Source organism: Saccostrea cucullata, unplaced genomic scaffold (assembly GCF_032062105.1).
Source record: "Saccostrea cucullata isolate Sc308-1 unplaced genomic scaffold, CSIRO_AGI_Scuc_v1 ctg340, whole genome shotgun sequence".
Lineage (NCBI taxonomy): Eukaryota > Metazoa > Mollusca > Bivalvia > Ostreida > Ostreidae > Saccostrea > Saccostrea cuccullata.
The window spans coordinates 1-72,089 of record NW_026932925.1 but is presented as its reverse complement, the minus strand read 5'-3'; the positions used below and the strand labels follow the sequence as shown (position 1 = coordinate 72,089).

Sequence of the window (72,089 nt, the reverse complement as noted above, 5' to 3'; positions counted from 1 at the left end):
GGAATACACATGTGAAATATGAAAGTCACAGCTCCACTAAATCAAAAGTTATGGACAAGGTTAAAGTTTTTGCGGACAAACAGACAAACAGAGAGACAGAAAGACAGAGAGACAAACAGACAGACAGACAGACAGATGGACACGACTAAAACTATATACCCCCGAAACTTCGTTTACGGGGGCATAAAAAATCAGAAATATGTAAGTAAAAAGTGCTGTCATTATTTACTCTAGATCAATATTGACTTCACTTTAATCGAAAGAAAAGCTCCCATTGCTTACATCCTTTTGTCATCCAGGCACTCCATATCCTGTAAATTCCTATGAAAATGGCCTAAAGTTGAAATATAGGTTCAAAATCTCATTAAGAGCACAACCCCTGATCCAAAATATGCAATTACATAATGAAAGATCTGTTTCTGAACATTAAAAAAATCATGTTTTAATTTTTTGAATCGTTGGATGTGCTAATATTTTAATCCTTTGTTGCATGAAGGTGGTCAAATACGTGTTCTTTGCATATTCAAGAACATTGCATTAATTTTTCTCAAAGCTTGTTTTCCAATCCTCGGATTCTCAAAAAGAATTTTTTTATAGAAACGAAAGCACTAAGTCTTTGCTTTAGTTTGATATATGAAATGGGAAATAGTGTGATAGAAAATATTAATTGATATAAGGACAGGTCCATTTCATGCATAAAGTGAACCTAGCTCTTTGGTAGGTATATGACTTGTAATACGAAAGTTATAACAAAAGTCTCGGAATTAAACCAAGGTCAGAAGGTCAAGGTTATTGGTATTGAATGAAACGTCTTGTCACAAGAATTACATATTTGAAGAATGGAAGCCCTAGCCCTAATCATTCAAAAAACATTGTAAAGGTTAAAGTTTTTTCATAAGTCCAGAAATTTCCAAGGTCAAGGTCAGAAGGTCAAAGTTTTTGGTATCCGATGAAAGGTCTTTCCATAAAGAATACATATTTGAGGTATGTAAGATCTAGCCCTACCCATTAAAAAGTTATGGTCAATGTTAAAAAAATTCAAAAGTAGGTCAAACTCTAACGTCAAGGTCAAAAGGTAAGAGGTCTTGATATCAGATGAAAGGTCTTGTCACAAGAATTAAATACATAAAGTATGAAAGCATTAGCTCTTACCCTTTAAAACATATGGTCAATGTTTGTTTTTTAAAAGGTAGGTTAAACTCCAAAGTCAAGGTCAAAGGGTCAAAGCTCTAAGTACCCAATAAAGCGTCTTCTTACGAGGATTACATATGTAGGGTATGAAAGCTCTATCCCTTACAGTTCAAAAGATATTGCCAAGGTTTTTTTTTTATTAGTACGTAATCTCCAAGGTCAAGGTCAAAAGGTCAAGGTTGGTGTTATCCAATGAAAGGTCTTGCCATAAAAAAAATTATATGTAAAGTATAAAAGTCTTAGTGTTTACTGTCCAAAAGTTATGACCAAAGTAAAAGTTTAAAATTTTTGTGTTTAAGTGGGTCAAACTCCAAGGTCGAAAGTCAAATTTGGTGGTACGTAAAGAAAGGTCTTGTCACAAGAAATACACTTGTGAAATATGAAAGACATAGCTCTACTTAATCAAAAGTTATGGGCAAGGTTAAAGTTTTTGCGGACAAACAGACAAACAGAGAGACAGACAGACAGACAGACATGACAAAAACTATATACCCCGAAACTTCTTTTACGGGGGCACAGAAATTTTTTTTTACAATTTCTTGGTAGTAAACACATATATACGAGGGGTGACCAAAGGTGGAAAGTGGAGAAATTCTCCCCAAAAGTGAGTTAAAATCATGCACCGCAGTGTGCTCATTATTTGCATCACGAGTTCTATAGCGTTAAAATATGATCAAAGACTATATAAAACCATAACACTACAGTTGTGCAGCTAACTTCTGAGTATCTCGTATTTACGACTTAATATCTCGTACTTACGACTTACATGTAGTATCTCGTACTTACGACTTAGTTTCTCGTACGTACGACTTAGTATCTCGTACGTAGACAAGTATGTCGGACGTACAACTTAGTATCTCGTAGGTACGACTTAGTATCTCGTACATACGGCAAGTAATAAACAAGTAACGAATAATAAATATTATTTATTCAAAGGAAATTACTAACATGTGCGGACCTAGAGGGGGGGGGGAGGGGTTGGTCAGGACCCCCTCCCTGGAATTGCAATGTTATTAAATTTATATACTAAAGCAAGAAAAAAAGTTACCTTGGACCCCCATAGGAAAAGGCAGACCCCCCCTCCCTATAAACGCGAATTTGTGTGGAATTGGTATAAAGAATAAGAAGTCATCGACCCCGCCCCCCCCCCCCCCCATACCCCACGAAATATGTTCTTGAAGTTTTGGTAAATGTCCGTTTTTGTTTTTTTTATGTCAAGAAATTTACAGGTTAGATTTTTTTTTGGACTGGGGTGGACCCGCCCCACTGGAAAAATTTCTGGATCTGCGCCTGATTAAACTTTTGGGTATTGTTTTTCTGTTAGCTTTTTCTTTAATGAGAAATTTCCCGAGAAAGTATTTATATGCTTCCTTAACATACCCCCGATGTGAGCAATGGACAACACATTCATCATTGATAATTTACTTTACCGTCTGTTGAACATCGCACACTAACCCTACTTAACAGAACATAATTATCAATTAAAGAAGAAACCTCTAATTTACAAATTTTTGCAACAGTTTATGTGTGTTTTCTTCCTTTTCATTTATTTATTAATAATTTGTTTGTCAGAAATTGCAGATTAGTTTAAAAAGTGTGTATCTTTTCCGATTTTTTTTTTCTTTTTTTTTGATTTTCACATTTTATTTTTAAATTTTCAATCATTTAATGTATGTAATAGAAACTTAGTATTTTGTTCGAATAACAAAATGGAAGTGTGAGATTGTAGATTCAGCATGCATTTGATGAACTGCTTACAATTGTGTTGATGAACAGAGAAGACGCCGTAATACTGTGTAACTTACTTCCTGTGATTTACGGGTAGTGTCCTTCTGTAAAATGTCACATATTGTTTTATTTTTTGCTAAAGTACAAACTCGGATCACCTCAGGGGCTTCTGCTACAGGTGGGTGCTTCACAGAGTGTCCAAAACCTTAACATCAATGTACTAGTTGCTTACAATTGTGCCTTTAATTTGCAATACTTTCCTGTCGTGGCCAAAAAATTGTAATCGAATGAGTAATTACTCGACCGTGACTGTTTTTGTTAAAAAGCATGAAGTTCGAGTTCCATAATTATGTCTTTCGGGTGTATTTTTCATATTGTTTTCTTCCATGTGTTCTCCATCTTTAATTGATAACGAAAAACAGGGGAAAAAAATGATTAAAATGCGGTGTATGTCCACATTGTGAAAGTGATGTTAAAATGGCCCAAGTTGGTCGTAGTTAACTAGAGTTCTGTTTCTTTTCACTGTTTGACTTTATTTACTTAAAACCTTTACAATTACCGCCAAAAACACCTTCAAAGCATATTTGAATTCCTTTGAATCATTAGAAATTGCTAGATTTTCAGCAAACACAACAAAATCATCCTAGAGTTTATCCGGAAAAACCAATTGAACCGGAACCGGAAGTGTCCTCCCCTTACATTATGTAACTATTGTCAGCAAGGCACAGGCACTTTCGGTTAGCCCCCTTGTCATCCTAATCTCAACCCTAACTTTTCATGTATGGAAGAAGATAGACAGGAGTGTGAGACAGCTTTTCCAACAGCAGAATCTAGCAGAATTAGAGGCCGGCCTAGTCTCAGAAATATGCACCCCTGGCCCCACCGCATATTATGGCTATGGAATATTTAATATGAAATATGATATAACGCATATATCTAGACCCACCGCATAGTATGGCTATGGAATATTTAATATGAAATATGATATAACGCATATATCTAGACAATTTAATTTTTCAAATAAATACGTAACTATACTGTAGATCACTAAATTTTCGCGACACCTTATTTTCGCGAGATAGTCATTGACTCTTGATAAGCGAAACAAAATTTTCGCGAATTGTGGTTATTGCTCTATATATTCTTAAGGAATATTATAAATCGCGAGAATTAAATTTTCGCGAGCTCACTCTCTCGCGTAATTACGCGAAAATAAAGTTCTCGCGAATAAAAAGTGATTTACAGTATATTAATTTAAACAAACGGGGTGCATGCACTACATAGGCATACACATGTAACAATAATATTTTTCATTAATCAGGAGAAAGAGATTCCTGTAAATCGCTGTGTTTACTTCCCTATTAAAGTCACTAAATAATTTACAGATTGCTTTTTTGCTGAAAGGTTCTGAAGTTTTACCAGGTATTTGTTTACCTTATGAAATATATGTACATAAATCGTAAACATTTCTTCTAAAAATTGATCATAGAATATTTTCTAAATATACCATTGGGGCAAAGTTTTTGGTAAAATTAAAAAAAAAAAAAAAAAATCAAATAAACTCACTTTGAATTAAAAAAAAAAAGTTTCACAAAGTTTTTCTGCAGTCTCCCCGAGAGGGAGAACAATACGGACAGTACTTATCAGTATAAACATGAGCACTTTTTTAAGTGTTTCAGTAGAGACAGTAAACGGGTCGGTACAATGTAATTGCAGTAACTTTATCAGCACCGACTAAGATTGTCAGCACCTTTCCGGTTTATCAGCACCGGGAGTAAAAAGGTCAATAATTGTCGAAGTTTTGCAGTAAAGGCAGCAGTGAGCACGTTGTCAGTTATTGCATGTATCCAAGTTTGTCAGTGAAAAATGGACATTACAGTAAGTTTCTGCCTGAAGAAGTAATGTGGACTTTGAAAGGCATAACTTACAAATTTCACGCTGAGTCTCATACCGGTAAGGAGAATTGGGTACGATTTGAGATAAGAGGAAAATGTTAGGACATATGTAAAGGTCCACGTTACAAGTCAAGACTAACTGTGGCATATAAGTATGTGATCTTAATTTGCACAGCGTAATTTAATTACAATGCTGTTTTGATTATATGATGGTGAGTCTTGAAGCTTACCAAATCTTAAAGTTTTTCGAAAAACAGAAACGCCATTCTCAGTTTCTACAGCTACGTAGTAGGATCCTGCATCCTGCCTGCCAAAGTTCCTAATTTTTAGCACAAGTCTGTCCTTTTTTTCCTCATACTCAAACTTATCTTTTTCTTCTTCAATGAGTTGCAAAAATCTATATTTATTTTCCTGGCATGTTTTTCTTAACCATTGAAAATGACGAACCAATTCAGCTTTGGCCTCTATTGTTACATCCGTACCGATTTGTACATTTTCATCGGATGTTTCTGAGGAGAGCATAGGAATATCTAAATTGAAGATAAAGATAAGTTTTAACAGTGACGAAGATAATTTTTTGTAACTGTAAATATATATTCAGAATCCGTCAATGCTACAGAACTGATATTTAAGATTAGCGTTCTCAAATATTTTATATCTATTAATATAATAAATGATTACAATTTTGTTTAAGTAATAGATGAAATTGTAGCAGATTTTTATAACCTTGATCGCTTTGTGCACTGTCGATCTTTTGTGTCCATAGAAAGAAAATCTCTTTTCGAAGACCTTTAAAAACCTTATTCAGGCAAGAGGAAACCTTTAAAAAAAAGTTTCATTTTTTCCAGCTAGTTATCGTGATTTTGACACAATACATGAGAAATGTTCTATAAACAGTTTATAAATTAAAATACATAAAATTTAATAAATTATTAATAAATACCTTTTTTAGGCCACTGTAAATATTTTTCAATTCAGTTTCTTCATCTTCATTTAGCTTTCTATCCCCAATACTTCCAAGAAACCTTTTCAATGTTTGTCCGATTTCCACAAGTTCGTCTAGCCAAGTTCCATTACCTTGTTCTTGAATGATGACTTTTTCCTCTGTTCTTGTCTGATCTGACAATATAAAAAAAATCAATGAACAGTTGCCTTAAAAGTGATTTAAATACTCCTAATCTTCGTTGAGAAAAAAAAAATAATTAAAAGTAAATGTGGTCATCTGGTCAGCTTCATGCAAAAATTCAATGGCGTAACTAGAAAGCAAACTCAATGATAAGCGTTATATGCACATTGATAAATTATTTCAGTTATATGATCTATTTCAATATACTCCCACATAGTGTTGGACATTTACCGATTAATCTTCAAATTATTTTGTCCACTTAAGTTACAACGGCCAGAGGTCTTGAATATTCATAATAAAAATTTATTCTATAAGCTATAACATTGTACCCTGAAAAATTATGCAAACATGCAACATATTTTTGTCCAAAATGGCCAACGTTGCAAAAAGAAAAAAAATTATGTTTTTATAATATTTTCTCTGAACCAGTATTATAATTAACTCTATAAATTATTTTTTTCTTTATTTAATAAAAAAAAAAAACTAATATCTGTATCAGTAGAGGAATCCACTTAATTTTTTTTACTGCTTTGAAAGTCACGGAAAACATATACTTTATATTTTTTAATTTGATTTTTCAGTTTTAGTTATTTTGAACAGGAGCATATTTCTACGGGTGAAAATATATATTTTTGCATAATATGCTTTGTCGAACGATCGAGATACTTGGTCTAACATAAGAGATAAATGTTTTATGTACCACAAAATATGTACAGTAAAACGCACAAAAGTTGTACAAATGAGAATTCATAATAAAGACATATACAAGTCACTTTGAAGGTACTTAGACACAGATTTTAAGTGATAATTTTCTCTATAATATTACGACTTATAACTTTTAATAGCATTTCACACAAAAACTAATCAAATATCTTATTTCATATAAAAGATATAAAAATTTCAATTTTTTTGGCGAGTTTGATTGACACATCCTTGCTCTTTTACAAATTTTATTTTTACTCTCAATACGCATAAGGTAAAGTGGTAATCTTGTTGTTTATGAATGAAAAATATAAATACTTTAATCCAGAAAATTCAGGGTAGACATGTTCGAAAGCAAAACAAACACACAATATATTCTCAGTCCGTGCAGTTGTGGTGAGTAGATTTTGACACTTGAATGCATCCAGTGAATCGTTACATCAACAAAAACAGAGTTCTTGCCCTATTTACAAAAACTGTGTACATAATACGAGTTTGATCGATTTGCATACACGACTCGGAATGGCGATACTTGTGAGGGAGTTTTGCTTTCTAACATTTCTACTCTGAATAAAATTATTTTTCTGGATTAAAGTTTTAATATTTCTCATTATTACACACAAGATTGTCACTTTTCTGAAGGATTAAGAATAAAGTTAAAATCTGTTAAAGTGCAAGGATGTGTCAATCAAACCCGCCAAAAAATTTGAAGTTTTAATAACTTTTTAATGAAATAAGATTTTTAAATTATTTTTTGTGTGAAATGCTATAAAAATATATAATTCGTGATATTATACAGATAATATTAACTTCAAATCTGTGTCCAAGTACCTTTAATTATGATTTTAAATTAATAAAATGAAAATTTCTTTCACTTTTCTTTTAAATTTACGCATCAAAAAGGTCTCAGAAATTTAGGATTTCATTTGCGCATCTTTTCATCTGAATTTCAAACCGAACATATAAATAAGTATCACAACCTGTCAATGCTGTAAAACCTGAAAGAATCTGCTGCCGACTATTCAAGATTAAAAGAATTCCGTCCCCATTCATGCAGTGTCCTTTTTCTCGATCATTCGTTTCCCACGATTTAACAGATTTACGGTTTTCCCTACTGTGGTAGCATAATATAACATTTTTTCAGAGTTCTATTGTTTCACATCAGATGTCTCAAAACCAAACATTGAAGAAAATTAAAGTATGCCGATTAAAGGTTTTCTCCCCTTCTTTTCCATAACTGTATTGTTATGCAGACGACTTGTTTTGTTTAGCAAAGGGGGATAATTCAAAACGAAACGAAAGTAGAAAATAAGTCAGGAACGTAACGGACAGGTTCCGAAAGTCAGGGAAATTTTTATTAAAGTTAAAGTTTTTAATTATTTTTTTTCAAAAAGTAATCTGGAAGCGGGAATGTACATGTTAACACTGCCAAAGTAGTTCCGGCTGCTTAGTGCAAGCAAACTCTTGATTTTATTGATGCAGTTATCAAAAGAATTTTTATCTAATAAGAATTAAGTATTTTATAAAAATTAAATGATATATATCAATATCAGATATTATGTGGAATTTTCACTGTGTGTACTTGTCTTAAGAAGATGCCCATTATTTGACACTGAAAGTTCTGAAATTCTAGTAATAATAAACTTAAAATAAAACATTCTACTAAAATTAGACAAAAGCTAAACAACCCATCCTCTATGGTACACCTGACCCAGGGGCCTTGAAATTCAAAACTTAGGAAGAATGGTCCTTGCTCATCATAACTATAAAGGAAGTTCATCTGCTTAATACCCAGGAGCCAAAAGAAGAAGATTTTCAAACAATTTCCGCATTTTCTCTATATAACCAAGAGAGCCCTGCCCTAACAACAGAACACCTGACCTTGGGTCATAAAATTCACAAAGGCATTCTCCTCATCATCACTTTGTACTTAGTTAGTTTATTGAATACCCAGGAACGAAGAAAAGATTTTAAAGAATAAATGTATTTTCACTATATAATCAATAGAGCCCCGCCCTAAGACCAGAACCCCCTGACTCTGGGGCCATAAATATTCACAATTTTGGAAAAGGCATTCTCGCTCATCATTACTATATACTTAGTTTATTTAATACTCAGAAGCAGAGAAGAAGATTTTCAAAGAATTTATGCATTTTCACTATGTAATCAATAGAGCCCCGCCCTAACATCAGAACCCCTGACCCTGGGGCCATAAAATTCACAATTTTGGAAGAGGCATTCTTGCTCATCATAACTATGTACTTAATTAGTTTGTTGAATAACCAGCAGCAGAGAAGAAGATTTTCAAACAATTTTTGCATTTTCTCTATATAATCAAAAGAGCCCCGCCCTAATGTAATATTCCGGAAATTTATATTGTTATCATATAGATTCAGTTATTAGGTTGCAGGTGTAAACATCCTCTTTAAAAGGTATATAAAGACTGAATCCACGCAATAGAGCGTTCATTCTAGCGCAAGCTGTGTAAGCGTAAGACGTGTGCGAACCATAACAGAAGTAAGTGAGACTTAACAAAATAAAGTCAGCTTACAGAAGAAGTCCACCTTATAAAATAAATAAGGTGTAGTCTACACAAATTGTGAATTAATAAAGGCTGTAATGTTTTGGAGTGGCAAGCCATCAGAGGCTAGCCAGCAATGGAGGTTAGCCACCTCAACTGTAATTCGTGTTAAGATTGCTGATATGTCTAGCAACCAGGCTGTTGTGTGCAGTGTGTCTGCCTGATTATAAGGCTAGCAGTGTGCACAGCAGTTGAAGGGCTGTCACTTGTACTGACTGTGTCCTGAATAAGGCTGCAGTACAAGCGTCAGTCCGAGGTTGGCCAGCGTTAGGGATAGTCTACCCACTACCATTTACATAATCACCTGTAATTATTTGATCCACCTTTGAATATTGTCGTCGTGATTATTAACCTAGATAAGGTTGGTCATTTATTTGTATAACTTGCAGGCCTTTGTAATCATTTGTCAATCATTTATTAAGAAAAATTATTTTATATGAGAAATCCCCCAAAACCTTGAATCGACAAGGTACGACCCCCGACTGCTATTTTATTATTCCGCTCGACACGTTACACTAACACCAGAACCCCTGACCCTGGGGCCATAAAATTCACAATTTTAGAAGAGGCATTCTTCCTCATCATTACTATGTACTTAGTTAGTTTGTTGAATACCCAGCAGCAGAGAAGAAGATTTTCAAACAATTTCTGCACTTTCTCTATATAATCAATAGAGCCCCGCCCTAACACCAGAACCCCTGACCCTGGGGCCATAAAATTCACAATTTTGGAAGAGGCATTCTTGCTCATCATAACTATATACTTAGTTAGTTTGTTGAATACCCAGCAGCAGAGAAGAAGATTTTCAAACAATTTCTGCATTTTCTCTATAAAATCAATAGAGCCCTGCCCTAACACTAGAACCCCTTGACCCTGGGGCCATAAAATTCATAATTTTGCAAAAGGCATTCTTTCGCATAATAACTATGTACTTAGTTAGTTTATTTTATACCCAGGAGCAGAGAAGAAGATTTTTAAAGAAATAATGCATTTTTACTATATAATCAATGAAGCCCCAGCCTAGCACTAGAGCCCCTGACCCTGGGGCCATGAATTTTCACAATTTCGGTAGAGGAACCAATGGTCATTACATTCATGATAACAGTTTGACTGCTTGAAGAAGATTTTTAAAGATTGCACTAATTTTAGTGGTTTTTGGCCCCACTCCTCAGACCCCAGGAAGGCCGGGACCATGAAATTCACAATTTTTGTTCCCCTTCACCCATAGATGGTTTGTCTAAAATTTGGTGGAAATTGGTTGAGTGGTTGCAGAGAAGAAGCTGAAAATGTTCAAATGTTAACACACGACGAACGACGCACGACGACGGACAAAAACAGATAGCAATAGGTCACCTGAGTTTACTCAGAAAATCTGTAAAAAATATTTATGATATCAATACCTCCATCTGGATATTTGACATCTACATTATAAGTGGTGCTGTAATAAAATCTAAAATAAACTGTGGATGTCATGAGCCACCTTAAACACTGTTAAAGTGAAATACATCTTTTAATATCTAGGTGACGCTTGTGTCTGGTTTCAATTTATATTCATGCAGCCAACATTTACTTGGGGTATTGATAAAATTTAAAGCTAGGGTTTCGTTTTTGTTCGATTTTTATCCGACAATAAGTTTTCAAAATATTCTCGACTATCTTCTCCATCATTTAGACGCATGCCTTTTTCACACATATCGAAGCGGTTTACTTTATTTATTTCCCGGGCGACAATTGATAGTTACATCAATGTTTTGTTATACATGTACGCCAAACGTTGCCGATAAAGGGCTTCAAACATGAACTTGCATTCGGGTTTTGAGCAATGAGGGATCTTTTTTGTACCAGTACAGACTATAACGCAGGACCTCGAGTTATATGGTCTCGTCCAAAAGGTCGATCCTTACGTGTAGCAATGAGGTTAGAACCTGTGCCATATGGAACAACGTTCGACACTGCAACTACAAAGCAAACGTATTGACCACTTCGTGAAGCGGACGACAATAATGAATATTAATAGTACACTGTATTTGTGTTGACTTAATGTTAATACGTTTTCATTTTTAAAGTTTTAGTTAATTTATATCAGAAAGAAGAGGGTACAGTTTTAGCTTTATTGTGCCCTAAAAATTTAATTTTCTTAAAAAAATTATGAAATTGGCTTTAACAATAGTTGAGATGAATATGATAAATCATTAAAGAATATGGCATAAAAAGGGGTCTTTCTGGAAATATGACGTCATCAATTTGGTACATTTCTAAGTTTAATGCAGAAAACCCCAAAATGACTCATTTCTGTGCTAATTTTCCTTCAAAAAAAAGTGTCTGCCACCGTCGCCCTCTTTAATTTTTTGGACTTATTATGTAAAATGCCATGAAAAATCACATATCTCGAAATCTTTATGGGCGACAGTGGCAGAGTATGTTTTCTGAAAGAAAATTCCTCTGAAAATTGATGAAAAATACGGGAAATGCACAAATTAATGACGTCACAATTAGCATTTAGGATGTCATATAAGAAAAACGATTTGTGTATTCTTACTACAGGGAATTCCTATGATTCAGAAAGAGTGAATTTTTGATTTTTATAATAATATCATTTTCATATTTTAGAAAAACATAGGGCTTAATTTGCATTGAAACTGCACCTTCTTCTTATTCCAATATATTCCTTTCTCCTTAAAGTATTATCACAATGATATAAATGAATCGTATGTGATAAAATTAGCAAATCGATAACTTAATGCATTTTGATAATGTAACCATTTCAAGCTTATCATTTATTGCATTATATCAAATTATTTATATGTGTTTTAACAAAAAGAGACAAAACAGCTTTAAGATTTCTGTAAAGATTATAAACTTATTTTAAAAATATAATAAATGTACCATAATGAAAAAGATATACGTTTTACCTGAAATCACCTAATTGTGTTTATGTATGTTTGGCTTTTTAGCTCCCCTGATCAAAACCTGTAATAAACATTTCACATTTTCATCTTCTTCTTAAGAACCACTGGGCCAATTTCAGTCAAACTTGCCACAACGTATCCTTGGGTGAAGGGAATTCAAATTTGCACAAAGGAAGGGCCACACCCTCTTTCAAAGGGAGATAAATAAATTATGATTTTGTGAAAAAATAATGATATCTTTTAAAAATCTTCTACCCAAGAACCACTTGGTCAGAAAAGATGAAACTCGTGTTGAAACATCCACAGGTATTGTAAATTCAAGTTAGTTTAAATCATGAACCTCAAGGTTAGGGTGGTGCCACCATGGGGCTTTAACATAGGAATAAATAGGGAAAGTCTTTAAAATTCTTGTTCTCAAGAACCACTGAACCACGAAAGATGACACTCATGTGGGAGAATCTTCTGGTAGTGTAGATTCAAATATTTAATTAAATTAGAACACTGGGGGAGGAGGGCACAGTGGAGTATCAAAACATTAACATAGGGAAAAGTAGGAAAAATCTTTAAAAATCTTTTTCTCAAGAACAGCAAAGCCATGATTTGTCATAGTTATATATATGAAAGCATCCTCTGGAAGTGTAGGTCCAAGTTTGTTCACATCATGACGCATTGGGGTACATTTTTTTGTAGGGTTGGGCCGCAATTTCAAAGTTTAACATTAGAATACATACATTACCGACCAAACACCGGAACAAACCCAAAGCAGACCCCGGTTTCGCTCTGGGTCCGCTTTGGGTCCGCATACAGAAATTTTAGGACCGCTCTGGGTGCGCTTTGGGTGCACTCCGCGCAAGTAAATTTAGACAACCTAAGATACAATTGACTAATTCAAACGCATAAGGGCTGAACTTACTGCACAAAAAAGGTTGAAACTTGCTTTCTTATACAAACTTGGTACCAACGACATGCCCTAGCCAGTGCACATTATGACGTCATATTATGATGTCATAGATCTGTACTCAACAAATTTATAAGGAACATCAACAAAATAGCTTCGGCGCAAGGGCATACTCAACTTTGTTATTCAGAAACAAGGTATTATAAGACGCAGAATATTACAAGGATTTATGATATTGCTGCACAAATGTCGACACTGCAACTGTCTATTTTTTATTCAAAAGCTTTAAGTTGAAACAGGGTAAAAATTCACTGTGAGGTGGAATTTTCCTAAAAAAAATACCAATTGAGAAAGCGCCTAGGATTTTTGCAGCAATTTTATTAATTTTTAAAGCATTCTTAAAAGTATTTTACTTTGCTTTTACAAAATTATTTAGGGTATGCCCTAACGCCGGTGTTATTTTGTTGATGTGTTTATTAGCTTGAATGGGAAAGATCAATGACGTCATAATATGACTAAATAAAATTTAATGTGCATTTGCTTTACAATGCTGTGTGTACTTAGTATATATAAGAAATTAAGCTCGAACCTTCTTTGTGTAAAAATTACACAAATTATGAATTTTCATTAGCTCATTTGCATAGAAAAGCCTTTACCTAGCCGTAACTCACTTGCGCGGGTTCGTGCTCCGCGTTTTCTCGGGGTCAGCTGTACACTGTACATGTAAACAATGACATTGTGGAGAACATTGATAAATTTTCCAACATTCAACTGTACATTCGACGTAGATTTACATGTGCGAGGGTTGTCCCGTAAAGTCGTTGACAAAGCGTTTTCAAAAACATAATGGGCGCACTCAGCTGAAATTTGCAGTAAATCTTTATTTATCATATTGAAGTACATCAACATATTTTTGATTCAATATAGAAAAAAAAAAGATTTTATTATCATTGAATGTGCACAGTGTACGGTCCTACGGTGCATTGTTAAAAACGGTTTTATTAAAGAAAAAATGAGTATTTCGAAATAAAAGATTTACATAGATAAGAATGGGGTAAAAACTATCCTTATTCGATTGGATAATTTATTTTGTCCTCTTGTTAAATTTTTTAAGGCATTTGGTTAAGTTTTGGCAGTTTCCTGAGCATTCAAAAGGGGAAAGGGGAAACACAACAGACGAAAAATGGTGACGTATAATGACATTAGGGCGCATCCGAGAGCAATTAATTTTATTTGAATGGTGTAATAACACCTTAAGAAACTTTAAATTAATATAGAAGAAAAATACTTTAAAAAGATTACCAGATCCTTAGTTTGGAAACAAAATGGAAGTTTTTGGCGTTCTTGATCGAGTCCCAAAATAGTACAAAACATACGGACAAACTGCTATTGTAATAGCAAAAGACGCTGGCTGTTACATGTACTTGTCTTTTAGTTGAATGATGGTGGGAATATTGTTTGTAACTTACTTAAACAAAATCAATGAAATTAATTAATTCTAGTAACTTATCCAACTTTATTTTTAGCACAAAGATTAAACATGATGCTGTTTTAAACACTTTGACGTTATCATTGGTGCGCTTTCAGGTGATACAATTCATACATGTAACATAAAATCTTATTATTGTATAATTATGAATGTATTTATTTGAAAGAATGGATGGACTTAACTGTTCTGACAAATTGCCGTAAAATAAAGTTTTATAATTTTTTTTTTCATCATATAAGCCCCCGAGACAATGAAGCGCATTGAAGTGTTAAAATTTTTCTTTTGGATAAACGTTCTCAGTCATTTTTTTGACCGTCAATTATAACAAAATGAGACGCCCATTTCTTTATTAGAAACGAACAAGAAATAATCCACGTAATGTTTTGGAACACCCCACACTTTGCGACAAGCAACACGAGATATACCAAATCAAGCATGGGCACGATTACTGAAAAATGTAATCGATTAATAATCGATTAATAATCGATTAATTTGTGGAATTTTGTGCAATCGATTAATAATCGATTACAATAAGTTTTGCCCTGTAATTGATTACTTTAGACAATGTAATCGATTAATAATCGATTTCTTTGGGGAATTTTGTGTAATCGATGAAAATTGATTACAGTAAGTTTTGTCCTGTAATCGATTGTAATGGAAGTGTTTTAATTTTTCATGCCCTCACATTTAAAAAAAAGATACATATGACATCGTTGTAATATACCAAACACGTATTCGAATTTTTGGAGGGGGATAGAAAGAGAGGTGTCAACAATGACGCCGATCGATAGCCCTGCCTTCTATTAATATTGATTATTTGACCTGAACAAGAGGCCCATGGGCCACATCGCTCACCTGAGCACTAAGGGTAGGAAAAAGTAGAAAATGGCTTTTTATTGTAAAAATTTAAATCCAAAAGTAGTCCCATAACCAATCATGATTTTTAAAGAATTTTCCTATATATATCTTTAAAAACTTTGGACGGCCATTTCGGCCCCGCCCTACCCCCGGGGGTCCTGATTTGAACAAATTTAAATCTACACTACTTGAGCATGCTTCTATATAAATATGATGAATTATGGCTCTGACATTCTTGGGAAGAAGATTTTTCAAGAATTTTCCTATATATTTCTATGTAAAACTTTGGTCGGCCATTTTGGCCCCGCCCAAATAGATATGTAGTACCTATAGTAACAGATTTGATAACTTTGCTTATGAACAATTGAAAGGAATAAATCATAAAGAAAATCATTGAAATCCAATTTTGTAAATCTATCAGTGACTTGGACATAAGTATGATGCTGTCACTGACTTTTAATTTAGTGCACATCAAATGTGTTGAAAAAGTTTAATGCTCATTGAACTCTTTTACCTAGACTTAATGCTACATGTACATGTATGCAAATATGACTGTATATATAGATGTTTTTTTTTTATTATTATTAACATTTTGGTATAAATATTTTTAAATTCCATTTTCTTTTACTTAAAAATCATTGAATTGCTGCACAAGTAAATTCCGGAAATGAAAAAAAATTATGTCGGAAATGAAAACAAAAAATGTCTGAAATGAAATTAAAAAATGTCGGAAATGCTATGCATATTTCTGGAAATGAAATGCAGCGCTTAAGTCGGCCATTTTGGCCCCGCTCTACCACCGGGGGTAATGATTTCAACAAACTTGAATCTACACTACCTGAGGATGTTTCCCCATAAGTTTCAACTTTCCTGGCACAGTGTTTCTTGAGAAGAATATTTTTAAAATATGCCACAAAATTTTCATTAATTGCGAATCATCTCCCCTTGAATGAAGACGTGGCCCTTCATTTGAAATAATTTGAATTCCCGTCACCCAAGGATACTTTGTGGTAAGTTTGGTTGAAATTGGCCCAGCGGTTTTTGAGAAGAAGTCGAAAATGTGAAAAGTTTACAGACAGATGGACAGACGGACGGCTGGACAGACGGACGGACAGACGGACGCCGAACAAAATGTGATCAGAAAAACTTACTTGAGCTTTCAGCTCAGGTGAGCTAAAAAGCTCTCCGGGTCCATGTCAAATTCCGGAAAACGACACTTATGTATCGTTGCATCAATTTTCATTCATGGCAACGGGGCATTGTTTTTGTACAAATCCTTCCCCTAATATAACCAAGCATACGTAGCTCTTTCTATTGCTTGTAATATATTTTGAATTCACTTCATTTATAACTTGGTAAATGAGTCGTAAAAGATCTAAAGTTATTTAACAAAAGGTCATTAGAAATTTATTCTTCTTTTCAATCAGTTATAACTTGAAAACAAAAAAAAAAACAGAAGAGAAAGAAAAAGGGGTTGAATTGATTTTCAATGTATTGTATGGTGTACCTGTGAAACTGACGAAAGCATCTATTAAACAAAATACCTTCAAATTCATGCGTTAATTAGGTTTTAAATTATATTTGCTTTTCTTTAAGTTTTGCTTATTCCTAGTTTAAACGTTTGCCAAGCACGTGAATTATGATATCGTATCTTTAAATTAGATGTAACCGTTTGTACACGTTATGTATTTAGATTTCATTTATAGTATTTACACAATAAAAGTTCGTATTTAATATTTACCGACAAAGAATAATTATTCTCCCGGTCAATAAAAAATTATTTATTTTACCCCCCCCCCTAGACCTGAGGTGAATTACTTTGAAATGTAATGCATTACATTACAATTACTTTAGAATTATTATCATTACAATTACAATTACCATTACTAACATTCAGATAAGTTATTAATTAAATTACAATTACTTTGCTAAAGTAATGAGTTACTTTACACATTACATTTTATAAGAGGAAAACACAAAACGTATGACCACACAATTTAAACTTATAAATTTACTTTCACACTTTGTGCTCTGAGTTAATATGCTGTCCCCCAGATCTTTAACCAGAGTGGTATTTGGATTTTAGATTCATATATCATGTTCATAGAGTTTACCAATGATGAATCCAATCTACGGTTGACAAAGAAAATGGATCAGAACACTCTTAATGTTGTACATGTAGTTTTGTTCAATATCTGCTGTTATTTTCTCTGTTGTTGTTGCTTTTTTTAAATAAATGATTTATTGAACCTTTCCTACTACATGTTTTAGGTAAAAAATATTTAATTAATAACGGATAATGCTAAAATGTATAATGAGTATTAAAAACTCAATGATTTTATAATTAGCACTTCTAATTAGCTTTACAGGTATAAAAAAAAATGAAGCTATAAATTAAACACAACCAAAGTGATAATTACAAGTACCTGGATTTAGGGTTTTAATTTTGAGGCCATAATAAATCATACTTATCTTGTATCATGTGTACCAAGTCCATTTTACCATATCGAGAAGGGGAAAAAAGTAGAAAAATATAATTTGTATCTTAAAACTGGAAGTCTCACTATACATGTATTAATGTCACCTTTTTGTATCTTTCTTTAAAACCTGATGATTTCTTTTAATAATTTTCTTTGGTTCTCTTAAATTGATTTTTCATTGCCTTGTCAAGAAGATTTCTATTAAAAGAATTATTTAGTTTGTCTATCAATTACCATTTAATAATATAGAAAAAATTGAAGGATATAAGATTTTAATTCTAGGACTCTAACATTATTAACAAAAAATACCTCTCAGTGTTTTTTTTTTTTCAGTTTCAAAAATAAAAAGAGACTTATATACAAAATGTAATTGAAAAGTAATTGGTCATTACTGACATTTTTCTTTTTATTAAATGATAAGGAATTTTGGTGCTCTCTGATTGGTTTAGACGCCATTTGCTGGTGTGTACCTCAGAGTGAGTTCACCTCAAATGACGTTCAGGGAGGTTTATTCGGGTTTTCCCTCTCGACCAACCATAGATTTGCTTACAGCTTTTTCGACCAATCAGATTGCGTGTTTCAAAGCATGTATCGGTGTGAATGTAAACATGTCAGACGCCATTACCAAGGAGATTAAGAACCTTTGAAAGTAAATGGTTGATTATTTATTGTTTATTAATATCATTTTTAACTTTTTAACTAATATTTGTTTAGCTGTATCAACATGTAAAAAGTGTAATTACACTTTACATTATGGATATTTATATTTGATGGAGATAAGAATGAAAGAGTCAGTAGTGTTGTAAAATTCCTCATCATTTAATAAAACGGCTATTGACTTTTGAATTCGGTCTTCTCGTAACTATACAGACCTGGTCAGGTATTGGTTAACCTCGGCCTCGGTCAACCAATACCTGACCAGGTCTGTATAGTCACGAGTAGACCTCATCAAAAGTCAATAATTGTATAAAGTAATGCATTATATTACATTACAATTACTTGTAATTGAAAGATAGATCCATTACACATTTCACCCCATTACTTTGAAAAAATGTAATGATTACAATGCATTACCATTACCCTCGGTCTGCCCCCCCCCACCCGCACCCCCCCCCCCCCACCCCTTCTTCACACACACATTAAAAAATGTTTTTAAATATTTAAATATAAATAAATACAGGAAAGACCAGTGACTAGATTTTAAAAATAAAGCCTGATGATTTTTTCTTAAATTTTTTTGAGTCGTCCTCCCAATCCTGTACTCGAATTGTTTTCTTTAAGACTGCTGCACTTTTTTTTTAAATAATGTACATACATATTGATTTTTTCATGCCCAATTAAGAAGATCAATAACTTTAAGGGAATTTCGAATGATTTAAAGAAAAAAGTAAATTGAGAAAATGAAATAAAATAATTGAATAATGGGCACGTAAATATGCTTGTACTGTTAATATCTTAAGATGTCATTATTGCCCTCTTATTTTCTTTACTTCGTTTACATCGTCGACATTGCACTGTTGGTCGATATCAGGTAATATCTTGTCAACATTGCCCTTCTTATCTTTCTTGTTTACATCCTTCATATCGTCGACATTGCAGTGTTGGTCGATATCGAGGTAATATCGTGTCAACAATATTATAATTTTAATATTTCTTGTTTACATTGCAATGTGGACGTGTACGATATCGACATGTAAAAACAATTCCAATGTAGACGATGTAAACGCGATATTGTTAAACTTTCAACATTGTTTACATTGCCATGTCGATTTACAATGAAGAAACAATCACAATCTAGACGATGTAAACGCATTTGTCGTTTCAACATTGATAAAATTGCGATGTCGACGATGTCGACATAAAATGTAGAAAAAAATACAATGTAGACTATGTAAACGCGACATCGCATCACCATTTAGTTTGTTTCAATTTGTTTCAATTTTTCAATTGTTTCAATTATTTCTTCAATAAAAATGGAACTCGTAAATTTACTTACTTGGTCATTGTTCATTTGCAAATTATATTGTTAAAACAGATTCTGATTGAACACAAATGTACTCTCAAGTTGACATCAGCTTGAATTTCTTATTGGGCATTCTTATCTTGATGTAAACGAACGACACACGTTATTCTATTTTGCAGAGTAAACAAGAAATAAAGTTATACCTGTTATCTCAGTTGACTGTTTGAGGACTTTGGAATAAATTTCGCAAATGTTTCGTATGTAATCTTTGTGCTGTGTATTAGGTATCGGTGGTGGTTCTTCTCGCTTTCCCTGGAATACCAGAAAATATGTTTGTATATTTTAATGTTAATTCCAGCACGTAAAAGAAAGGAGAAATTATCTCATACGAGAAAGGAAAAAAAAAAGAAAATGAAGAAAATGAGCAAATTCAATGAGTGTTGACATTTTGAAATTAATCACATGAAATGATTTAAACTTCTCCTTACATCAAACCAGAATGCTCTTATTTCAGACACATCACTTATTCGTCTAGAGCAACCTTGACAGTAGTTATTTTGGACTGAAACAAAGTGGTGTACTAATTCCTCTTGATATCCATTTTTTTTGCAGCATAGAAATCCTACTTCATATTCAAGGGCATCGGAGTAAAAATTACAAATAATTTTGTAAATCATTCTATTGAGTTCTCGCCTTAAAGTTGGGCCATTTTCCCCTGTATTGTCTCCAATAAATTGTACCGTTATGAATTCTCTATAATGAAAGATGTAAATCTGCTCTTTTGAATTGTTTGAATGAGTAAAACACATATCTGCTCCATTTTTGAAAAAACGATGATTGTACGGTTTTAATAATTCAGAGTTCACACAAAGAACTATCATTCTTCCAAATAAATCATGTGGCAGATATTCTCTAAATTTGAAGCAAAGAATACTTGATGAACCCTCGCTTCCAAACGCAGTGACATTGGGTGAAAATCCCTGTGAGTTGATACACGGAATATACCAACCATCTATAGGCCCCATCGATTCATCAACTGGAAACTTCTCAATGTGCAACATCATTCCAAGCTTTTCTTGATATTTGCCAATGACATCAAGGTGTTTGGAAGAAATTTTATTAGTGTTTTTGTTCAATAAAAAGTGGTAAAGGTCATGATGCAAAATGCCCTTTTCTTGAAAAGTATTCCACAAATGACACATTTTCCCATTTATTGTCTCATCTTCTAAATCTTTAAAATCTTCTATCACGTGTTCACGATCAGATATGATGTGTTTGAAGCAATTGACAAACCACTGAATATCTAAGATCACGAAATCCTTTAATTTGTCAACATTGAAGAACATTATTTTCCCACAATTATGGAAAAAATGAAGCATGTCATTGATTTCATCATCATCCATTTCAAGGTCTGAATGATCAGTTATTCCCAATAGTTTTTCAATTTCCACAAGTGGATTTGATAATGTTATTATCTCAAATATATGCAGACACATAATCCATTTCGCCGGTCGTTTTTATCTTTCACATGATTTTACATCTATGATTTTACAGATGTGGTCCTTGATTTTTTGTAAATCACTCTCAATGTTTGTCTCATCAAGAAGATCTGTTGTGATTGGACTATAGTATTCATCGGCCAGGAGCTTTTTCTTAACAGCTTCATTAAGAACCTTGTAAAAGTCGGAATCAGAACTGAAAATAACCAATTTGAAATCCTGATACAATTAACCAGTGCAATAGTTTTAGTATTACAAAAAGAGCCAGCTCCTCTTTTAGTAGCTTAAAAAACAATATGCATAAAAAAGCGCAGACCTTCCTTCTTGTTTCCCCCATGGTAATTGATAATAATACCTCGATTATACATACTAAACTACGATACTACTGCATTTTATCAAGGCCGAGTCTAGTTCCAGTGCGCATGACTTTGCACAGCTTTTTAATTTTATGCAGTCATTCGTGCGACAAATAAACCTTTGCCAAATATTTTAATACAAAATTAACATTATCTGTGGCCCCTACTGGTCTGAAAGTGGGATTTTACAACAATATTAAGGAAAAAAGTTGCATGTGTTTCGACGGAACCGAAATTTATTTAGAGAATGTGGATTCGTTTACATTTCCACAATGACCTGCCTACTTTGACTGATTGTGCATTCATAGCAAAATTATTTAATTTGGGATTAGCCTATAGTTTTCTTATTTAAATAAAGGGGTTATTGAAAGATGTAACCCATATCGGCTTAGACTTGATATCTGTTCTGGACTTATACGGAAGAAATTTATCATTAGAAAATAGATCTGATGGCACACCTGTAACATATAGATCTGTAGTATGTAGATTTTTAAATTTTCCACCCCCTCCCCCTTCCTCATACGAAAAACCGTTTCTACAGGCATCTATCAAGCTATTATTTTGGATTAATGTGTATCAAATTATTTTGCAAGTCTTGATGCACAAAAGTATTGCCGATTTGAAAATCTAGAACTAGTTGTAAGAAGTTTTCAAATCAAGTTATTAAGTTATCTAAGAGTATATACTGCACGCTCTTCCTTCTTTGTACCATAGAATCAATGTTTAGTTTGTATTTAAGAGTATGCATGCATGAGGAATTCGGATCCGCCATTAAATATATAAATACTACAAATTATGCAAAGTTAAAAGCAAGATTCGCCAATGAAATGGCATATTCTAATTCGACTAGGGCGAATTATTCTAGGTGCAAGTTGTCTTATGAGCAAACTCTCTACCATTCTCGCGCATACGTATCCTGACTTTTGCCCAGGGCACCCGGTTTAACCTCGCTTATATATTTACTGCGTGAACCCTGAAATGACTCTAACGACGTCCCCATTTTCCAATATTATAAGCAATTCATGGCCCTGAAGAATGTCGCATGACTCGCTTTTATGTTAAAAACGTCCATGGATACATGTATTATACTAAACCTGATGACAGAAAATCCAACGAAACGTATTGGCAATCTGAATGTTGCTATTTCTTTACCGACAAAAAATCATATGCACCGATACTACATCTGCACTGATATGTATTTATACCGTGTAATATGACAATTTTAGACGTATTTGACTTTGAAGAAATAAACGTAAATAACGCCTAGACTAAACTAGATGGTGAACTTTTTTGAAAGTTCACAGTTTGGTGAATTTTTACAATAACTCTCATGTACTTGAATGAAAAAGAAATCTCTAGTGCAAAACTTTTAAAAAGTATGGAAAGATGTGATAATATGGCGCTTTCTAGCCAATTTTTACAGGGTCCAATAGTAAATTTGACAACTTTAGAGATGGTTCCCTAAGAAAAAATCGGCATGCTAAACATTCGATTTTTAAAAATGTTAAAACAATAAATATAATAGTAAAAATCAAGTGTCAAAAAATATTAAAATCACTTGGGAAGAATTAATGAGATTCGGCTCATAAAAGTATGATAATTTTAAAAGAAACATTATCGAACGTTATACATATGGGCGGCGTAAAGGGTAAAAATGTTATTATTGTAAATAATGACATTTATGTGACATGTTCGTCTATATTTCTGTATATTAAGTTATTGTTTAACAATGTATTTTTTATAAATAGATTTTAACCATGCGTCAACCGGTTTGTACTAATATAACTTGGTTAAACCATTTTTTTTAACCAATCACAAGACCGCTTGGTAGTCACGTGCTCATTGTTTATCATTTTACCAGAAGAGAATGTCACATTTGCTCTGCTCAATTTTTTGAACACCATCAATCCCTGTCTTCCACCGCTGTATTTTATTTTCTTTTGTATACATGTACCGACCTTTTTAGATAGCAGGCAGCAATTTAGCACATTTTCATGTATGTTTAGAATTCTTCATGTTTAGTAGGGGTCATCTGAAGATATATACAGTGGACCCTCATTTATCCGGACGCTTTGGTTCCCAGTCGATTTGTCCGGATAAGTGAAGCATCCGAATATCTGAATCACCAGTTAAACAAGACAAAATAGCATATAAAAATTTCGTTCCGATGAAAAATCGTCCGGATACTGAAGCATCCGGATATCTGAAGGTCCACTGTATATATATATATTCTATTAATGGCAATGCTTTTTCCATGTTTTGAATTTCAATTAGTCTACTGGTTGATCCCCTTTTTTTAATGTATAGTATTTACTATGACATTATGGTGCAGGGGTAAGATTGTGTAACACTTTGATTAAGATATATAATATTATATTTTCAAGTCCCCTTTCCTGACCCCCTTTCTTGTATTGTAAATTTGTTTTACTACTTTTACGTCATTTACGTCATTAAATGACATTTTTTTTACTTCAACAATATTGTTTGTTTTTTGCTTGCTTAAACAAAAGCGTCTTTTCGGGAAAAGTTATAATAAGAAGCCAAAACAAAAATACGTGCATATAGTGACAATTTTGTAATCACAATTAGCAGTGCCAAATATATACGGGATTTTACCCTTTTATTGACAGAAACTTTCTGCTCTAACTTGGTCCGCAGGGTTGGTTACTTTGCGTCGATTGTACTTTTACGTGTGCACTTACGCGTCGTATGCGTCATGTTTTAGTATTATCACACTGGGTTTTGAGGACACTTTCTTCAAACATTCAGGTGTACCGAACCAGCTGGATTCTGTACATTCTATCCTAAATCGGAATAGGCGAATCCGTGAGAATCATTGAGAGATTTGTTAGCTTTAGAATGGTAGAGATTCTCCTTACCATTAGGACTACTATCAGAAGGGTGGAATAATAATCCTATGAGAAAGATAAATGATCTGATGAATTTATTGCACAGGAGAATCAAGGCTGTTACTGATGTGCAAGGTATACTAGATGATGAGATTTTTTTCATTTCAATAAGGGTTGGGTGTCTCGACATATCAATTTCAATAACTCATGAATTTTCAGTCAAAGTCTTACAAGATTTTGGTAACTTGTTGATTAAAGATGAATTAAAATGTTTGATAATAAATCTGGAAAACATAATCAAAAGTAGTTTTAATTCAATTTAAAAGTTTACTATGCGTTTCTTTTACCTTTCAGTACAGTTGAAACCGCAAAAAGAAATTTACACTGAAAGGCTACAATGAAGAGACTAATTGTATTCCTGTACAAAGTATAGTGGCATTTTCGCCGTGGTTTGCGTAATGGACCTTGTCACATGTGCATTTTGAGTAACACAGAACCTAGTTTCGCGTTGCGATTTATGCACTCTAAATTGCCACAAAAACTCTCACTTTCAATTTTAACTAGGAGCTACCCCCCCCCCCCCCTTGCCTCTGGGCCCCCCATACCCCTTACTGATTTTCATAATTTCTCCGAAAAATGTATCCCCCAAACCTGGAGTAATCGCTGTCCTAAATTCCATTGCCTTATTTTTATAAAAGGATATTGGTACACATACAGGGTGTCCCAAAACATATGTTACACTTTTAATCACCTATAACTTTATCAAATTAAAAGCATTCATACAGATATTTTGTCAACTTCTAATGTATTAGCATACATTTTATCTGACAAACTTTTGAGAAATTCTGTTCAAAGAGTCAGGTAATTATGATGTCCTAATGACGTCATCATATTTTTGAATATGAAATCTCATGTGAAGAGCTAGTAAAAATTGTAAAACTTCACTATCGGTCTAAAATTGCAACTTTAGTCATTAGTACCATGAGAAAACAACATCCTGTTATGAAAGTCCTCGACAGAATACTAATTTATATGTTTGTGAAGGAGTTTGAAGTTAAAGGCACCATAATCAAATGACACATGACTTAATTCTGGTATTAGAAGACCAAGGAGTGCCCGTATGAAATAGAGAACATTAATAACCATTGATAGCATTATTACTGAAACTTTACAAAAATCTCTTAGACAAGTCACTGTATGAATAAGTTAGCACCTTTGGTAAATCTAGTAATCATTAAATATATAAATTTGATTTTAAAATAGATTCCTCACAAGATACGAGGGACGTTCAATAAATAATGTCATCGGGGCTCGGAAAGAAGCAAAAGACGCTTTTAAATGATTTAGTCTTCATGATTTTACTTATTAATCTCTTTTGATTAAAATAGATGCCCGTTAAAGTTTTTATTTAATTTCTGATGGTATTTAGAACACATTTTTGGGTATGACCCTTAGTATACTGGAAAACAGCAGATCCAATGATTTCCTGGACTTGTTTTTGTCTTTCTGAAAGGTGGTTTTTCAAGTTTGGAAATAGAAACAAGGCAAAAGGTAAAAGATCTAGCGGATATTGTTAATATGGAAAAATATTAACTTTTTTTAACTTGGATAACTACAGTTACTGATATTTTAAAATAATTGTTAAGACATTCTTACACGCTGTCGTTTTCACTCATTTTTCAAAATATAGGGTGATCTTTGAGTACCAAGCTTTTTTACCGTCAAACGTTTCTTAAAACTATTGTAAACTACTCCCGGTGTGATGTATATCAAATTTGCTATGTGTCTTAAAGTCAGTCATACATCATCAGATATTATTTGTTGAAATTGGGCAAATAGTACATAAGTTGTAATAATTTTTGTTGGTAAGGACGGTACCCATTTTTGATGCCCATTATATAATTTTTTATCATTGAAATCCACTTGCTTATTTGTCTTTTAAACAGGCATTGATTGATGTAAATGTCACATATTTCAGTGAAAATTTCTTTGGGATTTTAAACACGTTTTACATCAGCTTTAATGAAGCTTTTATTTTCACTCTAGTGTACTTATTTTTTACCATTCATTTATAATGCAGTGTCTCGAATAGCCCTTGTTTCCCAGCTTCTCACGATGAAACTTTGTGATGAAAAGTGGTCACATAAACTGTTATCAATTCATTAAAGATTCAATAATGAGAGAAAGTCTAGCTTAATGTCATATGATTTCTTTCTTGTATGTCATCGAGCTAATGACATTATTTATTGAACGTCCCTCGTAAGTGTAATGCAGCATTTGAAAGAGACAGAAATTAGAAGTCGTTTTAGTTTGCCCATTGGATATTAATTAGACCTGACTCTGAAAATTTAACAGATGCATGATTTTTCAATGAATGCCACTTCCATTTAAACGATGTTGCTAAAAGAGAATCTTATATATAAATTTCATTTTTTAGTGAAACCCAATTTAAATGTGGAATAACTTCTGAACTGTTAGAATGTTACATTTAAAGCTTGGTAAATAAAAACTTCAGTACATTGTAGTTGTGTTCAATGTTAATTCAAGGGACGTCATTTGGAACATGTTGTCAAATGACATGTGTTATTCTAAAGAAAAAAAATATTACTGATTAATAAGGAAAATGTGACAAATGTATGCTTCACAAAAAATTTATAACAATTTTTTTATATATTATAAATTTCATTATTGTAACTTGAGGCATAAAATTTTTATAACAGCTAAAAAGTGGAACATATGTTTCGGGACACCCTGTATATCTTGCCTTAATTTTTTTTGGTACTGTAAATTACTCAAGTCATTCCCTTAAATATAAGCACAGGGTCAATCGAATAGATAAAAAATGGTATACTGTAAATCACTTTTTATTCGCGAGAACTTTATTTTCGCGTAATTACGCGAGACAGTGTATTCGCGAAAATTTAATTCTCGCGTATAATAGAATTCCTTAAGATTATATAGAGCAGTGACCACAATTCGCGAACATTTTGTCTCGCTAATAAAGAGTCAATTACTACCTCGCGAAAATAAGGTATCGCGAAAAATAAGTGATCTACAGTATATACTTTATATAGTGTATGATCCCCTATTATATATTCCGATATATATACATTTTATACTATTATACTTTCATGTAAATTAGTTGAATCTGATTTGTCGAGAAACATTTGCTAAAAAACACTATTACCCGCTGAATAATGAAGCCACGCCCTCCAGCGTAGCAACAGTCAACATTGCTTGACGACGGGTGGTATTACAAAAAATAGCGACTGCGCAGAATTTATGCGCGCACGGTTCACTGTCATATGTATTTGTATAAAGCATTCAGTATAATATAATAAATATTGCATGTAGTTGAGTGTAACATTGAAAATTTTTACCCCTCGAAAACCATTGTCAACCTCGGCTGCGCCTTTTAAATATTACACTCAACTACATGCTTTATTTATATAATACATGCCGAGGTTTTCCGATTGGATCCTTATAAATAATTTCGCGTAATTTAGGATCCTCTGAAAATACACAACAAATGATGACATAGAACACCTTACGCGACATCTAGCGCTAATTCAGGTGATGCATGTATCTTGCACGCTATCTAGCGTCAATTCAGTGAATAATCGTTGGTGTTGCATTGGTGATCGTTGGCTTTTCATCGGAGTCTGTTGATATTGCAAACGATTCTGTTGATTTTTTTAATGTTGGCTGTTTTGTATTCATTATGTGTATAAAATTAGCTGGCCATAGAAAGTCCTATATATGTAATTGTTCATGTCTACTCCAGAAACCATATCATTTTTTCTTTGTTTGCAATAAGTACCAACGTTCTAGAGAGAAATTGTTAATAAATCTATTGTGTCTAACTAAACCAAATTCTATTTTAAATATTATTGATTGTAACTACATCTGTGAGGGAGCTGAGTCACAAAATGAAGAAAACAATAAATATATTTTGCAATCAGAGCGAAATATTTTGAGATTCTGGTAGATTTTATAAATCGTTACAGCTTAACACTTAAACTCTAGATAAGATAGCTATATATTCATCATGTATAAAGAATGTATGTTTTGAACTAACATGTTTTTATATCAATATTTTTTTCCTTTTTTCCCGATGTATACACATTGACAGTCGTAGCAATTTATGGTGAGAAAATCTGAAGTTGTTAGAACTTGTTTTTTTACTTATACAATAAAATATGTTCAAAACAATGACCAATTTAAGATACCGTATAGCGGGTTATTTTAGCGGGGTGCTAATTTTGGCTTATTTCGGCGTTTTGATTGTAGCCCACTAAAATTATTATCGCTAAAATATTCAGAACTCTTCTTAGTGTTTATCTGCAAAGAGCTAAAACTGTCTGTCCGCTAAAATAAATTACGCCAAAGTTATGGCATACCTCTGAGCAGCCTAAACGCCAAATTTTACACCCGCCAAGAAAACCAGCTATACGGTAATATAATGTCATATATTTGTTTCATATTGAATAACTTTGCATTGATATTATTTTGAACAAATGTGAAAAAAAAATTTAAGAGGCACTTTAAATTTAATTCAAGGGTATAAAAGACTAAAACTATCGTACACTTTTGACATATTATGTAAACACAAGAAGAAGAGTGAACAATCCTCAAGAAGAGTGAGCATCACAATACTTTTATATACAATTTCAAGATTCTAGACCAATATCTTTTTTATTGATAGAACGTCGGGTTTTTATGCTTTAAAAATACTCCTGTAATTTGAGCATAATATTTTTAGTGCCAACATGTAGACAATATACACAAACGATTCCACACTATGAACACTCGATTTAACATGTTACACAAACGATGATCCTAAAACGCATGATTTCTAAAACGAAATTAGGCTTAATACTTAGTTTCAAATTATTATTTATGTTATATTATCGATTTTGATATTTCTGGAACTAAATACAAAGGCTTATTTTAAATCAAAATTATTTTTTTACGTACCGTCAATTCTGCGACTAAAGAAAACTGATGTTTTTATCATATATCAGAAGATATAGAAGTAGGTGGATCGTAAGGTTTAATTGAATTGGAGTTAATCATGTGCAGAAAGGGGATAAATGAAATACTCAGTTGACTCACACAGATTCAAAACATAAAATAGAAATAGTGTAAAAAGTATTCCCATTTAAGGTCACTTCTCTTCCAAGTTCTTAAAATGTTTTTAAATACAAGAACACCAACAATTGTGATGAAGGCCATTCAGAAGGTTACTAATAAAGGTTAAATAAGATTTGTATAAGAGATATGACCAAATGCCTGGTAACGTAACCTAATATTTTGTGAGAAACTTGATTAAGTACCTAGACTTTAATGACAAATTCTTAGGAAAAGTTATATATTTTTAAGGAACGTGTCGTCTGACATTAAGTCGATCAGCCAGGTAAAATCTGTTTACGTCCTTCGTCGTGTTTTAGATGTGTTTTGTACGTCGTCCCACGTACTAGTACATTACATGTAACTCGAACATTTTCAGATATCAAAATCCTGGACTTTAATTTATGATGGGGAATAGCATCTTCGCTAGCCAAGGATTCCCGATCCGATACCTACTCTACAGGTATCGGATCGGAAACCCTTGGCTAGCGAAGATGGGGGAATAGATGTACTTAAAGTTGAAAAATCGTATTTTTTATTACTGTTGATTTTTTTTTAATTTTTGTGATTTAAAAATTTTCGAAAAAAGAGCTTAGTTCACATTATGCATGAAATGGTCCTGTAGATATACCAATCCATTGATTGACACCTGATTTTCCATTTGAAGCAATGAAAAAAATACTTTCATATCCTACTTTAAATTTCCATAAAGTCGAAGTCTTGGAGAATTTGCTTCATGAAATTTCAATGTTCTTGATATTTAAGGTAAACAGATATGATTGAGTACATTCAATGAAAGAAAAAATAATATAAGCGTACTCTCTAATTTATAAAATGAAACATGTCTTTAAATACCCCGAACCAGTACTATCATTTAGTAGTGCATATTTGTGACCGCGACTGGGAATAAGAGGCCAGATGCAGCATACGTCATAATGAGAAATCGGCGATAGTTCTGACGCTTGCGTCACAATCGAAAAAAAAATAACGCGAGAAAAAAAATATGCAGTACACGTGTTTCTGAAAAGGTTTATATCTGTCTAGTATATTTAAAATGTTAATTATGAAATTAAAATAGATCGTGGTAATGTTTTGCAATATATGCTATTACGTTTTTTTTTTTTATTTGAATTGACCGCGGGTTTTAAAGAGCAATAACTCTGTCCATAACAGCAAAAGTGTTTACATTTCCGGTTGAAAACAGATTGAAAGTCACATGTAAACTGTAAATGTAGGGAGTTGCACTAAACATGAGCCAAACTTCCACAGCAACATCGCTAAGTATACCATCAGAAATTGTTATTTATGAAGATGATGGATTTTTAGAAGATATAGAGCGTGTGGATGAAGTATATTTTTCTAAACTTGTGGCCCCAAAATTTAACGTGCGCGACAGACAGTTTTGTGATATGTCAAGTGACAGCGAGAGAGATACGAGTGATTTAGGTGATTTAAACTATGATTCTGACTCTGAAAGCGACAATGACAGCAATGATGGGGATGTATATATACAGAATGAAGTTAACATTGTTAATGACACCGACACGAAGGAATACATAATTCGTTCCAAATTTTAGAATGGCACAAGCGGGTGTAAGGGGTTTTATGGAATGCCATAAATGTAGCACCAAATGTAGCACCAAAATTGACTTTGATGCAGCATGTGACTTTCGTGATCATTGTCTACAGTGTACTTGGGAGGAATTAACTTGACACTATGATTAAAGTAGAAATGTTTGCACATAGGCGATCTGTTCTGTCACACAGTCAAAGAAACTCAGAGAAAAAGAACGAGATAGACCATTTCAGGAGTACTACTTCAATGAATGCAGAGTGTGTCGTTCAATTTTGTTTTGTACATCCTGTTGAAAGAAAAAAATCCATAAAGTCGCCAGATCTCTGGATACAGAGGGGTTTGTTTTACTCAGAACACATGGAAACAGTGGTAAGGTTTATCAGTGACAAAAAGGACAGAATCAAAACATTTATTTCTAAAGTATGCTAGTGACCATGCCCTGCCTCTACCAGGCCAACTGCCAAATTACAAATCTAAGAAAGTGCTTCTACTTCCATCGGATATGACAACCGCTGACATTCATGCTAATTATTAGATTCTAGATGAAGAAATGAATTTCAGAAGAATACACCTAAGGATATTTCAAAGAACATGGCTTGAGTTGCGTCCATTTACAATCATGAAGCCATGCACTGACCTGTGTCAGCTTTGTCAGCATTTCTCTCATCAACTGTCTTCAGTTTCTAATATGAATGATGAGAAAAAAGGAAAAATTCTTTTTACCTACACACAGCATGTTTCCCAAGCTAAACAGCAACAGGACTACTACAGACAGCAGTGTACCACCAGCAAGGAAGCGTTCATTTCCTTACCAGAAGAATGTAAACAATCTGGTAAGTTAAAATTTTATTGCAAAATGTTTTCACTTTATTGTATAGTTACAAGTAAGGTATACTTTCAGTTAATTAGCATTTAATGAACATTCAAATAGTATTATAATTATGTGATTGGATTTAGACTATTATAAGCCTGGGTAATTAAATGAGTAGACCAGCTGACCAGGGGTCATGGGTTCAATTCCATGCAGTCATGCATTTTCTCCTCTTTTTCCTTTACGGAGGAATGCCACACCAACTTTTTATTTTATAGATCTCTGAGTCAACCTTTTTAAACAATGGTGTCAACATTGAAAGGCCGACATTAGCTCGTAATTATTTTACATGAATTCTTTTGTATTTTTTTCAACGAAACGAAAAAAATTAATTACATCAAAATAAGATGCTTTCTTGTAAAATTTTTGCTGTTAATGGATGCATCACATGAATACCCAATAAAATATGTAGTTAGACTTTTTAATTTTTTTATAGAAAATTATTTATAAAAAAAACACATAATTTGTGAATATTTTCTAAAGTTGTGGTTAAAATTTTCTTAAAACCATTCACAACTGGGGAGAACATGTTCATTAATCATATTTATGAAAAAAATTGAGACGAAAAAGCCAAATTTTAGAGAAATTATTTTTTTTTTATTTTGGCCAATCCCGATCAAAATTAAACAGATCCCAACGATAATTGTACAATTACAGTAAATAATTAACATTTTCCTAAGAACACTAGTCTGATTAGGTGTTATAAGGGTTAAAACATTATAGAACCTGACAATAAAATAGATTTCTTCATTGTAAATACATGAAGAGGCAATAAATTAGCATTTAATTCATTTTGTATTAATTTTGATCGGGATCAATCTAATTTTGATCGGGTTAGGTCCAAATATTAAAAAAAATTAATTTCTCTAAAATTTCTCAATTTTATTTCAATTTCTTTTAAAAATATGTTTGACAAACACGCTGTCCTTAGTTGTGACTAGTTTTATGGTGTTTTTAACCATAGGTTTAAAAAATATTCACAAATAATGTGTTTTATTTTTAAAAATAATTTTTTTATAAAAAAAAAAAGAAGTAAAAAGTCTAACCAGACATTCTTTACATATTTTATTAGGTATTCGTGTGATGCATTCATTTACAGCAAAATTTTTACAAGAAAGCATCTAATTTGGATGTAAATAATTTATTTTATTTAAAAAAATTCATATAAAATAATTAAGAGCTAATGTCCGTCTTTCAATGCTGAAACCATTGTTTAAAAAGGATGACTCAAAGATCTATAAAATAAAAAATTGATGTGGCATTCCACCTTAACTATTAATAGGAAAACAGACATATCAAAGTGTTTGCAAAAATTTCTTCTGTGAAATTGAATTTCTATGTTCGTGAAATAGTAAATACTGTGAATACATGTAACTATCAATGCACACATATGATCATGAATGATTTCTTTTATTAAAGGAAATGCTCCATGCACAGTTGATATGGAAATGCACTTTTCCTGGGACTATGCATTTTCTTCATCATGCCCAACAAGTGGGACCAATATTTTTCAAGACGCCCCGGAAATGCAATGTGTTTGGTGTATGTTGCGAGGGTTAATGTATGTTAATTCATAAGTCATGATATATTGCTTAGTTCTTCAATTCATTCAGAAATAACTGTACTTGTGATTCTTATAAGAATTTTATTAATTAACCTTTATTTGGAAATCTAATATTTTGACGAAACAGTACAATCTAAAATACATGTATGTAAAGTATGATACGCTTTTAAATGTAGAATAATACATGATTGGACTGATTCTGAAAGACAATTTTAGTTATTACGAATTCTATTAAATATAATTGCAGCAAAATATTAACACATTCTGTTTTTTCATAATGCATGTATATATGCTAAAGAAACAAGTCAAAGGTTGAGTTATTTAGTTCTGATAAAAATTTTTGTGTTTAATTAAATGGCAGCAAAAAAAGGGTTCTACTTGAATGACAAGGCTGAGAACACAGGGAAGGGTGCTAATTCTGTCATTAGTATGGTTCATCACTTTTTTCAATACCATGGATATGGAGAAAAACAGCATACATTCATTTTGACAACTGCAATGGGAAAAAAACAACTTTTTCTTATGGTATGCTCTCTGGAGAGTTCTTGTAGGTAAGTGTACATCATTGTTGTACACTTACCTACAAGAACTCTACAGAAAAAATATTTAAAATATATATATATATATATATATATATATATATATATATATATATATATATATATATATATATAATATAAAAATATATTAAAATATTTGGTTTTAATTATTAAGATTTGTAAAAGCATTGTTTGTATTTCAGTATTTTCAATGCCTAAAGTGTTCAAGCATGTATAATGTCAGTTTTGATAGTTACATGTAAGGTAAATTTTTTCTCAATGTCAACTACTCTTAGTACCAATTCTAATACTACATCTTCGGTACATCACTAAGAGTGGGGGGGGGGGGCAACCAGGCGTATAAGTTAGTAAGGTTGGAAAAAAGTGGGGGGCCAGCCCCCCCCCCCCCGGCCCCCTGTTGTTACGCCCCTGTATTTAACGATTCATTTTATTTTCATCATATATATAAGCAAAATTTTATGAAGAGTTTAAAGAAAAAGAAGAGATTATTCTTTATATACCAGTAGACTGAAAATGTTGAGATATGTTTGATTTTCTAATTTCGACGTTACGGTAACGTCACTGACGTTACGATATAACTGAAAGATTCCTGCATACACAGGTCTGTATCTTCTTTATTTTCAATGATATTTGCATGAAGTTTTGAATTTGTGTTATTCAAAGTGTTGATTTAAAAAAAGACAATAAAATAAATTTCGATATTTTACTCATCTGGCCCCATTTTCCCAGTCGCAGTCACATTTTTGATCAGAAGTTGCGCTCTGTATTCAATATCGGAAAATAGCTTTGAAATTGGTCGTTTCTGTAGGGTTTTTTTTCAGAAAATGAGAACAATGACGCATTTTGTGACGTCATAATGCATTGAATAGCCAGAAACGTACGTCATTTTTGATAGATACACAGTCATCAAAGATTTAAGTGATATTCAATGCGTTGTTAACTAAAACTATGCAGTTTCGGTTTTTCAGAAATTTACAGAGCCAAATAAGGCAAGAGTGAAACTTGTGTTTTTTACATGGAATATTTAAATATCCATAAATGATAAACAATCAATAAGTAATCAAAGTAAGTATACTAAATGAATAGTTATGATTAATAATGTCTTATCGGATTTGTTATTAGCTCATACATACGTGTATAAATGTATGCGTCTGGATTTCCGACTAGACACGAGAATTTTGAAATACTGGTATTTAACGATATTTTCTTTTTTTTAATAATTTTTTTTTATAGTAGTCGTTTTTATTAAATGAATATATGTAAATTTGAAATATAACGTACTATACTAAGACAGCGAAGGGTAACATGTATTCTATGAGGGTTGTTCGATATGTATTGTGTATTGTACGATATCTCAAAAGCATTCAATTCAAACAGTCAAATGGACATAACATCCCTTCAAAGTATTCTCTTTGATTTGAAATACACAATTTTAATCTCTGAATCCATTTATGAAATGCGTCACGGTACGCTGATTTAGGTACACCTCTGAGGTACTGACTGACGACTGAGCCAAGGGCCTGTCGGGACTTGTATCGACGACCAGATAAGAACTTTTTAAGTTTTGAAAAAAGGAAAAGTCGCATTGTGCTAGATCCGGAGAGTATGGTGGGTGTGGCAAGACGGTAACCTTCTCAGACTTCAAAAATTGCTTCACAAGCTCAGATGTATGTGATGGAGCATCATCATGAAGAAGGCGAACATGACTAAATCCCGACACAGGACGTCGTTTCTGATAATGTTTCTTGAGCTTTTTCAGTACAACGTCCCGGTAATACCGACCTGTAACACTTTTGCCCTTCGTCACCGGAATTTGTACGGCTAAACCATCACAAGAGAAGAATATGCAATAAAGGACCTTCTTTGTGCGCATTGTCCTTTTGGCAACTACAGGCCCTCTACCATGTTTGGGGTCGCCCGCGTGGAGCAGTGGTTAGAGCGTCTGCTCTAGAGTCGCGAAGTAAGGAGTCAATCCTTACGTCGCGGGTTCGAATCCCACTGTGGGACGTGGAGACTGGTCCTTCGGATGAGACCGTATAAACCGAGGTCTCGTGTCGCAGTAGGTGCTGTCACGAAAAAGATCCCTCCCTGCTCAATGGCCCTGACTGCCGAGTATAGGACAAAATTTGCAGCTTTCCACAGGCAAATGGTGGGGTCTCCATATGAGTGAAAAATTCTCGAGAGGGAGGTTAAACAATATACAATCAATCAATCAATTTACCATGTTTGGTTAGCCATAATTTGTTTCCAACTTTTTTTACTGGTTCGAAATAGTGAACCCATGTTTCGCAACGAGTAACTATGTTTGCAAATTGTCTTTGATTGAAGTTTGGAAACATTTTTAGCAGTCGCTTAGCGGTTTGTATTCGTACCTTTTTTTTGGTCATCTGTCAATATATGGGTATCCATCTGGCAGAAATCTTTCGTACTTTCAACATACGCTTCAAAATGAAATGCACCCGCGATAGCGATATGCCAACAGCTTTGGCAATATCACGAATCGTGTACTGCTATCATTTCAATTATTTCCTTGACTGACTTTTGAGACACTTGTCTTGCCTGATACAGTCACTGGTCGATCCTATTTTGCTGCATCTTTGACGGACTCTGTGCCACATTCGAATAACAAATCTAATTGATTATTCAATAGATAAATTAATGAAAGGTATTTTCAAACAGAAGACTAGCTGGTTCAAGTTGATAATTAATCTTTTAGCAGGATTTTCTGGTTCAAATTGAAAAATAATATTTAAGCTTGATTTTCTTAACGATTTTTACTTTTATGACAAAAAATGTTATAATATCGTGAAATTAGTTATATTCGTGGATATGAATTCTAATGATAGTGTGCACCTCAAGCTTTTTCTGCCCCTCAATATTTTTCTGCCTCTAGATCGAAAGATAATAGATTTTCATTAAATCAATGTGTCCGCGAATTTTTCTAATAACCCTCGTACTTACCTGCTCTGATCTTTGTGTGTTCCCACAAAAAGGATGTGTTTTGCATTTCCCCCGTGCGTTCGTATCGTATTCAACCAATAGAAAAGGTATTCTGACAAAAATATAATATAGCATGAAAACATACATTTGTTGAACTCAATTTACATCATGTATATTCATGGGAGAAAATAAATGTGAGCTCACAGTCTAGACCTAATTATATGTGAATATTTAGGATTATAACCTCTCGGACTCCAACAATCAAATAAAACACCACGTCTGTCACAGAGATCTTTAAAGTGATGATCCTTCCTTTTATCTGGTTTTTGGTTTTGCTTTTCATTGAAGGCCTTCGATAAGTCAACAACGACAATAAATATTGCATTTCTGCGAATAAATGTCTGGTGCGACGCGTAATATACCCCTTGACCAGCAAAATCCAAAACCTCCAGAACAACATCATCCTTGCCTTCAGACTGAGGCGTCTTCCTCTTTCTTTTTTCAAATTCTTCTGTTATATTTTGAATCCATTTACTTATATCTATACATAGAAAAATGAAGAGATAAGAATTCGGGGAGTAATATTGAAGCAATGAAAGCAACATTGAAGCAAAATATGCTCCTTTTAACCAAATCCATATTTTTGTAATGTACAACATCCTTGTGTATCACTAAAGGTATTTACTTTAGTATTGAATATTTTAGAAACCTCAAATACCTGACATCGTACTGTTAACTGTATATTTTTTCTCGTTATAAATACGTTTTTACAATACTAACAAGGAGAGAGAGGATACAATCAATTTTTGTCAAAGCCATAAGTCAATTGACTCATATCCAATCGGAACAGCACTCGGCTTTTTCCGTAAAGTTGAAATACAAAAACAATTTTATTACAAGACTGTGAAAACATTTCATTTTCTATGTGATTAGATAAAGTTAACTTTGTTTTTAACCTAAGTCACAAACTTTAGAATCGTTATTTATTTAAAAAGTAAAGGAAGTGACGTATCGTATAGGGGCAGGTAACTTTTTTGCTTTTTTAAATCCTAAAATGAGAAGAATATAGAGATAACGAACAGTATTCAGTCTCAAAGTCCATAAAACAATACAAAATAAGAGCAAACAAGGACCCCCGAAACATCAGAGGTGTGGTCAGGTGCCACGGAGGAGTGAGTATCCCCTGCCGACCGGAAAAACCCGCCGTGTTCTCCTTGTCATGATCAGGAAATAACGAAAAAAAATCCGTCATCAATTCAGTGTAAAAAAAATGGACTAACAATTGTTATGAAAACGTCAGTCATCATTTGACACAATCATAAATTGTATTTGCTGACAAGGTCATTGTATCGACCATAGAACTTACGAAATTGTGACTTTAAACGAGACTGCTGATATTCTTTTTTCATCAACTTACTAACTTGTCAATAATTAACCTCGTTTTAGAAATTGTTCATACGTACAACAAACTATCGGAAAGGTAGGAGATATTCCTAGATAAGAGTAAAGGGAGGTGTGTACACTTTTAAATTACCCATTCATACGATGAAAATTTGCTTATTTGCAAATTTAGATATAAGTAAATATACACACATAAGTAAAAGTTAACTTGCGATGTGTTCAGGCGAGATTTATGTACTGTTAGTAAATCCTTATATTTTCATATAAAATAAGGAGACCTTCAGATTCAGAATTGTTGATTTGTATAGAAAAAATTTTTTTTTTTTATTATTTGGATATAAAATTAACTTTTGAATGTTAACAAAAGAAAGAAGGGGGAATTCGATATATTTATTTTTTGGTACGGAGAAAAGCAAACTTAATATTTTTAGGAAAAAATTACACAAAAAAGGAAAATTTACATGTGAGTATATTTACATATGAGTAAGATATACTGAGGTATGCAAACCATTTATGAATGGGGTATTAGTGTTCACTTTGATCAATGTATTTATTTAACAAGAGGCCCATGGGCCTTATAGGTCACCTGAGCATTATTCAACAACTTTCCAGTGATTGAATTTGTTTTATGCCAGATGCTATAGCATTTACAATTTGGTAATCATAACTATACACTTAGCAGTTCCTTAGTTTGGTTACTTAATACCCATAGGCAGGGGAGGGGAACAAAAAATGCATTTCAACAAATCAGTAATATCCAGCAATAATCAGTAGTGCCGCTACCACACAGGAATCCTTGACTCTTAGGCTTTGATCCACACATTGCACAATTTTTGGAAAGGCATCCTTGCTTTTCAAAAAAATTTGATTAATACCAAGGAGCACATTTCAAACAATTCATTCATTTTCAGTATATAAGTACAGCCCCCCCCCCCTCTATGGTACAACTGACCCTGGGGCCTTGAAATTTACAATTCTTGAAGATTAGGTCCCTTGCTCATAACTACGTTGTATATAGGTAGTTCATTTGCTTAGAACCTAGGAACAAAGAACAAAATATTGAAAGATTTAATGTTTTTTCACAATACATGTATAATCAATACAGCCCCCCCCCCAACACCAGAATCCCTGAATCTGGGGCCACAAAATTCACAATTTTGGTAGAGGCACTCTTGCTTATCATAACTATGTACTTAGTTAGTTTATTTAATACCCAGAAGCAGAGAAATGGATTTTCAAAGAAATAATGTATTTTCACTATATAATCAATAGAGCCCCGCCCTAACACCAGAACCCCTGACCCTGGGGCCATAAAATTCACAATTTTGGTAGAGGCACTCTTGCTCATCATAACTATGTACTTAGTTAGTTTATTTAATACCCAGGAGCAGAGAAGATTTTTAAAGAAATAATGCATTTTTACTGTATGCTTATTTAGCCCCGCCCTAGCACAAGTACCCCTGACCCCAGGGCCATGAATTTCACAATTTTGGTAAAGGACTCAATGCTGATTACAATCATGCATACAGTTTGACTGCTTGATGTTCAGGTGTAAAGAAGAAGATTTTTAAATATTGCATTAATTTTAGTGGTTTTGGCCGCACCCCCCAGGCCCCAGGAGGGCAGGGATCATGAAATTCACAATTTTTGTTCCCCCTCACCCATAGATGCTTTGTGCTAAATTTGGTTGAAATTGGTTCAGTGGTTGCAGAGAAGCTGAAAATGTTCAAAAGTTTACGACCGATTGACGACGAACGACGGACGACGACGGACGAAAACAGATAGCAATAGGTCACCTGAGTGACTCAGGTGACCTAAAAACTACTTTATGGAATGGTATGATATCTTCAAATTATTACAACAAATCAGTCTTTTCAACAATTGTAGAAAGGTAATCAAATGTGACCAATGAAAACTGTTTTGTATGATTAGCATCTTTTAGTGTTTGTCAAATTCTAAACACCGATTTCACTTAAAACACAAAACATTGGCAAAATGACCATTGAGACAGAAGAGAGAGCCATTGAAATGTTGATATTTGCACCATCCTCGCACCACGTTTTACTAACTTTTATTTGAGTCTTTAATTGCCCTTGCTATTACTTTTTAAAATTAACAGACAGTAACAAATCCCATCTAAACACAATTTTCAAAAGACTGTGCGTAATTTTCATCGCCAATTCATCACAATTTGAAAGCATTGGACAAACTTTAACCAAACCGGAAGTGACCTTGATCTTTGTCTGAGGCCAAAATTTCGCGTTATACTAGGTTCTAAAAGGTGTAAAATTGTAGGCCTTTCAACTGCCGCCAGGGGTCGATGTTATGAACGATAACTCAATGCTGAAACTTGTTTAGAGCAGGCTCGGGGTATCTAACTGTTAATACGCAAGGCAGTTTTTAGCATTTCTCAGGTGTTTCTTTGCTTTCAGTAGAATCTAGTGGTTTTAAAATTTAGCACCGATGTTAAACTTATTTACTTTATAGTTGCAGACACCGGTTTACTGCAAATAATTAAAATTTTTAATTAAAATAAAAAGTGAAATCTACCCTCCTTCTTAGTTCCAACCTATTTAAATTTTTATACTCGGTCGTTCCCCTTCGTGCTTAGTAACACAAATAAGATGATCTATTATTGCATTTACTTGTGAAAATATATATATTTACATAGGAAGCGAAAAAGCGCGAACACAAAAAACATGACATTAAATTTTCTTCTTCATAATAATCGTCTCAGAAAGTTAAACTATTGAATATAGTCTGTTCCCTATTCATTTGACCCTGTTATTTCAGGTAGAGAGAAGGCATTCTCTTTCTCTTGGTCAAAACTTTTTTTGTGAACAAAACAATGTAAGGAACCCTTTTGTGTATATAACAATACCAATGCTGAAGCAGCCTATATGTCATTCTTATAAACGATAACTCATAAATCGGCGCTAAGTTGGTCATTTTTCACACCTGAGTTACCTGTCCTTAAACACAACATCGGAAAACTCAAGTATAAATGATTAAACTTTTTAGTGAGGTAATTAAAAGTATGCACAAGTTATTATCTTTTTAAATAATTTTATGTATCTGTAAATCTATCTGTACAATATTTTTTACCATATGTGCAAATTGAAAAATTAGTTGAAAGGCCTAAAAATTGTCCTTAAACAATTTTAGAAACATGAAAATAAACAATTTCAACCGTATGAAAATGATAGGAAATCGGTGCTGGTGACAGTCGAATAGTCCAATTAAGCAGTCTATATCATTCATGATAAACGCCCAAGGATATTGACCAAAAGACCTCTGTACGATGATGCATTGTCATATTCCCGTATCTGAATCCTATTGAACACATTTGGGATAATTATAAGTAATGTAAAAGCCCTCATCCCCTTTCCACACAATTTCAACAGTTTGTAAAGATATATGCAGTAGCTGTGGCAGCAGATGATTCAATCCCATTTTCAGGGGTACATGGTATCCAATAGTAAATGATGTCTTGCAGTGTTTAGAGCGAGTTGTGGTCATACTGCATAGAAATAATTTTGTGTGAATTTCCATAAGAGGGGTAATCATTTTCTTGACACTTTGCTTAAAATTCTGACGAGACACGTACATTGAATTTACACATCATCGAACTAAAATAAGCATCATCAATCATGAATTAAAGAAATTATTTATTGTATGCATTTGTTCTTAAAACCTAAAAAAAAAATATTAAGTGAACACTTAGAAAGAAGTTAGTTTTTTCTGACAGTGTATACTGTTACAACTAGTGTAAATGAAAATTACTTTTTTGACACGTTATTTAAAGTAAAAAGTCCGCTGTAAGTCGTCAGGTGTCTGAGATTGCGAAAATATTCATTATTGCAGGGATTTTGTCTGTTGTATGATAAATAAAGTTTATTTTTTGTTCAGATGGAATGGTTAATTTGTACCAAGGTTAATCAATTAATCACCATAAAAGAAATGGAAATCAAATTTTCAAGAAAAAAAATGATATCCCGTATTCTAATTTCTCAATCTATTTTAATTTCCGACCTAAAATTCCAAATGATTTTCTGTACGTTCACTTTGTTTGCCAAAGATTATAATTAACACGGGATATTGCCTTATCTACACGAATGTACATGTACCGACGTCGTTATGACGTTCCACTTCTACACAATCTTTGAATCTAATGATACGTGTACATACGATTTACACAAGAAAGATGCATATGTAAATTTCCATTATGAAATAGATGTGTCAATTTTTTTATGAGATGTTCTTAGATCATCAAGCATATAAATATAAAACATTCGGCGAAAAGACAATGAACATATTAAAAAAAGATGTAAGATTTGTTTTGTTTTGTTTTTACTGGCAGAGAAGATGGTATTTTTTGCAAAAATATCTACACAAATATGTTTTTAAAAAATATTTACCTTCAGATTCGTCACTGACATTTTCTTCACTTGGTTTAAGGTGCGATTCAGGAATCCTAACATCATCTCCTTTTCCTAGAAAATAAAAAGATGAAGATTAGATATCAACGTATTTGTATTCTTGAATCAAGCTGAATTAACAAAGGTTAGCTCTCTCTCTCTCTTTCTCTCTCTCTCTCTCTCTCTCTCTCTCTCTCTCTCTCAACGTTAACGTTTTCCCTTTTCTTAAAAAAAAACTCCTCAAAATGCAATAAATAATATGAAAAAGTTCAATACTTCATATATTTTTTTTACCTTTGTTTCGTTGGTTAGCTTTCATGTTTCCTTTCATTTCTGTTAAATGAAAGGGAAAAAAGTATTTTATTTCTAGTTAACTATCAAAATCATTATAGTGTTTGTCAATGCAATTAATAAATGAGCCTTACTAGCAAACACTACGACATTAGACAAATTGAAAAATCTACGAGATTTGAATAAAGATCTTGCTAACAAATCGAAAAATAAAGCAGCAGTTTGATTTCTTTGCTTACTTGTCTGAGCATCGTATTTTTATATTTTTGCAAGCTTGTCAAGTCTGACAATTGTTTCATATTAAGGAAAAAATGAATATCATTATTACCAATTCCTTGTCTTTTATTTCCTGTTGAATTAGAATTGTGTTTCTTGTTGACTTCTAGAATAAAAAAAAATATACTATAGCGCGTATATGTTCCAGCATATCACCCATCTATATAAAAATATGCATAAATTTCAAAACTTCAATTCTTAAATCAGATCAGTCACCCAATGTTTCGTCTAAGCTTTCTTCTGAATGTTTATCACCGGTATTCACACCTGTAATAAAATAACAAATAATTTTTTATATGAGAATCATATGAATGTTTAAAATTTTAGATTGGTTGATTCTCTTAACTATTTGGCACCCATTTTCAACAGCAAAATATAACCAGAAGTCTTTGTCGAGACTGAAGCTCTACAGGTTTGTACTTATAGCATAGGTAGAAAAAAGTACTTAAGCAGTTGGAAATTGTATTCTTTCAACAACAATAAATAAAAAATGATCCTTGATTAATTCTCTTTATGTTCTAAGTGTAGTCTACTTGCATGCCACATTATTTTATAATCAGACTAAAACTGTATTTGGAGTAGCATTTTTAGAGTAGTTAACAGAAATTTCTATTTTTAGTAACCATGGCAAAACCATCCATTAAAGTGAAAAACTGAAATACAGAATTATGTACCATACTGTAGTTTACTTGTGTGCCAAGTTAGATTAAAATAAGACCAAAACTGTAGGAGGTGTAGCATTTTGAAAGAATTTCACAGAAATTTCTATTTTTAGTAACAACAGCAACACCGTTCATCGAAATTAAAAACTGATAAATAAAATTATGTACCTTAGTGTAGTCTCTAATTGTGTGCCAAGTTATATTGAAATCAGACTAAAACTGTAGGAGGAATAGCATTTTGAAAGAATTTCACAGAAATTTCTATTTTTAGTAACAACAGCAACACCTTCATTGAAATCATAAACCGATACACAGAATTATGTATCTTAGTGTAGTCTACCTGTGAGCAAGGTTATATTGAACTCAGACCAAAACTGTAGGAGGAGTAGGATTTTGAAAGAATTTCAAAGAAATTTCTATTTTTAGTAACCACGGCAACACCGTTCTTCGAAATCAAAAACCGATATATAGAATTATGTATCTTAGTGTAGTCTACTAGTGTGCCAAGTTACATTGAAATCAGATCAAAACTGTAGGAGGAGCAGCATTTTGAAAGAATTTCTCAGAAATTTCTATTTTAGTTACCACGGCAACACCGTTCATCGAAATCAAAAACCGATAAACAGAATTATGTATCTTAGTGTAGTCTACTTGTGCGCCAAGTTATATTGAAATCAGACAAAAACTGAAGGAGGAGTAGCATTTTGAAAAATTGTTTACAAACAGACAGACAGACAGACGGACAACGGACGCATTAATATCGCATAAGCCCTCTGGTTTCTTACCAGTAGAGCTAAAAATCATACTTCTCTTCTCAGTTTTGTCTACTTGATTTCAATTCATTGTGACTTGATTAACAGAGTAGAGTTCTGAATGCATTTTTAAAGTCATTTCTATTAATAGTAGCCTTAACAACACATAACATCTCTATTTTTGTGCCAAATTATATTGAAATTAGCCCAAAATTGTAGGAGGAGAAGCGCTTTAAAGGAATTTCACCAAAAAATTATATTTTTAGTAACCATGGCAACAATATTCATCAAAGCCATAACGCGATACACTAGATTATATATCTTAATGTATGTAATTGTGTGACAGGTTATATTGAAACCAGACGAAAGCTGTATAAGGTGTAGTGTTTTAAAAAGAAATCTCAGAAATTCTATCATAGTAACCATGGCAACAGTATTCTTTAAAATAAAAAAAATAAACTAATGCACTAGATTATGCATCTTAGTGTAGTCCACCAGTGTGCTAAGTTATATTGAATTCAGACTAAAACTGTGGGAGAAGAAGCATTTTAAAGGCATTTTGCAGAAATTTCTCTTTTTAGTAATCATGGCAATAATGTTCATAAAAATTAAAACATTATACACTAGATTTTGTAACTTAGTGCATTTTAGTCTACCTGTGTGCCAAGTACAATGACTATAAAAAAATAAGACCAAAACTGTAGGAGTAGCATTTTGAAAAAAATATTTTCAGCCAAACGCACGGACAGACAGACGGACGGATGGTGGACACTTGACTATCGCATATGCTCTTCTGTTCTCTGTCTAGTGGAACTAAAAACAATAATTTTGGAAAATTTCAAGTAAGAGTAAAGAAAAATTTAAGTGTTGTATGTTTTTAACGTTCCTTTCGAGAATCTTTTACATGGATCTTTATGGAGACGCCACCACTTACCGGCGGAGAGCTGAAAAATTTTTACCAATGCTCGACTGTCAGCGCCATTGAGCATTGAGGGATCTTTTCCGTGTATAGTTACAAAATATAATAGACCGAAATTTAATCATTTGCATTCCTGAATAATTTGCTTTATTGCACTTATTAAAATTACAAAATCGTAATATGTACAATCTGCATGTACATGTAATAACCCCCTTTTTCAGGTCGGAGAGAATACTCGAAATCGGGTATTATCCGTGAAATCGCGTATAATACTCGATATTAGGGTATCGTTGAATCCGCGAAATCGGGTATTCCGTGCAACTTTCTATAAAAACTAAAGAATAAAGGAACGGCGCATTATGCCAGTAACTGTTACTTGTAAATCAGTATCTTGTGGATTTTTTTTATTAAACCTAATTTATACGGTTGTCAAATAAGTTTAAAATCACACGACAAACACTGCTGGGGTAACAAAGAGGACACAATGGCGTTATTATTTTTCAAAATAATTTCTAAAAACAAATAACTACATCTCGTTTGTCTTTATTTCCCATTAAAGTTTTCTATATACTTAATTTTCTTATTTGTGCACTTTTCACAAAACGTGGAATTTTAAAGAAATTAAACGACTTACGCCGTGTTATGTATTTTTACTGAAAAATGTATGGCGTCCCTTTCACGTGAAATATAAATAATTCCTAACAATTAGAGAATAGTACAGTATAAGCGAGTCATAATTGTATATCTCTGCCATAATAGAATTCCAACGTTATTATAAAGAAGAAAATAAAATAATTTAAATAAATACCCACGGGAAAATTAACAGTTTGAAAATATCTAATTGAAGGTGAGTATCTTTTTTATGTCAATTTAGCATGAAATTTTTATTCAAAGACACCGTAAATTTTTTTTGTTGCATTTTAATCGATACAAGATTTGCTATTTTACCTTTATTTTATGCATTTGTGTGAAAATTGAGAGCGAGAAGTCATACGAACAGGATTTTTTAGGGTTTTTTTTTAGGGGGGGGGGGTATTTTTAAAAGTCAAATGTGTACATCTTTTCAGGTGCTTATAATACATTGAATTTCTCAATATAGATCGAGGTACAGTCGTGTTGAAATATGAATTACATAGTCAAGTTTTCACATTTCTTATAGTTTTTACGTTAACTTTATGAACATGTTAATGAACAAACTGAGATAAAGGAGTGTTCGATTGTCTTGGAAACTCTTGTCTTACTTTTTGGGAATATAATTTCCCATCGGACATTAAAATTTCATAAAAATCGTAGCCACTTCCTTTCTTTGTTATACTATTTGATAGACAGGGTAAATTTCACCTCTTTACCTTCTATACTTTTTTTATATCGCTATCTTATGCTTATACAACGCACTATCTGATTGGTTCTAGACAATATATCACAGTTTTGTTTTAGTTATTTTATCTATGATACGGTATGTATTACTCATGGCAAAAACTTTTCCTTATACTCATCTATAAGGAAAAAATGTGTTTAAAAAATAAACATGAATTCTAGTTACTTGTAGTTTCACATTGTGTTAGAAAATAACAGGTTGCTTTTTGTTTACCTACAATGTATATGATTTTTATTTGATTGATAAATCTTCCCTACGATTAAAAATATATGACCGAGTTTAACCGACCGTGACATTCAAAGAGAGGTCTCTTGGACCCATGTAGAACACAGTCGAGTTTGTTTTGTCAGAGGTGATCAGAGGTGGTCAATAAGCCTCTAGCCCCCCCCACCCCACCCCTTTGAAGTCGCCAAGAAATGGTAAAATATTGATGACTTAGCGAAATTAAACGATCAACAGTTATGTTCTCTCATAAGCTGTATTCCTGAAACTATCACTGTCTCTGCTAAAATGTTGAAGATATATATTCTGCAGATATGTTTGAATGATAAATAAAAAAGAAAAGATTTTCAAACAAGAGGCCCACGGGCCTTATAGGTCACCTGAGTATTGTGCAACAACTTTCAAACAATTAAATTTGGTCCATGTTTTAAACAAGAGGCCATGGAATTCACCATTTTGCAAGAGGTACCATTGCTTATAATAATTATAGACTAAGCATGCTTACTCTATTTACTTAATACCCAGAGGTAGATCAGAGTAACATTTAGAGAAAATGCACTTCCACTTTATAACCAGTTGTACACCTCATCCCAAAGGAACCGCTGAAAACCTGGGGCCACATATTTCAAAATTTTGCAAATTTTATCATAAAATGGTTGATTAACACCAAAGAGCAAATTTCAAAGCATTAATTTATTTTCATACTTTCTACCCCCCCCCCCTCACCCCTACCCAGGGAAGGGGCGGGGGGCATAAAAAATAACCACTTTGCTAGGTGCATTTTTCTTCATCATGAAAATATATATTTGGATAATTGGCATAAAATACAGGAGCAAAGGAAAGAATTTCAAAGAATAAATGCATTTTCACTATATAACCAATAGAGCCCCGCCCTAACACCGGAACCCCTGATCCTGGGGTCATAAAATTCACAATTTTGGATGAGGCACTCTTTATCAACATAACTATTTAATAACATAGTTTATTTAATACCCAGAAGCAGAGAAGAAGATTTCCAAAGAATAAATGCATTTTCACTATATAATCTATAGGGCCCCGCCCTAACACCTAAACCCCTAACCCTGGGGTCATAAAATTCACAATTTTAGAAGAGGCACTCTTGCTCATCATAACTATCTGCTTGGTTAGTTTATTTAATACCTAGGAGCAGAGAAGAAGATTTCCAAAGAATAAATGCATTTTCACTATATAACCAATAGAGCCCCGCCCTAACACCAGAACCCCTGACCCTGGGGTCCTAAAATTCACAACTTTGGAAGAGGCACTCTTGCTCATCATAACTATGTGCTTGGTTAGTTTATTTAATACCCAGGAGCAGAGAAGAAGATTTTCAAAGAATAAATGCATTTTCACTATATAATCTATATAGCCCCGCCCCAGCACTAGAACCCCTGACCCTGGGGCCATGAATTTCACAATTTAAGTAGAAGACTCAATGCTCATTACATTCATGCCAACAGTTTGCCTGCTTGATGTCCAGGAGTAAAGAAGGAGATTTTTAAAGATTGCACTAATTTTAGTGGTTTTTGCCCCACCCCCCAGGCCCCAGGGGGGCAGGGACCATGAAATTCACAATTTTTGTTCCCCTTCACCCATAGATGCTGTATACCAAATTTGGTTGAAATTGGTTTAGTGGTTTCAGAGAAGAAGCTGAAAATGTTCAAATGTTAACACACGACGCACGACGCACGACACACGACACACGACGACGGACGAAAACCTATAGCAATAGGTCACCTGAGTTACTCAGGTGACCTAATTAAGAGAAAGAGGGTTCTATAAAGCTAAAATTTTAGACATTTTTAAGGTCTTCCGTTTCCAACGGAAGACCTTCTACTGATTCTGATGATTAAGATTATTAAGGTCTTCCGTCTTCAGCGGAAGACCTTCTTGTTATTCTTAGGTTTCTTTTTCACTTTTATTAAGGTCTTCCGTTTCCAACAGAAGACCTTCTACTGATTCTGTTGGTAAAGATTATTATTCTTTTTTTCTTCTGCTTCCTAGACCGCAACTTTGAGGCCTCATACCTCGCTCATTTCTCAACGGATTTCGCTCAAATTTTCAGACGTTATAGACGTTAATAAACTCTATCAGAATGTTGTCTACAATTTCAAAAAGTCATTTCCGGTTTTGAGTTACTTCCCTTTAAAGGAAAATTTATAGGCTTTCGTTTCCAGACAAAGGCTCAGAGACGGCTAAAGCTGGAGCAGAAATTCTACTGATTTTAGATAATAGAAGGATTGAAGTTGTGCACATCTGTTTTTGTTTTTCGATTTCTCTATTCAAAATGGCGTTATATAGGGGTCAAAAATTAGAATGCTTAAAAGAACCTAAAATTACTCATATTTTTCTTTTTATCTTCTAAACTAAAAATATTTTGTTAAAATATATAGAACATAATTTGTGCAGAATTAGAAGATCTTTCAAATGATATGTCGAAAAAAGGGCTGACCCCTAAATTAAGGGATCTAGAGGGGCCAAAAGTTTTTTCCAGATATCTCAAAAAATATTGAGAATTTCTTTTACATCAAAGAAGCAAAGTTGTTCAAAATATCAAGCTTTATCAAATGAAGTCGTCAAAATACGTCCGGCAACGTCACTTCCGGTTGAACCGGAAGTAGTCAGAAAGTGCATATTTTTGCCGTTTTTGACAGGTTTTTGGGTAACATGTGTCACTAGAAGCTTAAAAATGAATTTTCCGTCCGTCGTCGTCACTTCCAGTCAAACCGGAAGTACCAAAGAATGGCTTAATTTTGCAATTCTTAACATAGATTTGGAGGATTAACCCATTTCTGGACTTCATTACTCTTTTTTTAAAAATGAAAGTTACTTCCGGTCAAACAGGACGGAAGACCTACTCGTTGCTTTGCAACGAGCTCGGCTCTAGTTATTATTATTATTCTTTTTTTTCTTACCGATTTCTCAAAAACGGCTCGATGGATTTTCATGAAACTTTCAGGACTTATGTAACTAATTGAACCTTATGCATTTATTTCCGATTTGATGACGTCACTCCCGGTTTGGAGATATTGTCGATTTTATGATTTTTGAAGGGTCAGGTTGTCTCCAGACTTTCTCAATAATGGCTCAAGATAGAATCATGAAACTTTGATGTATGATAGACCAAAGTCTATAGATATGTATAAAGTATTTCATTTTTTTCGGAAGTGCCGCACGTCGGCGCTCGCTATGGCCCGAAAATTGTCGTATCGCAAATTTCAAAATTTTTACCACCTTTTCTACAATATCTTTTTACTTGGAAATATTTTGTTAAAACATATAGAACAAAAGAAGTGTAGAATTCCAAGATCTTTCAAATGATATCTCGAAAAAAGGGCTGGCCCCTAAAATTAAGGGACTAGAGGGGCCGAATGTTTTTCCTTTATATCTCAAAAAGTATAGAAAATTTGTAATACGTCAAAGAAGCAAAGTTGTTCAAAATGTCAAGCTTTATATAGTGAAGTCGTCAAAATACGTCCGGCGTCGTCACTTCCGGCCAAACCGGAAGTAGTCGTAAAGCGCGTATTTTTGCCGTTCTAGACAGGTTTTTGGATAACATATGTCTTTGGAAGCATAAAAATTAATTTTCAGTCCGTCGGCATCACTTCCGGTCAAACCGGAAGTGGCCAAAAATGGCTTATTTTAAAGGTTTTTGATGCAAAATTGAAATTATAAAGTGACTGGAGACGACTTAGCTCATTGCTTTCTTTTTTGATGTCACTTTCGGCACTTCCGGTTAAAACAGGACGGAAGACCTACTCGTTGCTTTGCAACGAGCTTTGCTCTAGTTCTTATTATTCTTTTTTTTTTTGTTTTCTTCCTAGACGCCAACTTTGAGGCCTCATATCTCACTCATTTCTCAATGGATTTTGCTCAAATTTTTAGACATTATAGACGGTAATAAACTCTATCAGAATGCTGTCTAAAATTTCAAAAATTTACTTCCGGTTATGAGTTATTTCCCTTTAAATGAAAAATTATAGGCTTTCATTTCCAGACAAAGGCTCAGAGACCACAAGAGCTGGAGCAGAAATTTTACTGGTTTTAGATAACAGAAGGATTGAAGTTGTGCACATCGGTTTTTGTTTTTCGATTTCTGTATTCAAAATGGCGCTACATAGGGGTCAAAAAGTAGAACGCCTAAAAGAGCGAAAATTTACACATGTTTTCCTTTTTATCTTGAAAACTAAAAATATTTTGTTAAGACATGATGAACAAAAGTTGTGTATAATTGCAAGGGCTTTCATATAATACTAATCAAAAGGGGCTGGCCCCTATAATTAGGGATCTAGGGACCTTGAAAGTTTTGGCTTTATAACTCAAAAACGGTAAATATTTCGATCTGGATTTTACGGACAAAATTGTTCATTGACACCTTTTTTATCTGATGAAAATGTTTTGTGTTCGATTATACCGGGGGTATTGCGTAATAGGTAGTAGAAAGCAGGCCAGGTAACAGGTAGCGTTTTTCGTTCGGAAAGGAAATCAGACCTCTTTATGTGAATAACTTTAACAGACTTGCCATCATGTTTAACCCACAGTATTTAATGTTAATTTTCTTTTAAATAAGGTTTTAAACGCACGTGCTTTATGGTTCACTACTAAATGATTTATTACAACTAGCGTAACTTTCTTTTCTTCTTTTTTTGTTAGTTTAATAGTGTTCAAAATCGGAGAATATTAAATATATCTTTCTAAATTTCTTATTACAACAAACTATGTACAATTAATTTTAAACTGTATGCATTGAATAATTGACATCATTAGCTGTATATTACAATCTCCATGTTCAGCTCAATGTTTTTAGTTATGTAACGTAACACACGAATCCCACGCTGCTGATCGGTCACCAGTGTATATACTAGCCACCTGTGTTATAAACAAAGCAAGTATCTGTGATCGCGTTTAACATCTATCTTGTACAAAGAACTATTAACTAATGGGAAATTATGTTTTTAATTATATCAAATCAATAAGATTACTTTACCGATCTTTATATAATCTTATTCCAAACACTGGTTGCGTAAAATCATTTCGAATTTCAATTGCTTTCTTTGGCCTGTTCACACATCAATACAATTAAAATTAAAAAAAAAAAAACAACATTTCTCTATCCCGTGTTATTGTATTTAATTAATTCTTGAAAAGGGGCTTTGACAAATAATTGTAATTAGTGACGGAAATCTTGTGATAGGTACGTAGTACGCATGCTGCGTACATATTATTTTTACCATCATTCTTTTGAATCTCCGTTTATTATTTTTTTTATAATATTAAATAACATTAATAAATGTATAAATAATATTGCTTTCAAATATACTATAATTCACATCTTTGTAATATAGCAAACAGTATCATCCAGCTCTGTCACGTTGTGTCTAAAGTGTAGTAGCCCAGTCCTCGTTTACATGCACGTTGCGAAAGAGAGCCGCGGGCATTCGATGTTAAAATACGTTGTGTACTCTGATAGTCATAAATGGAAAAAATGGGTTTAAAATCATGTCAACTCTTTCATTTCATTCAATTTCACTCTATCTTACGCTCGTTTTAATCAGTCGTAATCGCTTGTGTTTTTAATCATTTCAAGTTTAATGCCTTGTAATAGCCGAATAAACAATAGCTGGGTTTGCAACAAATGCAACAATTTATTTTTCTGTTTTTATCGAGGTGGTAATTGTTTTATGGATCTTAAACTACGCGTACACATGCATGATAATTGTAAGTGGGGATGAAGTTTCAAATTCATGGGAAAAAAATCATCGAGTAGATCGCAATAATGTGTGTTTAAACGATCAGCATACCAATGCAATATTACGGGGTTTTCATTCATCGTCCATGCAAGTCAATTACACGTAAAAGATCGGAAAATTATATTGTGAATTATGATAAATATTATGAGACTTTTTCCCATTCAAATTCACTTCGATGAACGAACGATTTTATTTCACAGTACAAGACTTGGGTGTTCTATATAATACCGCCATCTTAAAATGCCTTAAAATTTATTTTTAGTACAAAACGCTGGGGCATTTATATTAATCAGTCTCTTTTTTTTTACATGTTCGTTAGCTCCATATGTAATTTTATTTTCATTTTAATGATACATTGCGTAAGAACTACCGATCTGCAGTGACTAAATACTTTAACCATTATTGATTTAATAAATCCGTTTTCAACACAATTTTTCTCATACACATTCTTTCCCCATCACAGATTATTTCCATGGTTATACCATCTTTAAACTTTTAAAAGAAACTTTCGAATCATATGGATAGAATAATAGTCAGTGAAATGGATTAAACATCGATAGGTACATGTAACTCTTGCACGTCTGAACTTCAAAAGCGACTAATGTGCTCTGCAATGCCTATTTATATTATAGGTTTGGATGAAATACCCCGATTTCAGCATTTATGAAATAAAAGCATTCATCTCATATGGTCAAACTGAACAGCTTAAAAACATGTTTTAATGTGAAGTCACCAGTCAGTACCCCGGTAAAAGAGTATTAGGACCATACTTGCCAACATCATTTGTTTTTATAATTACCATTATTCAAAACTCGTAATTTTTTTATGTATAGCATTTAATTTCCATTTGTTCCGTGATTAAATATTGGTAGCAGGTTATACATGTAAGAAGTAATAAACCTGCATCGTATTTTCAGAACTGAAAATTTAAGAACTTTTATAACAATCTGTAACTACTGACTATTACAAAATCATTAGTACATGTAATTACTATATTTTTACGACTTAATTTTAATTGTTAAAATCATAACCGGCAGCATAGTCAAACCATTTGTATCGTTTACCGTATATACATCATGTACATGTAATATTGAGTATTTTCTTTAAAATAATGAACTTGTATCTTACGCACATTAATTTTTCTTGGTTAAAAAATACATGAATAAGAGAGAGAGAGACTCGCCTTGCTCATATACATACATGTATTTATCAGATGGTTCTTGTATCAAATATATTGTCAAAATTATTCTATTAAACGTTATCTCCATTTCCTATTTTAATTAAATATATTTATAGATTTTATTCAACTTCAAGCACAATATGTAGTACTAAAATAAAGTCCATGCATGGTGCTGTTGAGCATCCGGAATTTTTCTTTAATCTTTAATCCCTGCGCGTCCTCCTTCACGGAAAAATATGTAAATAAATTGAACGGCGTGTATAAACCGATGTGGTTTTGGTTAGGCAACGTGTTTTTTAACATGATGAGCGACCTTTGGGGGGGTATAAAATGAAGATAATGTAGAAAAACGATTAGCAAAAATAGGAAGGGGTCTTTGAAAATTTCTTTTTTCTCGAATTTCTGGGCAAGAATGAGAAACCATACTTATGAAAGCTTCCTGAAATACATGTAATAAAGATTACTGTTTTTCAAATCATGACTGGAATAGGTATTCAAAATTAAACATAGGAAGTTGTACCCCCGCAAACAAAGTGATTGTGTATTTTGGGGGGTGGGGTGGGGGTGGATGGGTTAGGAATAACATTTTCTGTTTCACTGTCTAGCCGTCCTTCTGCCTCTCAAGGTTTTCCCAGAAGGCATGCTTTAAATTTATGGAGAATCTTGGAGCTCATACTACTCGATACAAAGATTTCGAATGATTCTAAGGTGTGTCATGGCATTGGTTCAAGGGAATATTATGGCAAATTCAAGGTCACTATAGAAAGAGTTAATGTTTTGTACGAGTCATTTGTATATGTAATCGAGAATATCTGGAAGCTCATACTTGATACAGAGATTTTTTGTGACAAAAAGGTTTTGTATCATTTGACTCCGAAAATAGTATAAATTCAATCTAGCCTTTTCTTTTTTAAGTTCAGACTTCATACAGATTGCTTATGGTCCTCCGGTTTCAAATAACTAAATATAATGCTATTTTTTTAAATTCAGTGTCACTGACAGAAAAAGTTGTAAAATTCCTGTCAGGCTTATGAATTTCTAATTACTAAAAGTTGTTTGAGATTGAGGTTTTGTCTTGACACAGATCCAAGGTTATTTCGTAGAGATCAGGGTCACTGACAGAAAAAATATTTTCTTTTCCACGCTACGAATTAATAAATAAAAATCATTGGTGGCCGTACTTGAAACATAGATAATTTATAAATAGAAGTTGTGTCATGACCTTGATGAAGGCAAATCAAGGTCACTGACAGAGAGAAAAAATGTTCAAGCATAACTTAACAAGAGGCTTATCCCGAGTTTAGAAGTTGTTCTTATAAAAAAAAAAGTAAAGTGACCTTGACCAAAGGTCGGCACTTCCTGTCCACAGCTCCAACGGAAGACCTACTCGTTGCTTTGCAACGAGCTCGGCTCTAGTTATCATTACATTATTTATACATTCATAAATAAATTTGAGTTTATGCACAAGATGAATGTGAAAGTAATTAATGACTCATAATTAGATACGATAGACAATGTTTATACATGGCATCATATTTGGTGTGTGAAATGTGTTTCCGTATAATTTGATTTTTTTTACAAATTGTTCATGTTTGTCGAGGTTGATGTGGAATTATTATAAATTCCCGAATTCTGATACTTTACAATTCTGTTGTGTTGGGAATGAACATTAGGAAGATGCATATAGTTTCAACATAAGGAAAAATATAAAGCAAATCGAACGCCTTTTTGTGTGCAGATCATGAAATGTACTGAGCTCCATTAGTATTTGTTGTCCCGAGCGCATTAATCTTGACGCCCAGATTCTTACTTGGCTAGTGATACCTTTAGAAAACATGTGTATCTAGATGAAAGTTAACTCGGCAACATGCGCCATCCAATTGTTTAAGTTTTATTAGGTGATTACATCTCCTATACCCGATTTCGCGGATTCAACGATATCCTAATATCGAGTATTATACGCGATTTCACGGATAATACCCGATTTCGAGTATTCTCTCCGACCTGTTTTTTGTGAGAAATGAAACGGAAAGAAATAATAAAAAGGAAAAAATAATGAAATTAAAATTCTGGGTTTATATCGGATTATATACATGTATATACTAGGGTTGACCGTAAAGATGACAAACATTCATAAAATACATGAAACTATAATTTTCATTAATTTCATATTATATATATTTATGATATTTTATGCTAGTAAAATTGTTTTAAGTTAAGTTTCATGTATTTTATGTTCAATTGTAATTCCCCGCATTGTGCCTCATCATCTGTAAACCCATGGGGACCCCCCGGTAATTTTATCCTTTTGAGATAAGAGAACTAGCATCATTATATCTACTGCTATTGTAAAGACAAGACGGCCAAACATTTGCTGAAATATTTTTTGGATTAATCGAGAATTTAAAATTCCTGTGAGAGGTAATATTATTTGACGATTTATTTTTTTGTGGACATCTCCTGTGTTGTTGTCGGTGCGGTGAAAACGAAAGTAGAAAACTCTAATGGCACCTATTCGCGTAGTGATTATAGGACATTCCTTTATTCGGCGGTTGCAGGATTTTATTGCCCGTAACACTGAGAATGACAATTTGAGACTTTATAGACATTTATTTGATGTACAGTTTCTTAGTGATGGGGGTTTGACTGTCGATCGCATGGCTCACGGACCCAAATTTACGACATTTGATCCGCCTCCCCAGATAGTTTTTTGCGTGGACCCTGCGGTCCACGCAGTAAATATATAAGCGAAGTTAAACCGGATGCCCTGGGCAAACGACAGGCTACGCATGCGCGCGAATGCTAGAGAGTTCGCACCTTAGGTAACTTGCCCGTAGAATAGTTCGCCCTATTCGAATTAAAATATGCCATTCATTGGCAAATCGCGCTTTTAAATCTGCATATCGCATTTACATTTTCATTGGCAGATCCGATTTCCTCTCTTTTACATATACTTTTATACTAAACATTGATTCTATGGTACAAACATTTTAAGAAGTTACAGTATATAGATACATGTAACTTAACAACTTGAATGAGAAACGTCATTTAGCGAACAGAGATACATGTAGCTTTTAAAGTAGAGCAAGTTTTCACCGGCATTAAGTTTGTGCATCACGACTCGTAAAATAATTTAATATTTCAGCAATCTAATTATTATTTGATAAAGGTCTGTAGCAAGGGCTTTTAATGTGTGTGTGTTGGGGTGGGGCTCCGACAAATTAAAAACAAATCTGCGTTGTACAGAGGTGTGCTACACGTAAACCATCAGATCTCTATTTTTCCCATGATAAATTTCTTCCGTATAAATCCAGAACAGGTGTCAAGTCCCAGTCAATATGTGTTACACGTGTCAAAATAACCCGATATTTTAAACATGTTAAAACTGACAAAACTAAAGATCGCTAATCGGAGATAAAATTTCACATTTGTGCTTTGAGACTACGATCAGTTATAAATGGCAGATAATTTTAGAATAAGTGAACAAACCTAACATGAATATTCCCTACACCTAGAAATTTTCCTAATTGAATTTCAGTTAGAAAAAACACGCATATGGTCCACGTATTTGCAGTCCCTTTTTAAAGGACAGCAACTTGTCTACAGATTGGAGGAAATGACCTAGATAATACCCATCTAGCTGCAGACACCCTGGTGAGGAAAATCCAGAGTTATGTAAATTACTTGGTTCTGGGATGTGGAGTGCGGCATGTCGTTATCGGCCAAATTCTGCGGCGCAACAGGAGGGGCGATTACAACTCCCGGGTCGTCGAAGCTAATTGCCGTCTACAGAACTGGGCATCCTCCCTCGACAATATCACCTTTCACCATCACCATGGTTTCTGGAAGGACTTATCATTCCTAAGTACAGATGGCGTACACATCAGGTGTTCCCGCATCGACAGCAGCCAGATGAGGAAATACCTTCAAAGCGTAAAGAGGGCCGTCTTGCGAGCTTCTCGCTCCATTTGGTAATCATGTTCTATTTATAGGCATGTGGCAATTAATGTATTGCTTCATGCAAATCCATTTAATATAGCAGTAGAGAACCATGACAACATTCACAGCACTATATTACTTGAATATGCTATATAAACTCAGAGTTTCTTAGATTACTATAATTTTAACAATTTAAGTTTGGTGCAACAAGTCTTAACTAATATAATAGGTTTACCAATGGACCTACTACTCAGTATTTGTTTACTTACACAGATTAAAGCCAAAATTAGAATTTTATTTTAGTTCATCATGGGTTGAGACTATCAATATGTATTTAATGGCTAATTGTTATTTAAATATAGGTTAAGGGATACATCTGCCATTTTCAACTGGGTAAATGTTACCATTTCTTATGCATACTTACAGTCTGTATTGATATTTGTTGCTAGGCACAAAGTGTATAGTCTGCTTGGTTAGAATACCATTCGTCATAGCATTAGTTCATTGGAAAAACATGCTGTATTTATTAGAATTCGTGGTCTCATAGTTCATTATCTTAAGTGCCTGTCTCAGAGAAAACCATGCAAATTGAAAAAAATTGTCCAGATGCATTATCGTAGTAAATTTAGAAGTGACCCATACAAATAAAGATTTGGTCCAAATGACCTAAAATATGATTTACATTTTGTCGTAAGTTGTTTCTATTTTTAGTAACGGGGATTATTTGTTTTACTATAAAAAAGTGTCAAACGAGCATTGACATTCACTGAAAATGATGCATTTTAAGTGCGTCTTTTAAACATATTTGCTATAAATTTTATTTCAATGTTGCATATGTAATGAAAGTGCAATAGTAGTTAATTATATTCATAAAAAAAAATTTACATACATATTTTGTATTTAGCCACATTATATCAGGGAATATACAAAGAATCTAGATTTTAGCAATCAAGGCTTTTTTTTCAAAGTTTGGTTAATCGTATCTTGAAGCGAGGATGATTTTTTTATTTGAATTATACTGTTTTGAATTTATTCAATATAGAAGAAAAACATATTAAAAAATTGTCGTTGGCAAACAACTCTGCACCACAGAAAAAAAAATTCCAATTACGGGTGAATTTTTCAATATTAATCTTAAATTAAAACATGCCATTTCATGCTAAAAATGTTACATAAATGATTAAATGGTATTTTCATGACATACTACATTTTTAGAAATTGTTTATTAATAGAAAAGAAATCTTTTTTTCATTTAAATGCCTTTAATTTTAATATTAATATTTAGATTTTGTTGCATTTGCCTAGTCAGAGTTATCCCCTTGCTAAAGGTAAATAATTGCACTGGAAAATGTCTATGGGGAAATTAATAATGACACATAAAAGCAGTCAACTTTCTATGGAAAAACTTACAATTTAATGCAAACAAAATGAGTAAAAATTCACAAGGATGTGATTTTTATAAATTTTCCTAGATTCACTCAAAATAAAAAATTGCTTAGTAATTTTTTTTTACTTATTTTAAGTAATATGATTACTTAAAATAATTGTTAATTACTGACTATGATTGAGTATTACTAAGGATTACTAAGTAATTCACGAATTACTTAAAATTCCTTATTGTAAGTAAATTAATTACTTAAAGTATATTAGAATTAATTCAAAAAATTAATATAAGTAATTTTAAGTAAAAAGAGTTACTTAGATTTCCATTATCGCCCTTGAAAATATTTTTTAATAAAACAAAATATTAATCAAATGTTTATAAACAATTCTGCTTCTGAAATTTTTGTTACAATTAAATGACTTATTCGTTAAGAGATATAAATATCTCAATTTACGTCGTTTAAAGTAACCTAGTATAAATGTTTTAGATAAGCTATTATAAATAATTAATGAAAATATAAGCAATCGAAACAAGAAATCAACATCCTTACGCCAATGTAGAATATAATGAGTTGACTTAGAGAGAAGTCCTTATTATTATACTTCTGTTAAATTTGACATGACAATCAAATTAATATGTCATTATCTCTCTAATCAGATGAGTATCAATTTAATTAATTAGATGATTAGTAATTTGTTAACTTACATTATGTAAATGTCTACTCAAGACTACTTCTAAATTACACACAAAAACCTTTGTATTTCAAATACTAAGTAATTCATTTTTTTTTTACTTATTTTAAGTAAATTATTTACTTGTCACTGTTTCTATAATTATAAAATTATATTACTTAAAATTACTAATAAATATTGTAAATTACTTATCATGATTGCTATGGTGACAAACTTTTTTACTTAAAAATTACTTAAAATAAGTAATTCGTTTACTTGATTTGAGTAAAAGTAAGTAATATTTTTTTTGAGTGTTCCGTGTCATGAAACAGAGGTATATCTCGTGTAGTTGATTGTGACAGAAGCACTGAAAAACGTCTATAAAAAAAATAGCATGTTTGAAGTTCTCAGAGTGTATTAAGTCTTTTTTGTCAAGCCTGGGACACTGTAAAGTTGAAACAAGCTAATTCAGAGAATTTATGTGTCTTCCGCTTAGGGCAAAAGTAAACAATTCGCAGTTCGAGGGGAGGGGTTGGGGAGACGGATCCCCTTGACTGAATTTGTAGAATTATCAAATGTATACATGTAATCTGAGATTCCTCGGACTCTAAACCCCGCTTTTATATTATGACTCAGGGGCGTAGCAACAGGGGGGGGGGGGCAGGGGGGCCCTGGCCCCCCCACTTTTTTTCCCAACCTTACTTATACTATAGGAAATGTTAATTGAAAGCGTGATTGGCCCCCTCACTTTTAGTGATGAACTGCAAATGTAGTATTAAAGGGGGTGGGGAGACGGATCCCCTTGACTGAATTTGTAGAATTATCAAATGTATACATGTAATCCGAGATTCCTCTGATTCTAAACAATGAACTGCAAATGTAGTATTAGAATTGGTACTGAAAGTAGTTGAGACTGAGGAAAAGTTTACCTACCCCCCCCCCTCCCCCCCCCCCCACCCCCCGAAATAGGATTTTTTCGACTTCGGGCAAACTTTTTCCTTTTTTTTTGTTGCTTGTCAACTTTTTCAGGTAAGGAAAAAAAATTTCTCTGGCTGCCCCCCCCCCCTTTCAAAAACGATGCTACGCGCCTGTGACTTGAGCGGGAAATCTCGGATTAGTATACATGTATACTGAAGCAAATAAAATATGCCAATATGGATATTTATAAAGATTTGATTGCTTATTCTTTTTATGTGTATAGAAGATTCTTTTTATGTGGAATAATTATCACACTGTAATGATGATTTTATGAGTTTGTACAAGCCATATCTCATAAATTTTTCATTTTACTTGCTGAAAACTATCATTTAGTAAAAAAAAAAATCGGAAAAAATGGATCATCCGGGATTCGAACCCGGGACCTCTCACATGGGAAGCGAGAAACGTATCACTACACATTGGAACCGCTTTTACCTGGCGATAATTATATGCTAAGATGAAGTCACATACATGTTTATATTCACATTCGATAATTGTCATAATTTTATACAATGCATGGTGTCTAATTTAACTTTTAATAAACAGTTCTAATAATAAGAATATAAAACCCGCCGAGAACCTGTTTTATACGTTATAAGTCTCCTCATGCCCCTGTGCTGAAAATAGCGACATGTAATACAATAAATACTAATAAAACAAACGGGGGGGGGGACTTTGAGAAGGGTGAGAGAGGTCCTAGGGAGTTTTGCAAAAGCTCAAAATCTTCTTGAAATATCGCCCAAAAGAATAGTGTTACACACGAACAAAATGTATAAATTTACAACCATGAACTTCGAACGTTTGACTTCAAAATCAATAGGGTAATTCCTTCGGCCACAGGGAGCTGTTCTGTAAAATTTAATTGTAAAAAGTTAAAATGGTTCTTGAGATATCGTGTGGAAACAAAGGCGTTACAGACAGACAGACAGACAGACAGACAGAAAGACGGACAGACAGACAGACCCAAATTAATATCCTCCACTTTTTAAGGACATTCGCAACGTAATTTATCTACTGATAACTTTTCAAGATATTCTTAATTAAAGATTATATTGACATCAGATGTTCACAGGCAAAAAATCAACATGCATTACCAGGGTTTTTGGGAACATATCAAATTATGAAAATTTTTGCTTTATTCAAAGAAAAATATACAAAAATTACAAAACATAAATTCCAGATTTTTTTTCCCATCAAATTTGTTTTAGAAGAGGTGTATAAATTTGTAGGTAGACATGTAAAGCATTGCACACAGATCCTTCATTTAGTGGAACTCTTCAACTCCAGGGAAGAACCCAATAATGTTCAAACTACGTTGCGTATGACCTTAAGCGGGGGACAATTAATTATGATACATGTAAATACCTTTGCCCTTGAAATTTACAATAATATTTCATTTCAAAGTATGAAGACAGGCACTTAGCATCGTTTTTTGAAAGTAGGGGGGCCAACCAGAGAAATTTTTTTTCACGTACCTGAAAAAGTTGACAAGTGAAAAAAATCGAAAATTATATTCATCAAAGTCGAAAATCCTATTTCGTGCCCCCCCCCCCCCCCCCCTTGTTGCTACGTCCCTGGAAGAATGTGAGAGAACAGTAAATTGTCCAGATTGTGTTTAATTGTAGAAGAATTCAAGCTGAGTTGAATAGCTCACAAAGAAGAGAGTGTACGTATTGTGTCATTCGTCAAGTCATTGCCACTCCTCCATAAAAAAAGCAGTTGTCTGAAATATCTCAATGTTTGTATCGCTGAAATCTGAAATTTGTAGAAATTGTTCCTCTTAAGGGATGACTATTTGATTCTGAAGGGGGGGGGGGGTGGCAAATTTTGTTGAGACAGATTATTTATTTTCATGCCAGTCAAGGGAAGATCATTTATTTTCAAGAGTATCAAGGACAGATTATTTATTTTCTTCTTTGTCTTAAGGTACCTTGATAAATTGATACCTTCAAGTGATTATCATGGGCGGATACAGGATTTGCAGGATTTGTGATTGGGGGGTGGGGGATGGATAACTTCGTATAGACAAGGGGGTCTTGGGACCGCGAAAAGGCCCCTAGTGGGTCCAGGACGAAGCCCTTTGTGGGGGCCCAGGGGACGAAGCCCCCGAAAGCTACCGTCTGGTGTTTTGTGTATTCTAAGAGTAAAACTAGGCACAAAAGTAGTGGTATTTGTTAGTTATGTACCAAAGTATGACATTATTAATGCTAGTCATGTCATATTTATTTGATTGAAGGGGGTCCAGGGGGCAAAGCCCCCGGAAACTCCTGGGTTTTCGTGTATATTAAGAGTAAAACTAGGCACAAAAATAGTGGTATTGTACAAAAGTATGGCATTATTAATATCATTATTATCATACTTTGACAATTTTAAGGGGGGGGGGCATGCACCCCCCCCCTACGTCCCCCTTCAATTCGCCAGCGATTCTTAAAAAATATAAAAAAAAAATTGGGCTATATTAACATTGCTACAGTGTAGGTATAATTTTTTTACAAAAAAATTTATTTTTTGCCGTGCATAAGAATTGGCTTGTATTTAAGTGATTCATCACACCAACTGAGTGCACATTGTCGTGTAGGTTAACTGACTACTAGTATCCAGTCTGTACCGCAAGTATTGTCTTATCAATGACGCTTGTGGTAGTGGTCATCATGGTCATACATTCATCTTCTTTCTTCTCACATTTATGTAAAAAGATTGCCAATCGGATTGATGCATTTGGCCATTGTGTTACATGCACAAGGTTTTTTTTTTTTATCTCATTTTATTAATACTATTTGGTTCTAAAATGGCGAGCGAAGCGAGCCAACAGAAATAGGTGAATTGAAGATGGCGAGGTTAAATAATAATTACACTGAAATAAAAAAGGTATTTCTCACAATAGTGTATTTGAATATCATCAGTCAATGTCAGATTATTTATTTTCTTTGCAGTGGAGGACAGATTATTTTTCAACATTGTCAAGGACAGATTATTTATTTCTAAAATCTGCCAGCCCCCCCCCCCCCCCCCCCCCCCCCCTCAGAATCAAATGGTCGTCCCCTTAAAACTCAAATGAATATGTTGATCGAATGACTAGATGATGAAAGATGTGTTCACTTTTGTAACTATCTAGCAAATGTGTATAAAAGGTAATTAAATTTAAGGCTTTTACATTATCCATGTAATGGTTTATAAGGAATTCATAAATCCCCCCTCCCTTTTTATGATGTTTTTTTTTTTGGATTCAGTCATTATTTATTGAATTATGGGCTATGTATGTCTAAATTCTGAAATACTGATAAAAAAAATCCAGAAATTTTTTTTTTATTATTTTTGGAGAAGTTTTTAGGTACTTTATAATTAACGTTTACTGTATTCTTAAAATTTTTGATTTGAAAATTTAACAAACTTTGACTTTCAATATTTTCTAAAATATATATTTGCCAACGACAGTTTTTTCACATTTTGTTAACATAAGCATTCTTAACAACAAGCAACAACATTTATTGGATTCAAATACCCTCGCTGGTTGTTACAGCAATATCAATTCTACCTAAAATTGTCACTTTTTGCACTAAAACAAAATGGATGTAAATCATTTTGACTATGCATTTGTGAAAAACTAACCTTCATCCTTTTACTACAAAAAAGAATATCTAATTAGCTTGTAAAATTGCAATTTTATTTCTCCTCAAAATATGACTAAAATGTTTAAAAAATTACCTTTAATTTTGTTGCATATGAGCTATTTTTAGTAACAGGCCATAAAACTTATACGAGTTTGATCAGCCCGATAAAAATTTGTTTGAGTTTCATGCATGCTAGATTTGGCTCACAAAGTTTGAAGGCGATCAGAGAAACTTGCCTCTGGACCATTTTGCATGGTTTTCTCTGAGACAGGCACTTAATAGTTGGTTTCAGTGCTCTTAAAAATCCAATTGGATTAGTTGTATAAGAATGAACATCCTATTATATATGTATAATTATAGGTAACACTGGGTTTGTTTGTATGACCATTTGTCATTCATACAGTGCTGCCATACATTTTAATTATTTATTCCTATTTACATGTATCATGTTTATCAGGTACCATTTGCACTTGTTTGTATGACCATTTGTCATTCATTGAGTGATGCCACAATTTATTTTTGTACCAAGTACCATTTGTACTTGGTTTGAATGGCCATTTGTCATTCATTGCTGCTAGCAGGTTTGAACTTGTATAATTTCGACCATTTGTCAAAGTGCATTATACATGTTCTTGTACCATTTGTATCATTGTTTGTTACCATGTGCCATTTGTACATGTTGGGATGACTATTTGTCATCCTTTTTTCTGCTAGCAGGATTGTTTTGTGTTGATCTCTGACCACGTGTCAGGTTTCTATTGGCATCACTCACTTGTGCTTGGTATCTTCTTGTTAAGCATGTATTTCAATTTGGAATTGAGGACTAGAGACACCCACTTTCAATCATATATGACAACATAAGGCTATAGTTTGGTCTTCATTTGCAATTAACAGGCAAATTTGTACATATAGTACTTTACACTGGAACTGTAAGTTCAATTTTATTTAGAACAAAAACTTTTTATTTTATGCATCAATTTCAGCTATGCCACCCAAGAAAATGCAAGTTTCTGGTACGAGTGGGGAGAATCCTAAAAGACAGCGTTAACAAAGGTCACCTGATGTCGAATCGCTGCCACAAATTGACTATGACAGACTGGCAGAGGCTATCCTAAAGAAACAAGGCCAAGTGACCGAATCAGACAATGGAGGACTTCCGGTATCCCCTGGGCCCAGTAAGGATGCGGACACACCACTACAAGTGCCTTCAGCATGTTCAGGGAATAATTTGCCTGACATGGCCAACACAACAGTGAAAACAAACAATGTTTCAGGTGCAGCCCAACAAACTAGTTTCCTCCTAACTTTGGATAAAATTTTTGGGGGTGAGTCTTTTGTAAGTAGTTCAGTAAATGATCTAAATGTTACACCACTGCAGTTATCAGGGGGTATACCATTAGGGACAACTATTCCCTTGCGTGTAAAGCAAAAAATTTGGGCTAACCAGTATATTGACTTAAGGGTGTTATTGCCTGAACACAAACAGGAAACCGTTTCTGTACAGATTGATCAAGGATCAATCAAATTAAAGTCCAAACAGTCAGGGAAACCCCCATTGTCCATTTATCAATGGACAAATGCCTTCATAACTTTCATGTCAATTTATCTTGAGTCAAATTCACAGTCAGCCTCAAATTTGCTTAAGTACATGTCAACAGTCCGTCTTCTCCATGCCTCCAATGGTGATTCAGCCTGGAGGTTATATGATGAGCAGTTTAGGGAGTTGCGTGAGGTGTCAGACCTGCCTTGGCAACAACCCCTTAATGAGTTAATCATAAGAGTAACAACAATGTCAAAATCACACAATTAAACATTTCCACGCAACAGAACATCAAACAATCAGCCCTTTCGTGGACCAATCAGGTTTTGCTACACTTACAACAATGGACAACAGTGTACATCAACAAATTGCCCATACAGACACATATGCTCAGTGTGCAAAGAAACACATCCCCGAATTCAGTGTACAAAGCAAAAATCAGACACTCAAAATGCAACCAATTTTCGATCTCAACGCCAATCAGGAAAATCTAAAACTACCAACCCCAGTACAAGCACATCATCTTGAGCATTACCTACAAGGTTATAACCCCTTTCTTTCTCATTACTTAGTTCAAGGTTTTAAGTTTGGTTTTAGTTTAGGATGTTCAGCATATCCGAAGCCACGTCTCTGTCGTAATCATTCATCCACCACTCAACATGCTGACTATGTTCTAGATAAAATTCAAAATGAAGTAGACTTGGGAAGAATAGCTGGTCCATACCCTTCCCCACCTTTTCAAACCTTTGTGTGTTCCCCTTTGGGTGTAGTACCCAAGAGTACACCTGGCAAATACAGACTTATACATGACCTCTCATTCCCATCAGCTGATTCTGTAAATTCCTACATCTCAGAAGAGCATTCAAAGATCAAATACGATACAATTGATACAATCATTTCTCTTGTTTTGAAATTTGGAAAAGGGTCACTGATGGCCAAATCTGATATCGAAGATGCTTTCCGCATTATTCCTTTACACCCAGATAGTTATCACGCTTTAGGGTTAACATGGGCTGGTCAGTACTATTTTGATAAGTGTCTTCCCATGGGGGCAAGCAGTTCTTGCAAAATTTTTGAATCATTCAGTACTGCCCTTCAGTGGATTATGATGTCAAAATATAAGGTACAGGGTATGTCTCACATGATAGATGACTTCTTTATTATTGGGCCTGATAATTCCAGTAAGTGTCTACATGATCTTGAGAATTTTCTAATTCTCTGTTCCACTTTAGGTGTGCCCATCAAAAAAGACAAAACTGTCCTACCTTGTAAGGTTATCACCATTTATGGCCTCGAAATAGATTCAGAAGCAATGGAATGTAGATTACCATCTGACAAACTTGACAAGTTAAGAACTATGTTAGAAAATTTTTCTCATAGGAAAAAGGTGACTGTAAAAGAATTGCAGTCCGTGTTAGGTTCCTTGAGTTTTGCTTCTTCTGTCATATGCCCAGGTCGAGCTTTCCTGCGCCGTTTATTTGATCTCTTATGTGGGCCTCAGAAGCCATCTTATTACAAAATAAGACTCAATAAAGAAGCACGCGCAGACTTGCATGCATGGTCTATCTTTATCAACAATTTTAATGGAAAATGCATCATAAGTAATAGCCAACATATTTCCTCTGATAGTTTGCGCATGTATACAGATGCATCAGGGGTGATTGGTTTTGCTGGGGTATTTGGAGCAAACTGGTTTGCTGGTAGATGGCCAGCTAAATGCATGGACTATCATATTACTGAAAAGGAACTTTTCCCTATAGTGTTAGCTCTTGAAATTTGGGGTAGTACTTTAAAAAACAAAAATGTGCTGTTCCTAACAGATAATGAGGCAGTGTCTTATATCATTAATCATCAGTCCTCTAAAGACCAAACAATTATGCGCTTGGTGCGACGCTTAGTTCTTACTTGTTTACAGTTCAATATAAGATTTGAATCAGAACATCTTCCGGGGAAGCAAAACATCATTGCTGATGGTTTGTCTCGCTTTCAATTTCAGAAAGTCTTCCAAAGGGCCCCCTGGTTAGAGAGAACACCAACACCAGTGCCCCCAGAATTGATGACCATTTAACAAGTAATACAATGCACCTATTGCAAACATCCCTATCAACACCTACAAAATTAGCTTACCGCAGAAGTTGGAAGTACTTAGTGAAGTTTTGCTTAGAAAATCAGGTCAAATTCCATTTTCCAGTGTCCCATGTACTTATTGCCAATTTCATTAGTCACTTATTCAACCAAAAATACAGTCCATCAACAATAGCATCTCACTGCTCAGCTATTAGTTTTGTACACAAACTCATTGGAAGTAGTGACCCCTGTCAGTCATTCCTTATTAAAAAATTGCTCAAAGGTGTCCATGCATCTGGTACATCTGCAGATTCACGCCTGCCTATTACCCAGTCAATCCTATTCAAAATTATAAATGCTTTGGATAAGACAGTCCCACAATATGATCTAAGACAACTATTGAAAGCATTATTCTTACTGGCCTTCCATGCCTTCTTGCGTTTAGAGGAGTTGATAGCAAAATCTAAGGTTTCTTACAATACTGTGGTTCAGCGTTCTGATGTTCATTTCGATGAGTCCCGATCAGTTGTCTTTAGGCTCAAAAATTTTAAAACTAAACAAACTAGCTCACCTATAACCATCCAACTAACAGCATTACCTGAGCCTTCTTTCTGTCCAGTAGCAAACCTCAAGGCGTATTTAACAGAGTTTCCAAACCAGCAGGGTCCCCTTTTTCAGTTTAAATCATCCATGCCAGTAAACTATCAGTTCGTCACTTCTCACTTAAACACTGCCACATCCTTCATTGGTTTAAATCCTAAACTCTATAAGGGTCACAGTTTCCGTATTGGGGCTGCCACAGAAGCGGCACAAAGGGGGGTTCCTGAGCACACAATTAAAAAGTTAGGTAGGTGGGAGTCCGATGCCTTTAAACGTTACATCCGTATTCAATCATTTTCCCTACAGTAAATTTCCCTACCCCTCAAGTTGCACAGCAAGGTCAGTGGTCAGCAAAATTGTTGCACTGCCCATATCCTTCGTTTTATTGGTCATTCTTTGAGTTGCACAACTGAGGTCAGTGGTCAGCAAAATTGTTGCACTGCCCATACCCTTCTTTTTATTGGTCATTCTTTGAGTTGCACAACTGAGGTCAGTGGTCAGCAAAATTGTTGCACTGCCCATATTCTTTGTGTTTATTGGACATTAACTTGTTGGCCAGCATTTGTTGCACCAGTATTGCTTTGTGTATTTACATGAAATTTGGTATACACCAGGTTTATCAGGTAATTGACTAGGTCAGCTTTTTTGGTTGCATTAGTAAAGTAATCAATGGTTAACAAATATCATTTATTATTATTTTCTTGGAAGCATAAATTGCCCCACTGCCCATAATTTGGGGGGAGTTATGTTTGGACATTAAAATTCTTGGTGGCCAGCTTTTCTGTTGCACCAAATTTACTATGTGAGCTCTTTGTTTTGGGTTCCACAACCTTTAGTATTATGCCCCTTTGACTTATATTCAACCTTTGAGTGTATAGAATTTTATTTTTTCAGCTGAATATCTAAGTCAAGTTTTGTTTTGGGAAGAATGCATTGTTTTAGACAGAGTTATGTTTTGGATAATCATGCGATTACAAAGATGTACATTTATTTATTTATTTTTTTTTTTTAATGTTTATTTACTTGGGATTGTTGATATTGTTTTTACTTTTAATAGCTCCTCTTTAAATATTCCCCAGTTGGGCTGCACCTACGTTTACTCAAATGAGTCGTATATACATTGCCGTCATCATGCTATTGTCAATATGTTTTATTCTGAATCTAAATTAGTTTGTTTTAAATAAAGCAATGATATGCATTTCTAACTACATTTCGGGTGGCGCAAGGAAAGGCTTATAGCCTTCCCTTTTTTGGCCATATTTTTGAGGCCACCTATTTTGCCAAATTATATATGTTATGTAATAATCATAGACTGGGAGACCAATTGTTATGTTTTATAAATTTTCTCAGGAATTGTGTTTTAAGGTTACATTGTATCCCAGTCTTTTTTATTCACTTTTATGTTTTATATTATATGTTGTCATTTCATAATAAATGACATTGTTTTGGAACAAACATGTCTTGTGTTATTTGGCAAAAAACAAGCTCAATGTTGTCAGTTGAGTTTTTAATTCAAGGAATGAAAGCTAAACTTAAAGGATATTTTATGCTAGTAAAATTGTTTTAAGTTAAGTTTCATGTATTTTATGTTAAATTGTAATTCCCCGTATTGTGCCTCATTATCTGTAAACCCATGGGGACCCCCCGGTAATTTTATCCTTTTGAGATAAGAGAACTAGCATCATTATATCTACTGCTATTGTAAAGACAAGACGGCCAAACATTTGCTGAAATATTTTTTGGATTACCCACCTCCATCCCCAAACAGACTTTAACTGTACATTAGGCCACCTTAAACTCATATGTGTATGTTTTTCATTGTATTTAATTTCTTTTGATATATATATTATATTGTTAGTCATATCCTATTGAGGCCAAATAATGGAATCTTGAGCCAATTCATATGTTTCAGGCCATATTTTTGAGGCCACCTATTTTGCCAAATTATATTTGTTATGTAATAGTCTTATACTGGGAGACCAATTGTTATTGCATAATTGTATTATAATTTTTTCTCAGGAATTGTGTTTTAAGGTTACATTGTCTCCCAGTCTTTTTTATTCAGTTTTATGTATTATATTATATGTTGTCATTTCATAATAAATGACATATAACAAACATGTCTTGTGTTATTTGGCAAAAAACAAGCTCAATGTTGTCAGTTGAGTTTTTTATTCAAGGAATGAAAGCTGAACTTAAATATATTTATTATTAATATGAATGATTTAAACAAAAAAGTACAAATAGTTATATTTTTATCAAATACAAAAAGACACACACTCATACCAAGAGTAATAAAAGCTTAATAGCTTTAATACTTCTGTACATGTAACTTTTTTCAGCATACTCACCGTTTTACTCAATGCATTTCTTATATCGCTCTAACCAGTCATCAAAATGTGCACAAACTGTTCAGATTTCATAAGTAAAAATAATATTTAACTCTCGATGTCTCAAATCCTGCAAATCATCAAACTTCTGTCCACGTTAAGACGACATTTTTACGGAAATACATCAAAGTTACGTTACAAAATTCATTTTTTACAGCACTGCAATCTCGGAATGATGGTCTTTCAGTCCGACAATCATAAATACCACTTAAATACTACAGGACAGCTCCCTTTACTCTCGTATAAATATATTGACCCCCGCTTGAAAAGTGGGAAATATTAATTTGGGTTTGTTCGTCCGTCCGTCTTTCTGTCTGTCTGTAATGCTTTCGTTTCCACACGATATCTCGAGAACCTTTTGAGCTTTTGCAATGAAATTTAGCATAGCGACTTCCTATGGACTAAGAAAGAAACCTATTGATTTTGATGTCAAAAGGTCAAAGGTTAAGATCATAAATAAGAAAAGTCCGTCTG

At 33.5% G+C, this 72,089-nt stretch overlaps 3 protein-coding genes and 1 long non-coding RNA gene across 5 annotated transcripts in view; 2 read left to right on the top strand and 2 right to left on the bottom strand.

Moving 5' to 3' along the window:
* LOC134236516 (uncharacterized) overlaps window positions 1–20,881 on the bottom strand; it is a 23,838-nt gene extending 2,957 nt beyond the window's left edge. Inside the window, exons 1-6 of the mRNA XM_062718692.1 lie at window positions 20,755–20,881; window positions 20,309–20,382; window positions 20,024–20,132; window positions 5,758–5,933; window positions 5,541–5,634; window positions 5,045–5,344 (exon numbers count right to left, since the gene is read on the bottom strand). Coding sequence (XP_062574676.1) covers window positions 5,045–5,344; window positions 5,541–5,634; window positions 5,758–5,933; window positions 20,024–20,132; window positions 20,309–20,382; window positions 20,755–20,881 — 880 coding nt within the window. The remainder of the gene's footprint in view (window positions 1–5,044; window positions 5,345–5,540; window positions 5,635–5,757; window positions 5,934–20,023; window positions 20,133–20,308; window positions 20,383–20,754) is intronic.
* Window positions 20,882–56,712: 35,831 nt separating this feature from the next.
* On the top strand, window positions 56,713–68,626 carry LOC134236529 (uncharacterized). Of its 2 annotated transcripts, none has more exons than XM_062718706.1 (2): window positions 56,713–56,856; window positions 66,002–68,626. In XM_062718706.1, exon 2 carries the CDS (start codon window positions 66,902–66,904, stop codon window positions 68,624–68,626), a length of 1,725 nt encoding a protein of 574 aa, XP_062574690.1. In that variant the 5' UTR covers window positions 56,713–56,856; window positions 66,002–66,901. The 2 variants fall into 2 exon arrangements, with proteins under 2 accessions (XP_062574690.1, XP_062574688.1); XM_062718704.1 differs by lacking the exon at window positions 56,713–56,856 and adding an exon at window positions 58,049–58,406.
* LOC134236514 (uncharacterized) lies at window positions 56,940–58,410 on the top strand. Its single transcript, XM_062718691.1, has 2 exons — window positions 56,940–57,170; window positions 58,042–58,410. The coding sequence occupies exons 1-2, from the start codon at window positions 56,940–56,942 to the stop codon at window positions 58,408–58,410; spliced, it is 600 nt and encodes a 199-aa protein (XP_062574675.1).
* Window positions 65,656–65,989, bottom strand: LOC134236530 (uncharacterized). The gene is made up of 2 exons (XR_009985626.1): window positions 65,876–65,989; window positions 65,656–65,841 (listed from the first exon to the last, which is right to left on the bottom strand). It is a non-coding gene; the product is annotated as an uncharacterized LOC134236530 (long non-coding RNA).
* Window positions 68,627–72,089: the final 3,463 nt, after the last annotated feature.

Coding starts and splice junctions, on each gene's coding strand:
- LOC134236529 (XM_062718706.1), top strand. CDS start 66,902: ATGGACAACAGTGTACATCAACAAATTGCCCATACAGACACATATGCT.
- LOC134236514 (XM_062718691.1), top strand. CDS start 56,940: ATGGCACCTATTCGCGTAGTGATTATAGGACATTCCTTTATTCGGCGG. Junction 57,171..58,041: donor TGGACCCTGCGGTCCACGCA/GTAAATATATAA, acceptor ACTTGTCTACAG/ATTGGAGGAAATGACCTAGA.